The sequence below is a fragment of the Cygnus olor genome, chromosome 2 (assembly GCF_009769625.2).
Source record: "Cygnus olor isolate bCygOlo1 chromosome 2, bCygOlo1.pri.v2, whole genome shotgun sequence".
Lineage (NCBI taxonomy): Eukaryota > Metazoa > Chordata > Aves > Anseriformes > Anatidae > Cygnus > Cygnus olor.
In genome coordinates, this window is record NC_049170.1 from 35572167 (window position 1) to 35644255 (window position 72089).

General features: G+C 42.9%; 1 long non-coding RNA gene across 2 annotated transcripts; it reads left to right on the forward strand.

Moving 5' to 3' along the window:
• The first annotated feature begins 14233 nt into the window (after window positions 1-14233).
• Window positions 14234-35322, forward strand: LOC121065423. 2 transcript variants are annotated; one of them, XR_005817048.1, is made up of 4 exons: window positions 14234-14400; window positions 19366-19478; window positions 20099-20207; window positions 35285-35322. It is a non-coding gene; the product is annotated as an uncharacterized LOC121065423 (long non-coding RNA). The 2 variants fall into 2 exon arrangements; XR_005817047.1 differs by lacking the exon at window positions 35285-35322 and adding an exon at window positions 29200-29318.
• Window positions 35323-72089: the final 36767 nt, after the last annotated feature.

Sequence of the window (72089 nt, forward strand, 5' to 3'; positions counted from 1 at the left end):
GCCATCATCATTGTTGTGGTGCCTGATGTCTCAATGCCTCCTTATTTTTCGTTTGGTCCTTCTCAGCATTTGCCTCCCTGCTGAAAGTAAAGGCTTGATCTTGCACTCTATGGGATGACGGACCATCTGATTAGCTCCCAGGCCCCTTGGATCCTAAAATGAAGTGATGAAACCTCACATCCCTTAAAACTTTGCCTTACTGATGGTCAAAGTCTTGGAAGAAAGGGCTCTTGTGATGAAGCTTACAGTAGTTATAATGGGGCTAGTATGATAACCAAAAATGCTGAACTGCAGTCATCTAGTGGGTAAAGACACAGCCCAGCTCTCAGTGCTTTAAAATGTCGCTAGAGACCTCTCAAAATTGTGGGACAAATCAATGGTACATCTTCCCACTTTCCAAGCTGGTTTTACTCTCTCCCATTTCTTTTTCTGACAACCTAAGACGTGTCATTTGCTAATATCACCCATTTCGAACAGAGATCTTACTGCAGTTTGTTTTTGCAATCCAAACAATAATATACCACTGCAATAAGGACAATAGTGGGCAGAAAATCACATATGCATTTTCAAGGGAATACAGAAGCCAAGACACCACGGTGATTGAATGGTGTGGAGCAGGTTGGTAACATCATTTTCCTGTACAAACCTGGAAAAATTATACCTGGAAGTCTGCCTTTGCTGCCTTTTTATCAGAGGGAAGCAGACAATGTGGAGGAAGTTCAGCAAGAGCAACAAAAAATGATTGAAGGGCTGGAGGGAAACTGCTGGGCATGTAAGCAAGGCATGAAAACTAAATGTGTATAGTTTATGTAAGCAATCTTTAAGGAGACGACATGATGACATAAGGTATAAATATAAAGAGGGAGGGGAATTATTTGAGTTGGTAGAAGGGATTATAGCTAAAACAGAAGATGTGAAAGTGAGGAAAGGAAGATATACATGGCCTTATGAGGAAAAATTTTCCAGAGTGTGAGAGCTACAGGACCATGGAGCACTCCTCTAAATGAATTGGTGGAAGCTCCATCTCTGGAGACGTTTAAATCTGGACTGTACAGAGCATTAGAAAATATAAAAAAACACTGTAGGGAACAATCCTGCACTGTCAGGGGATGGACTAGATGACTTAATGCATCTTTTCCATTTCTAATTTCGATGATTCTATGGCTCATTAATTGCATATCATACAAATGCAGTAAAATTTGATGGGAATTAAAAAAAAGAGCCCACATTGTGGGAAGTCTGCCAGGCTGAGTATAGACAATTTCATATTCCTTAAAACATAGGAGACAAGTACATCTCTCCTTAGGGTTGTTATTATTATTCTTAAAGTTATTCTATTCATATTTTCCTTTAGGATATTTGTGCTATATGTAATCAAGTGCAGGACAGGTGATCGTTTCTGGTGAGCAAGACATGTAAACTGATGCTTTGTGCTGTTTCCTTGGGAACATGAAAATGCACAGTTTCCTGCACAGAGATGTACTGGACTGAAGTTAAGTGATAATTTTCGTTTGTAGAATTTGTCTTATATAGGGTTCAATCTTTTTTCTGTGGAAATACATGATAAAATTTTGACTGACTTGAGTTGTCTGAGGCCCTGCTCCTAAACACTATATTGCTGGGAAGTCCCCAAATCAAGATCCCACTAGTAAATTCAGTAGCAGTTTGTCAGTGAGAGGACAACAACATTCTGAGAAAGACTGGGATTATTTGCTGAAGGTCTTTAAACAGATGCAGGCTCTTGATCCTACACACTGGCTGTTCAGACAAAGTCATGATGCAGCTCAAGCCAAACTTTTTCTCCTCCCAGGCATGGCACCTTGAGTGGGAGACTTGTATAACAGGCTTCTTCTTCTTCAGCCTTTCCCACAAAATGAGCTGCATGCCCTGGTTTTAGGCAGGATGTCATGACTGCCTTGCACCCTGAGGCAGGAATGCTGGAGCAGCCGAGCACCACAACCTTCCTCCCAGCAGTGGCTGGTGTGATGATCTTGGAGCAGAGAAGAAACCACAGCATCACACCTCCTCTGGGTACGTACCACACCTCTTGACCTGTGATTGACTATGACATTGGTCTAAATGTGGGAGAAATGATACTTGAAAAGTCTCTGCCCCTGTAGGCCTTTGGGATCACAAGACTGTGGCTAAGGTCGCACCACAGCTGAAACTCTTGGCGCTCAGACTCTGCATTGGTGAACTCATGCTAGGCAGCTCACATGTTGTTGTTTTTTTTTTTTACCTACTTGTCTAAAATACTATCATAATGTTTAAAAAGCAGCACAGTTGGGTGCAGCTGGCCAGTAACTCAGCTTTATGGTATCTTAGCAGAAAATTGAGTGAGGCAGGGAATCAGGGTGTACTAGCGCATATACATAATATATTTCATTTCACTAGCTGCTCACTAAACACAAACCACATCTTTTTCTTCCTGTCTAAACATGCTGCTATGGAAAGTTAAGTCCTGTCCTCTTAATTTCTAACCTCAGTCTGTTAACTGGCTCTGTCCTGAGCTGTCTCCCTGACCATATAAATGGCAAAACATCAAGTAAATCAATTTGTGTTTCCATTTGAACTTCTTCTTACAGATGTTCGTTTGTTTTTAAGAACTGCACAAACTTCTTCAATAGGTTATTGCTGAGGCCCCTTTTTCTCCAAAGACCTCTGTAGTAATTAGTTCATCCTGAGCCTCAGTGAAAGAGTGCGGCTTGTGGATAGCACACCATGAAGGTGCCATTTTCCCCTAACCTCCCGTGGGACTTGGCACTTTTCAACTCATACATTAATAATAACGTCTTATATAGGATGGGCTCAAAGAAATCAGCCAAGAAAAGTGTGAACATATTCAGGAGCATTCTTCTTGATGCAGGACTGATAAGCAAAGAGAAAACGCTTCTGACACATCCCTGAGGTGTTCATACTGTCTGGATGTGGCAGGTAACTACTGCCTTCTCTGAGCAAATGCTTTAGGAAGGAGGAAGTTTTGCCAATTTTAGTGAATGTAAGAACAACCCTGTAGGGTGAGGTAAACCCTAAACCCTCTGAGACTATGCAGAAATGAGACCTTCTCTGTAGCTATTCTGCTAAAAGAAGAATAAAAGGAGAAGAACGTGACCTATACTCACAGCCTGTGAGACCAATACTAGATAAAGAAGAGTCTTAAAAAAAGTAATAACATTAATGCAGATGTAGAACTGTCATATTTAATTTACTATGGGCAGACAATTCCAGGCAATCACTCCCACAGCTCTCATAACTCAGACACATTGCATATATGTGTGTGTGTGTGTGTGCGCTGCATTTATATGGGGGTATGTGTATTGCATATAGATATGCAGAAAACTCATTATCATGTACAGTAATGGTAAATATTTCATGGGCCTTGTTCTTTAAGTCCTAGTCCTTAGTGAAGCCACTGAGGAAAGTTTTATTTGGGTAGCAAATAACAAAGGCAGCAGGACTTGGCTCCATATCAACATGAAGGATTCATCCCACAGGGCTGGGTCATGCTGTTCCTTGGTGGTGACAGCAAGAGCAAGGGGACACCCTCTCTTCCTCTGTGCCATAAGGACCACTGCCTGGGTGAGCTGCTGGGCTTCTGCCTCATTTTAGAGGGAGGGGGACCGTGAGGGATGGATGGAGCAACACAGAGCCAGGGCTCTGCTTCTTCTCCATGGCCCAGCGCTGCTCCCCTGGAGAGCAGGAGTCTGGTGCATGCTGTCCCACCAATGTGCAGGCTGGGATGTCCCTCAGAGAAGTTCCAGGTGGACTCTGGCCGTCTTCTTTTGCTGCGTAAAACCAGATTACCTCTTTTCAGGTCATTAACAAATTATTAACAAAACAAAACAAAAAAAAAAAAGAAAAAAAAAAAAGAAAAAAAAAGAAAGAAAACTTGATGCTACTTCTTAGCTATCTTGTGTTGTCTACCTGCAATTGCTTGATGTGAAGTATCTGTTTTCCTGTGAAGCCTGACCCATTGCTGATTCCCCGAATCTGAGCTGATTTAGCTCCCTGTGCTCACATACGGTCTCACTCCAGCAGGAGTCTCATAAGGATTAATGGACTACTGCATGTGGATGAGGGTGGGGGAATCACGTTTTCACTGGATGCTGACATGTTTCAGATTTATCTGGCCCATAGACAGCATTGCTCATGCCGAGCTTATCTAGTCCAGAAAGAGTCTTCTGGTTTTCTGACTCCTTTCTTGTCAAATGGAAACCAATCAATTCTCAGAGGGTGTTGAACTGAAACCAAAAAGGCAGTTTAAAATGTATCTTGCTGGAAATTGGCAAGCCTATCCACCTGCTCCACATCAGCACCTCTCTGCTCAAGTACTGTCTTTACTTGGCAGCAATACAAGATGGAATAAAAACAAGCAGTTCTTCCCAAATTCCTGCCTGCTTAAATTTACATACAAGATTAAATGATTTTTTGTCTTGTTATTATACCCCCTGGGTTCCCGCAGTACAGGTTGTTTTATGCATAAATCATTTATGGCTGACACGTTGCCTATAATTTTCTCCAGAAACTGGTAATTTCTTAGTGCAGTAAATTTACTGTAATTTATAGCAGCAAACACCTTGGAGTTGCCGAGCTGACATTCCTCACTCGTAGTCCTGAGCTGTCACACACTGCTGTCTGCTCCAAAGCCATTGCTGCTTTTCCTCCCAGAAGCGGCTTGCATTTCATTTTGGGGCAAAAAATTAGGCGAGGAGCCAGAGAGACCTCAGCAACTTCTTGACAGTGCGCCGTGGCAACATCCAGGCAGGAAGATGCTTGCTTTTGCTTTTATTTGGGCATTTTATTTGATCACGGGGCTGAAGAGACGTAGCCATCCCACAGCAGTTAACCTTTTTTATTTGCTGTGGTTCAACTCATTAATTAAAAGCAAAAAAGTTTCCTGTGTGCTGTGGAAGAAGTTTTTCTGAGGAGATTAATAAATTTTGCCATCGCATGTGGTCAAGCCCTGTTTGCTTTCAGCCGTATTTCAGAATGCTCTGGGGCTTTTTTGGGTGGTAGCTTGTCAAAAAAAGCCACACGTTACACTGATTTATCTAGGAGCCTTTCATGCCAAGCCTGGAGCTGCTCAGCCATGCTTTCCTTGTATCATTTGTTCAGTGAGATGATAAACTGAAAGCTCTTGCCTTGTAATACTGGGTGAAGTACATGCACGCACCGAGCAGGCCTCAGCCTCTGCTGCACGGCATGAGGCCCAGAGCCTATGAGCAGCCACGGCCGCACAGCTTCGTGCCTTGCTGAGGGGTAGTGCAAAGACAGACATGCTCCCGGATGAAGGGAGAGAGTGGTCGTGCTCCTTTAGATCCCTCACAAGAGCAAAAGCCAGCTGCAGTGAACCAGGCTGTGAATTTGCAGCTCGTCGGCTGCTCAAAGTTAAAAACCTCTTTCTGCAGGTCCACCTGGCCATGGTGCCACCATGAGGCTGGGCACCAGGGAGCAGCTCCTGCAGGGTGAAACACATCCCCAGCTGGCCTCCAAATCGCACCTTCATCTGTCTCAGCCATGGGCAGCCGCAGAGGGTGAGGGCAACCGTCAGAAATACCTTGTCAGACCCTGACAGCAGCTCTCCCTGCCGCTTAGCTTCAGTGGGGCTGGGGGACCCCGCCTCAGCCCTCCATTTTATCTCAGAGACCCGCAGCCCGGCGCGGCACGTCGGGCTTGTTTAGTCTAGCCAGGGGGTGGCTGGGGAGAGATAGGATCGCGCTCTATAAATACATCGGGGTTAAACAGTGGGGAAGGAGAAGGGACTTCTTTTAATTTTTATTTTCAGTTTTAGGGCTGTGTTTGGCAGAAGAACAAATGGTTATAAACCGGCCACCAATAAATTTAGGCCGGAAATTAGAAGCAAGCCCAGAGCAGGGAGGTCCTGGAACTGCTTTCCCATGGGAGAAGCAGGGGGTAAGACCAAGCTGCTGTCAAGATGGTGGTGTATAGCCGCCTGAGAGGTTCTGCATGATATGTTCGTGCTGGGAAGACTCTGGTCGGACAGCGCGGGGGGTCTCTTCCTGTCCTGTTTGCTCTGCAATATCTCCCAGCACCTCCTCAAGCTCCCCTGGAGGGACTCTCCTAAATCATTTCTCCTCTGAGCACCCTGAGGCATCAGCGCCTTCCACCAGGGCCAGGCCCGTCCTCTTCCTCACTCTCACACAAACTCACTCAGCCCAAATCAGAGACAAGACTGGTGGCCCAGAGAAGCCATCAGGAGCTAGTTTTTTTTTTTTTTAATTGTTTTCCAGAGAAATGGTTGAGATGCTGTGAATCCTTGTTCCTTACTGCCAATGTCAATGGCCCGAGTTTTCGTCGCTTATTTATTCCTAAATCATAACTATTTACTTTTGCAAACACAGACCCAGGTTTGAAATATGTTCAGGCTCTTGCTGAAAACAAGCAGCATATGTAAGCCATTTGGGAGCTTGTTTTTCATTAGCAGGGACTTTCCTCACATGTAGAAATAATGTTAGGAAAATAGACCTCTTTTTAAAGATGACTGATGTGTTTTGATAAATGTTTAAGCCGTATTTAGGAAGGATATATTGACACAGAAAATAAGAACAAAATGGCATGAGAAAATACAAGGAGAATCCAAACAAAAAGTCACTAAGTATTAGTAGCAAAATTTCTGGGGTCACAAATCATGGTATTTTAACCAATAGAACCCCTAGTTTGCAATTAGAACTGTTCAAAGAAATTGAATAGCATTTAACTGAATATTTAGTACTGACTAAAATTGCTGTCCCGGTGCAATTAGTATAGCAGGACAGGACAGTCTTACATCTGCCTTTGCAGAGCCACGCAACCTTGAAAAACAGAAATGAAAATGCAGTTAAAGTTTATACTTGTGAAAGCATCCGGTGGACATTGCTAAATGTCTTTGTGTAGGTAAAAGTGTAAACACAGAGCAGCAACAAAAAAAGAGACATTTCTCACTATGGCTTGCTTCTCTCTGGGAAAGTGCAAGCAAAATGTCTTCTTGGCTGGGACAGAGATGGTAAAAATCTTTCAAATGTAGACAAGACTTAGATGCTGCCTGCCTCACTTCTGAAATCCATCCCATGGCCCTTGCTGCCACCACCAGCGACAAATCCCTTGAGCCCTTGTTGTCCCAGCCTCCTGTGTGGCTCTAGTGTTTGACTTGGCAGCTATCGACGTTCCTAGTGTGATCCGACCGCTTACCATCACGTCCACCACATGCAAACCCTTCAAAATGTCAAACGTCACAGATTAAAATAAAATAAAACACGGTGATCACAGGATATGTGACTCCCAAGGCAGCTGTGACAAAAATGCATCCTCAATCACATACACTTTTGCAGCTTCAAAGGGGAGGTCGTTCAGTGAAAGGCCGTCTCTTCACCAGGCGTTTTCAGATCAGGCATTTTTCTCAGGTCTATTCTTGGAACATGTTTAAAGAAAACTTTCTCCCCTCACCCGTTTGGAAAATGTTTTACATTCCAGCGTCAAAGCTAAGATCGCCTCATACTCTCCCGTCCTCTCTAGGGTTCTGCAATAAATGTCACAAGGAAAAGGATAAGGAGTGCGAGGCTTTGACTTGGGCTCTTTCAGACACTAGCTTGGTTTGATTTTTTGTTGTTTACCATGGCTGCTATACGTTGAACTCTGGACATCCTTCTCCCCTGTTCCTTTCAACAGATTTCATGCCAAATTCTTTTCAGGTATGCGGGTGTAAATCTGGAGAAATTCCCCTGGGTGAGTAAGACTGCTGCAGACTTGCACTTCTAAATAAGAGCAGTGTATACGCCTTGTGCTTATGAGGTTGGCATGAGCCTAGACTTTATTTTTTCCTCCCAGTGTTTCCAAACCGTGGTTTCAACACAGTTTATACTGGATAGTTTCCATCCTCTAAAGATCCAAAAAGTAAAGCACATTTGTGAAGAGTGTGCCCGAGATTACCAGAAAATAAGGGATGTAGCCTTAGGCTGCCGATCTGATCTTTGGCACTTCCACGGGAGCTGGTTTTGGTGTGGCTGCCTCCCAGGCCACTTGTTTAGAAAACCCTGTGTCCTGCATTACTTTGGAGACATTATTCAAGCATGCGTTAATGCTCATCTTACACATTGTTTCTAAAGCTTGATTTCACGTTTCTGCTGTTGAAAATGGCCCGATTCATAAGAGTATGTTTGTGTTTTGATGGTGTATTTATCACTGGAGACACCCAAGACACCTGCAACACCTGTTCATGTAGTGGTGGGTACCATTTAAAGAAGAGTTTAACACAGTGGGATATTCAGAGACATAGTCCTAGATGACAGCATCCAAAGCCCCACAGTGGAGATCCTGATTAATCTGCACTGCTCTTCCCTTTGTACAAATTTGGCATGTTTTACTACTGATTTCACAGCTCGTACATGAGCTGCGAGCTACGTATTCACCATGACTCCTGACATAGTCAAGAGGGTACAGTGTCTTGCAGCACAAATTGTTGTGTACACTGAAGGATGGAAGGGAAAGCGTGGCAGCAGAGTGAGAAAAACCAAGCAATTCACATGGGCATTTAGCAAACTGCTGAGTGCCCAAGAGTTGAAAATGCTTGCTGAATGATGGTCTCAAGTGGTGCTTTTCTCCTTATACCAGCATTTCACTCCCCTTTACATTTTGGTCCATACGTTTTGTCCCCACCTGCACTGGTCCACTTTGACCTATCTACTCCAGAAAGCCAGCACATGGTAGCAAAACAGAAAGGGGCAGGTTCATTCTTGGTGCTGCTTAGGAAGAATGTTTTATGATATTATCAGTTTTAGGAGGTTTAGAACAGGGCAACAAGATAACTCAAGGGATATCTCACTTTTCAAAGCTAATAGATGCTTCATACTTCAGTGTCAGAGAGGAAAATCTCACTTTAATGGAAATTCTAGTTAATACTTGTGGATGTTTCCCAGTATTTCTGGTTGAAAAATGGGTTTTCAGTCATAACAAAAGGTTTTTGAACTGCCACTTGTATGCCTGGGCACTAGCGGAGGCTATTTGGGAAAGTCTGATGGCATCTATTGGAATGTCTAGTATGGTAAGTAGGGGAAATATTAATGATTTTCTTTTTAAACACTAACAATCTGTTCTGTGCTCTGCTGTACAGAATTTTAAGTACAGACAGTGCTCGTACTGAAGAACTTACATGTCCAAAAAAGATGCTCACGGGCCAGACAGATTGCACTGGGCAACCCAGAAATACTGGAGCTTTTTTACTAGTACACATTTAATCTTGTATCATGGAAAAATCTCATAGGATATTGTTCTGTAGACTTAAATGATTATGTGAATTGGCAGGCTTTAAAGCTAACTGATTGTATAAGGAGCGTACTAACATGCTGCTCTGACAAATATTATTGCAGTCAGAACTATCTGCCTCTTTCATATATTGTTGTAATTTTGTTTAAAAACTTTAAAACAAACAAACAAACAAACAGCCTCCCCAGAAAGGTGAAGGTGAATGTTTGATGTGATCATTACTGCTCACATTAGCTTTATTCTGTTGCCATACCTTTCTGCTCTAAATTTAGTGGTCTTAAGAAGTATGTAGAGGATTCCTGCTGATTGTAGATTGAACCATAGAGAGACGAATTGAAAGAGAGACTCTCCTGTTTTTTGGATATGACAGCCAGTCCAGGGCATTGATATCCAGCTGGACCTTTTGCCCATTCAATTTTCTTTCTGCACAGCTGAATACCAATTATTCAGTTGAACATGCCTTTCCATGCTACCCAGTTTGTATGCCCTTGGGAAGAAAATGATAGCTTATGAATAAGGTAATGTGTCAAACTAGCTTGGTAAAATCAGGCAATTGAGCACTTTTTAAAGGTATTAAAACTTTTCTCCATGATTAGGTCAGAGAGCTAATACACATATGTTCCTCTGACCAGATCCAGCAGCCCACATCAATCACCAAGCTCTCAATCTGTTTCCTGTGTGCAATACCAATCAGAAGGTAGAATGACCACACACAGAATTCTGCTACAGTGTAGCCCCCAGGAATTATTATTTCCTGTAAAGAAATGTTTTTGTGCTTTGGGGAATCCTATTGTCTTAGTCCTTTCCCAAGAAATCTGTCAAGAGGAGAGTATGAAGTCAAAGGACAGGAAGCGAGTTCAGAGACTACATGTTGAAAAGAGGCATGTTTTATTCAGATAGCAGTGGGTTAGAGGGCATGTGATGAAACAGCAGAGTTGGTATCTTATCCTAAGGTATAAAACAAGCTATCTCAGGTGATGAGCTCCAGACTTGGTTTGGATTGAAAATTTCCCTCTGAAATCCATACTAGCTTGTTGCTTTCCACATTGTATTGGTTAGAAATCACGAAGCAATGTCTCCTGGAAAGGGAAATGAGTCCCTAACAATGATCAGTTGGCAAGTTTCCTAATGGATCAAGAATCTGGAGAAAATGCAGATGTATATTTGCTTTTGAGAGATTTTCTCTAATATGGTAGGATAAGACACATGATACTGATAAAACTGTTGTTGGCAATGCACAAAAGGTTGGAAAAGGAATGAAGCAACAGTAAGTTGGGGGGGGGGCAACAAGACATATTTTTGATTAATTTTACATTCAAAGTGGGATTTTTTTTTCTCTTTTTTAGCGTGAGACCAACTATTTTAAGAATGGTCAGGATGTTAATACTGTGGAGCGGGATGAGTTTTCAAAGATGTAATTGTTAACCTAGACTTGCAGAAAAACTCATAATTCCATATCCTTTTGACAACCGGATAAGTTTAGACATAGTTTAGAATTGTATTTTGTGTAGCGGTTAAGTGCTAAGAGGATTTTCAAAGATGCCCGGCCAGATCAAATAGCTATTTCTAATTAATCTGACAGAAATCAGCATCTCAATAACTTGCTAACATGGTGGTAAGACACCTTGTTTGTAGAATTGTTCATCAAGGTGTAAAAGAGTTTAAGTGGCTTTTTGAACATGTGTTGGTAAGCCAGTGTCGAGAGAGATCAAGTGATCTGCTGAGAGCCCCAAGAGTTCAGCCATGCACAGCTCAAAGGCCAGCAGGGAGGAAACCATGGGTTGTGTGCAGGCTCAGTGTTCTTTATGAAGTCAGGATAGCCAGAGCAATGTCAGGTAATTTAAAAGAAGGGCTGTGGAGAGGAAATGACTTCTGCCTATTGGCATTCTTTTTGTGATGAAAATGTTTGAGAAAATGCTGCTAGATCCCTAACTCCCTCAATAACACTGGAGTTTCATTTGTATTTCCTAAGGGTGAGGGAGCCAAACAAAGAAAGAGATTATCATTATATTCCTTGTTATTTAGTCTGTATCCAGGAGAAAAAAAAATCATTACTATCCTCACTTTCTCTTGTAATGCTACACTATTCTCCAGCCTGTGATAGATCTCTACACATTGGCCTATATGCACAGGCAAGAGGTATGTTATATAGATATGGGAAGGAAGGATCTTGAAGAAACTATATTATATTTCAGATGTTTTTTTTCCCAAATCTGTGTTGTCTTCGAATAGAAAACTTAAGGGTTTAGTTTAACCAGTGGCACAGAGAAGTAGTGAGAGAAGCCCTCACCTTTCACCTGTATGACCCGAATAGAAGGTGACTCTTGCCCTAAGCAAAATCAGTTTGTTGATCTCCATTCAACCTCAGTTAAACCATGACCGATGTCACAAAGCCACCAAACTTATCTTAGCAGTATTTGTCTCCACTGTGTGTCTTTTTCACTCCAGAAATGCCCGAGGCTATGCTTGCGCTGGACAGGTTTGACCTGACACCAACATGGCAATGTCCCTGAAGGGAAATCCAAAACCAGCATGACAGGGGCTTTCAGGACTGAGTAAGAACCTTTTGTCATATAGCTCAGCAACAACTTTTGGGTTGCAGCAACCAGATACCCCAGCTGAACTCACAGTGATGTCTCCACACTGATAACTCTTGTGTGTATGCAAAGGGTGTCCATGGTACAGTGAGGGATATGCCTTCTGATGCAGATTAGACACTCTTTGCCTTCATCTGCATGTGACAGGGCACGGAGCAATGTTGGGGCTCCCCATGTGTTTCTCTCTCAGGAGCCCATGGGAGACGAAGCAGCAACTGCCAGTGGTGAATGGGATGATTCAGCCCCTCTGGTCTCCCAAATTCTGTTCAAGAGTATCAACTCTATCTATGGGAAAGCCAAAAACACCATTCCCCACAACACACATATATTGTATATGCCATATGAATGTGTGCTTATCCTGTGGTTTGTTTACAAATCTCTGCAGTTAGTTCTGGAGAGAGTTAAACAATTTCTCTTTGGCTTAGAAGATTTTAATTTCTATGTCTAGTATCTATTTCTTTGGTTGCTGTTCATAAAAATCAAGACTTTATGTGCAAAACTGGAAAACGGGAACATCTAGGTTAAATATTGCAGATTTTTCTGCTGGCCTCAGCAGAGCAGCTTCTTTAGATGAACAGAACAGCACTTACTTCAAAAAACACCTCTATTCCAACTTCAGTGTTGGCTTCCCTGTCGAGTTAATTAATCTCTGAGGACTGGAGATTAAGCGAATTTGGAAAGTGAGCAGAATTTGGTTCTTGGAGAGTTGCATACATTTGCCATTTGTGGTTAGGAATAGAACCCAGAGACTGTTTATTCCATGGTAGGAAAAACAGTTTTTACTTTTCTTAAACACAGCTAGCTAGTTTATGACTCCTGGCAGGAGTACAGCAAGTTTGAGCAACTAGTTTGTTTGTTCCAGATAATTTATAGAGGGTGGTATTCATTTTCCTTTTCCCTTAAAGGGGTTCTGTCATGTAATTTAGGCCCCCAATGAGACAGTGCTTAGACCTGATAGAAATCAGGCATACTGTGTTCTCCAAAATCCAAATAGCCAGACAAGGGTGTGCTAAATCCATCATGCTGCTGACAAGATATGAAATGCAACAGCTACTGCTACGTCCTGTAATTCTTCAGTTCTCCAGGGTGAGAGGCCCTTTTCCAGACAGCAGAGAGGAGAGGGGAGCAAGTTCATTAGCAAGTCTCCTTCCCAGGAATGGGCTGACGTCATTAAAGACACTTCTGACGAGCTCAGAGAAAAGTAAGGCAATAGCCATCCCAGTGCCTTGAGCAAGCAAGGAAAAGAAGGATGAAACCATACTAAAATGGCCATTTAAGACCAAAAGCAAGCAAGAGCAGCTATGGAGATCTGCTCCTGGTTTAGTCACACCGTGAGTCCACCACATGCTTTTAAGGAACTCTCTTCTCATTTGACTTCTTTGAAGCAAGGGGCATAAGCATCAGGTTTGCAGTTTACGAAAGCTCCCGCTGGCTGCTGGTGTTTCCCGTCTCAGCTGAACTGATGAGAAGATGGAGGCAGCTGGGTCCCAAAAGGCTTTGTAGTGCTTCCCTTTCTGTCCCTTCTGCTCCTGTCCCTGCCACATTCCAGCTGACTTCAAACCGGGCCAAGATCAGTCGCCAGCTCCTTCCCTGCTCACCTCACTCCCCCAGGATTATTTCTTTTACAGGAATACTCCAAAGGCTTGGGTCTAGAGTTTCAGATAGGGTTAGGAGGCATTTCTGCATCCAGTCACTAGCTGTGGTCACTAGCAAAGCCTGTTTCTCCTCTGCTCTGTATGGCAGCATGGGCAGAAAGGGCTGAAAGCAAATGGCCTTATTCATCTGCGGGTAACCTCTCAAAGAGGCCTTGCTGACACTTAGACCCCTGGGTGTTTTACAAAACCTGGCAATATCAGATGATGTTTAAGATAAACAATCCAGTGTATTATTTTATCCAACCTTTTTCTAATTTTGGTAGATTATCTTTCGTGTGGCTGTGGAATGTGGAGACTGCTATGGAAATTGGGGACTGGCTCTTGTGAGGCAGAGCTCACTCCCAGTGCACAGCAATGGGAGATAAATACATAGAGTATTAGATTAAAATCAGTATGAAGGCAATTGACTGGATTTTTAAATTACTGCATTTACTACTACATGTGAAAGGAATCCATCTGTGTTTGCCCAAACCACACTCTTACAATAGATGTTATCTCATGCTGACACCTGGAGTAACCATGTATTTCTGGTTTTAAAACCTAAGGCCACCTGAATCTTGCAAAAGGGCTTTGCTGAGTGTTAGGTCAGCCTGAGGTCCCAAAGGCAAGCAGAACTACTCAGAGGAAGGGCCCTTGCATAAAATCATATCCTGGTTTTGCACTCTTCCCTGATTCACACATTAAACACAGACTGTCACATCCTGACTTGCCTGCTATGATCACACACAAGTATGGGTTTTAATGCCAGTAAGTATATATTTAAAGCTTGCATTGGAACTTTATTTCTGCACTTCACATGGGAAACAAAAAAAGCCATAAAGGGAATAAAGACCTTCATAAGGTTTGATGAAGCTTCACAGAAGCCACAAAAGAACAAGCATTGCACAAAGGTAAGTAAGGGTACGGGAAAGAGGGATCTCCCAGCAGAGATTTTTTTTTTTTTTTTTTCACAGAGGAATTTGCTTTGGCTCCCTTTGTGAGAGCCAGGATTAGTTGAACTCCTTGTCAAGCTCCTGGACCCATTTATTTTCCTGAGCATTTAGGGAGAGGCTGCTTTGAAAGCTAAAGAGATAATTGCTGGATGAAAGGGACTGCTAGTTTGAAGGAGCCCATTTGATGAGTGTATCTTTTTATTGAGGATTTATTTTGTTCTCTGATAGTGCATGTGCTTTAAGTGCTGTACAAAGTACCCACAGCAATGGAGAGGCATTCAAAACAATTACATTTGAATTAATTAATATAATGAATGACTGATAGGAAGATCAAATCGTTATCGTTATCTTTTAGTGATAAATGGAGGGTGGAGGGGAAGCAAAGAAGTGCTGGCATAGCTGGCTCCAGCCTAACACATGTTTATTTAAGTGACTCTATACAAACATAACCCTGCATGTCAGTTAAATCAGCAGCATGTCAGTCGGCACTTCTGGTTACAGACTATTTCAGAGTCATTCATCATTCAGCGCTATAAAAGCCATTTACCCTCAGCCCACCATCCAATCAAACCAAATAGAAAATGGAGCAGGAAAGAAGCACTAATAATTGTCCTTAGTTTCCTTTTAACTTTTACTGCAACAACTCAATACATCCTGTGTGGTGGGGTGGTGGAGAGGTTTTGCTGAACTAAACAGAGCTGCCTTCACCAGGCCATTAAAAGCGGGAAAGGAAGGGGAAAAAGAGAGAAATAAACAAAAAATAAGAGCAGAAAGTTAACCCTTGCTCTACTTTTTTTTCCTTTTTTTTTTTTTCTCTCAGAGACAAGATTTACAAATTGCCTTTATCTTTCCCACCCATTAATGTGATTCCTAATTATTTTGCGCCAGCTATGAAGGCAATGCAAGTTCTCAGCACGCTGAGCAAGCTCTGATGCAAGTCTTGATGGCCAGGAGCTGCTCTGCTGCCCCTAAATTCAATGGAAACCTTCCAGGGCTGGGCTGCCAGGCAAGGTAGTGCTATCAGGGCTTGATGAAAGAGGCCCTCATCTTCACAGGTGTCACCCTCCAAGCGATTCCTTTGTACTGTATGTTTGCCTGTGACTTTCTCCAGGTAAATAACTTGAGTCCCAAATGCCTCAGGACATCAATGGTCAGGAAGTGCAGCAAACTGCAGAACATGAGGCTTTAGAAATTGCAGTTCCAGGGGGAAAAAGTAATGACAGGAAGATCTTTTCAGTCCTGAGTGGTCCCTCCTCTAATTTGATAACTAACTCCTGCTAGTTTCTTCCCATTTCTGCTGATATATGGCTTGATCCTCCAAACCTTTACTCTTGCGAGCAATCCCATTAAGATAAAGAGATCTCTCCCACGTGACTGAGTGGGCAGGTATCTGAATAAAATGATCAGCAAAATCAATCAGTTCTCCCTTGTATCCCTAGTGAAAGTCCCTTCACTGTAAATGCACTAGCATGCAAAAAAATGGGAGCATCATTGGGTAATAATGTGTAAAATGGCCATATCCAGTTGCTTTTTGGTGGTTTAGCTCTGGCATTTTTCTAGTTCTGTCTGTGCTCTGCCTGATTCGAATCTTTCCCTCATGTTTATTGCAAGTTAACTATTTCTTAATGGACCCCTTCATTTATGAATAAGACTCAACAGCGATTACAGCCCCAGTGGAGACCAGTACACTACCCATCTGCTCCGTCCCTCGCTCTTGGTGTTGGCATTCTGCACAAGTTCCAGCCCCTCTCATCGTAACAAGCCAGGATCAATTTTCCAGTGGCAGCTTGGAAATAATAGTACAAAACGTATATTAATACAGAAATATATTGTGAAACTGTCCTTAAACAAACAAATGAGCCACTTTAAAATATTACTGCTATAAATGACCATGACAGTAGCACAGCACATATAATAAAAAATAACTACTGAAGAGAAGCTGCTGAATTACTATAGTAATAAACCAGATGTGATTATTATCATTTAACACAGTCATTGAATACCATGAATCCCTGAAGCCATTAAAATATTTATGATTAAACATTTGCTATTCCTTATAACAGAACATATAGCCTGGTGCTAAAAAACTGTTAAAGTATTATTTTGGCTAATGCATGCTAGTGCCATGATAAAGGTCAGCTACTGCTGTCTAAGCTTCCTAGAAAGAGCACCTAACAGCTTTCCCTTTTTATTTTATTTGTAACTATTATAAAGTTAGGTACCTCTACAGCGTATTATTATGTTTAACAGGGAGATATGAATGTACATCCACACTTTCCTACATGCATCTATATAAAGGAACAAACACAAATATCCGATTTTATTCATGGAGGAATGGATGATTTCTGTCTTCCAGGAATTGTAACAAAATATTTAAAGTTTTTTGGAAAATATGCTTGTGACCAAGCTATGAGCATATGTAAAACTGAAGTCTAATTACCTCCAGGAATTTTAGCATGCAGGCACTGTATTACCCACTGAACACATTTTATCTTGTGGGCACTGATTTTTTTTGCTACTGTTGGAAGTGCTTCCCTGCCTGCCTCTACATGGTCTGGAGAAGCCTGGTTTTCCTGTAGAGCAGCCTCAGCTGCAGTGACCTGCAGGTGAGAGGTGCCCCTTATTAGTGCAAAGCGTGAGCGGAAACAGGAGGCCTCTCACGGGAAATGCTCCCTGGCCAACTACAGCAGGTAAGGTATGTTCTCATAGTGCTACTTCTCATTCTGGGTTCCACAGGTAATCTGGGGGCAAAGCACAGGTGCTGCTGCTTCCTTGTAAAAGGGAAAGTATGAGAAGTGCATCATGCCCTGCTTTTACATAAAAGCTCAGCATGAAAGTGCTTACCTGGGGAGTGGGAAATAATGCACTCAATTCTTTCCTCTGCCTGAGACCATTCAAATCATGTCCTAAGCACCACGTCCAACCTTTCCTTGAACACCCCCAGGGACAGTGACACCACCACCTCCATGGGCAACCCATTCCAATGCCTGACTGCTCTTTCTGAGAAGAAATTTCTCCTAATTTCCAACCTAAACCAGGGAAGTTCATCTAATTTCTGAGTCTGGCTATGTCAGGGCAGAGTAGAGAGGCATAACTTTGCATGAAATTGAAACAGAGGTGGCACTGATGGGTTTGGAGAAGGTGGAAGCTGTGAAAAGGTTTGCAGCCTTGCAAAGCTGGATTCAAGCATCTTGCTTTCACTATTGAACGGCTTTAGATGGCCAAGTCCCCTCTCCCTGGGAATACATGCAGGGTGGGGCCAATTGCATGCACACACAGCTGGGGATTGAATGCTGGATGCCACATTAACACTTTAAACTTTTCTGAAGGTGCAGGGAACATTTGCAGTTCCCTCACATGTAACCCAGGCTCTGTGTGGTAGATTGGGGGTGTAGGATGTGGCCATCAGCCAGGAGTGCCATTGCTTGCCTAGCTGAACAAAGCACAGAGCAGGAGATGGAGGTCTGAGCAGCACAAAAGAGCTCTGACCTCTCCAGGCTCTATGTTTTCGAACCAATAAGCCATCTAAATATTTCAAGCCCATGTATAGCCATTACATTACCTAAACCTTATACCCTTACTGGTATGCTCACACTGAGTTGGCCTGGCTGGTGTGCTCTAAGATGCTCAGTTCCCAGCTGGTGGCCTGGCTGTCTCCAGTCCCTCCCCATCCCCTACTCCATCACCCACTGGGGCATCTCAGTGACTGCCACTCCTCTCCTCTGGGTTGGTGAGTTTCATGCCCAGCAGCCCTTCCTCTAAATGACCTGACTCTGATTTCAAAAGCCGTTTGGTCATGTCTGCTGGAGGCAGGGAGGCAGTCCTCACACAGCCTGCAAACTCTTTTTTTTTTTCTTTATTCTGTGCTAAAGCAAGATTTAATAAAGCAATAGTGGTGTATTGCGCCTGTCCTGCTGTCAGGAACCCCAGCAATTAGACCCCCAGCAATTAGCTCTAGACGACCAGGATGGACTCCAAAGGCCGCTCGTGGTCTACAAAGACGACTATCTGAAAAGCATCCATCTAAACTTGGGTGCTTTCTGTTTATTATGCCTGCTGATAGGCTACTTCATCCCCCAAGAAACCCCATGTGTCTTCCTCCTGTGTCCTCCCATCATTACCATCACCAGATGCTTCCTGGTGTGAGTGGAAGCAGGTGCATTGTAACAAATTAGACAGCACTGCATCCAAAAATAATTACTCTTAACCTAGGACTACTCTGACAAGGCTGGTTTTCCATTCTCAGCCATCTGAAATAAAGATAACTTTTATTTGCTTGTAGGGTATTAAGAGTTTTCTTAGATGGTTTTGCTATACCTATGGATTATTTTCTCAGAGCTTAAAATGTCAGACAGCGTAAAACCTCACTAGTGTTTACCAGTTTCCTGCTGTCTGGATTCACCAAAATCTAGAAGTTTATGAGAGATTTTAGCTGTGTCCAAAACGGAAGATAAGGGTATCACAGCAATTGATCCGGCACCCATCTGTTTAGAGCCAGAGAGGTGAAACTCCTCATTCTCCCTCTCCTGAAATTTGAGGAAGGTTGGAGTGACTTCAGGCTCACTTTGATGAAAAAAAGGAACTGAGAAATCTGTTAGCATGAGTGAGGTCTTCATGAATTAAGAGCAGCTCACAATATGATGTAAGTTTTCTGTAAGATTTCCCTTAATCTGATTTATTAGTTCTCAAAGCTATGTGAAAAGTAAAGAGAAAGTATATTTGATAAAGATATTAACTAAGTTACCAGAGTTTTCACTGTTCCAAAGCATATGTAGACTCCTGCATTTGCGACTCGTAAGGTATGGTTGTGCTGTGCTGTCCCGACACGCTCCATGTATTGGATGGAGACATTTGTTACAGAGCAAAAACAACTGGAAAGATTTCCTCTGGCTTTTTTTTTTTTTTTTTTTTTTTTATCTATAGGTAAAATCTTCAAGAAGAATGGCTGACTAGTCTTGCAAGAAGGCAGTTAGCTGGGACACATCTTGACTGGACTCCTCCACACAAGAACTGACACCCATACAAAATACCAAAAGGTGAGCATCAGTGGAAACACTACTCCCTGTATTTTGCAGAGTATCTGCTCACAGCTTAATTTGGACCAGTGATACTGCAATTTATCCAGATATGTTTTGTGTGTATCATAGAGATTCCTGTAGTGCCAGTGCTCAGAAACCAGCAAATGTCTCTGACCATCCATCTAGAACCAAAAGCCTGATAACCTCCCTATATGGCTCTTAGGAGCAGAAGAGGACTCAGGACAGCAATTAGTATGATACAGCAAGGAGAACCAGTCAGAAAAATGTTGTTAGAACTGCATCCTGTCTGGGAAAAGAGTTCAGTTATGATCCAAGTCACTGCAACAGTACTGCTTTCCATACTCCCCCCCTTCTCTCCTTCCCCACCCGTCAAAGAATCATAGAATCATTTAGGTTGGAAAAGACCTCTAAGATCATCAAGCATTGAATTTTTTCCTTTTTTTTTTCTTTCTGAATTATTATGTTTTTATAGTATGTTGTGTTTCATAATATGATCATGAGACTAAAACTAAATATTTTATGGAGAGTTTTGTTTTTTTTTTTCCTGTCTCAAACAGAATGAAAGCAAAGTTAACATATAGAAAAGTTGTGAAATGGGATTTCTGTTCTCCATATAGATGAACGGTAACTGTGATCACAGACGATAAATTTTAGAACAAAAATGCTGTGGATATATTGAAGCAGATTTCCCACTAATGTCACCACAAATCATTGGCATAAATAAAGGTAAGTTGATTAACATCACTTGGGTATTTGCCGTAGCTGAAGTTTTGCTCTATTTATCTTTATTTCTACTATAGTTTCATCAGCAGAAAAAAATCAAAGTAATAATACAAAAAATAATAAAATAAAATAAAATAAAATAAAATAAAATAAAATAAAATAAAATAAAATAAAATAAAAATCAGTATAGCCAGCCACTTACCACTGAATGCTTTATTTTCTCCATAATATTTTCAGAGTGTTTTGGGGAGTAATTTCAAACAGTCAAGTCAGAGTCCACAGAGAATTGATTTTTGTGACCTCACATATTGTAACAGAAAATTATAACAGGAAATAAACCATTAAGTGATAAACAAGGAAACATGGATACAATTACTTTCAGGACATAATTTTATTCACTCTAGTTTTGAAAATGAAGAGATAGTACTGACTGGAACACCTCAATTCTGAATGCAAACTGTACAATCTATTATATTAAACAAAGTCAAAAGCAATGTGAAAGATCTTGAATCTATTCAAGGCATGCACCTCATTACAGACTTAGCAAATTAAAACACAAATAGGATTAGAAAAGAATAATGTAACAATCTCCCACTACGGTCCCTGGAGCATTAAGTCATAAATTGGGTTTGCATTAAATTGTGCCTGCAGTATTGAATTCAGAGAAAGAGCTATAGGCTGAAGATAAACCTTGCTAGGCTAGCCAACTTTGGTATGGCTGTGTGTTTCCATAAACACACAACGAATTTGTTGGAATCTAAAAAGGCACATTCAACAACATGTATTTCATATCTTAATTAGAAAATACAGATATGGTATAGCAATCTCTGGCTGCAAGAAGTATAAACCCAGCCAAAAGCTGCAGACATTTGAAATTGTCACTCCACCTGAAGATGTTGTTTAAATATGGTAGTTCAGCACGGTCACCTACTGTGTTAAACCATGCAAGTTTTCAGGTTTGCACAAATCTCTAGTGTGCTATGAGCTTCCTTTAAATGGAGAAAACAATCTTACCCCAAAAGAGCACAGAGAAGCTGAGTTTCCAATACAAATGTATTCTGTTGTTATGGGAACTAAAATGGTGAGCAATGTGAAAAGGATCCTTCGCTAACAAAGACCAGCTTGATGATATTACAGAAGTAGCTATGCAAGAAGAAAATATATCTGCAAGAAATAAATAGAGCCTTTCCTAAGTCTCCTGAAAAGTATTGACTCTAAAAAGAGCTAAAATCAACCTTTCTGTGACAAATTACTGACTAATACTTTGAATTAATTTAGTTAATTTTTCTCTAATAAAAGCTTTATCCTTCAAAGATATTTTATTACTGTCATCATCCTCATAACTGTCATTTAGGGGATAGCTAACAGCAGCTGCTGCGGTTAAGGTGCTTGTCATTTCACTCTGCAAAGGAGACTTCATATGGTATTACAAGAGTTTTTTGCACCTTCTTTTTTTAGGGGTTCTCACATCTCCATTTGTCTGTAGCAGACTTTTCAAAATTTGGTGGAGAGAAAGCCCTCAGGCTAGAAAAAAAAAGCCCTGTCTTTTCTTTGACAATGCATCTTTTCTCAACTTTTGTCACTATGAACTGCTAACATCTGCCAGTTCCCTCCACTAGTTTGCCCTTTGCAAAACCATACTAGCAGCATGCTAAAACAATAATACAGCCCATCAATATTTTAAGTCCAACCTTACAGCCACTGTCAAAAGAGCACAGGCTACCCTGGGAACACTTGGATTTTAATAAAGCGGCTGGGGAGAGAAGTGAAGTTCGTACGGCGACAGGGGCATGCTAACACCAGGAATTTGTGCAAATTGATGGGGCTGCAGATCCTATATCTAAGCAGTGGGATCCAGGGACATTCACATCTAAATTTGTATCAGGGCATCGACTGAATGGATTGTTGTACTGAGAGCAGGCTGTTCTTGCTCTTTTCCTTGCAAAGATTTGCTAGTGTGGGGAGATGCAGTGGGGCATCGCTGCGGGATGGCAGCACACCCTGGGCTGGGGGACCCACTACACCTGGGACTCGTTTCTGGTTGTGTATGTATGATGAGGAGGCAGACAGTGAAGAGGCTGAGCCTGTTTTCCTAGTCACAGGATGCAAGGGAGCTCATGCATAGGTGGCCAGCTCCACGCTGGTCCAGTCTGGGGATGCTCCAGTTCTCAGGCAGCGGCAGTGATGTCAAGTCCCAGGGAAGAGGATGGTGAAGAACGGAACATCTTGGGTCTATAGGGGTACCTCTAGGTCAAGGCTGCTAGGATTTCTTCCCCAAACCCAGGTCCTGGGGCACACATAGGGTTTGCAGAGTTTTCCAGCCCCTCATTTTAGGTGCATTGAGTTTTTACCCTGTGCTGGGGGTCGAAGGGTCCATTCTCTTTCCTCTGTTTGCTGGTGGAGAATTTGCAGGCTAAATAAGGCTGTCTCCTCCTCTTGGCTGGCAGCTCCCTTCTGGAGCAACCTTTTAACATTTTTCTTGATTTTCTTAAACAGCAAACATTAGACACATTAAGAACAGCAACAACAAAATCATTAAGCACTATAACATTCTCCAAGGAGCCAGACGTATCCTTTAATCAGGTTATGGAAAATTCATTCCTCTTCCAGCCATTTATCTTCTTTGTTTATGCACATTCCAAGTGACCCACTTCTCAGCATCAAAAATAATAACAAAGAAATAACCAAAGATTCTTCATTATTTATGGACTTATGTACCATTTATTTTGCTTTATTGGAAACCAAATAATCAAGTTCATTCATTCCAATTAAACATAGCAAGCGCTAACCGTCTGTCATTTCTATCAGTGAGTCTTGTTCTCTCACTTCAGACTCACTGCTTGACCTCAGTGGGGAAAGGATTGATACCGTGCTTACTTCTATAATGATTGATTGTTTACATTAAAAGGGAGATGAATAGACTGAAATTAGGGGTACACTGTTCTTTTCTCCCTAATATAGCCTGTGCTTTCTGTCTCCCATAGAGGTGTGGGGGCTCTAAGTCCAACTCTACAATTTTATGAAGTAATATTGAAGATTGCATCAGGTCAAATTTTTCCACACATTTGTATGATTTATAACAAGTGCAATGTAGCTATTGACATGCAATGAGCTCTGCATAGATCTCAGGCGCAGATCTCTAATGAAAAGTCTATGCATAAAACAATAAACATGACTCATAGGTTTATAATAGAAATCATGGCTTATTAAAAGCAACAAGGCCTTGGTCTCAATGTGGGCCTAAAAATGCTGAATTAGTCAGGTAAGTGTGACTGGAATCATCGACCAAAGAAGTCTTTGTTACACAAGTTGATGTTACTCATAGTTTGGGAGCTAAACCAAAACTCCCCCAAAAGGGCAACTTCAGAAGACATAGTCTCACCATTTTATTGAAATTTCAGATCAGGTGATTTTTTTTTTGTCCTTGACAAAACTGTTCATAATGAAACTCCCTTGATGAGGGAACTACAGGAGGGTGAAATAGCAGTAGGCACTGCAAAAAGTGCTGCAGAAACTTAATGATACCAAGCAAAGTTGTTCATTAGTTTACGCAAGGATACTTCTCATTTTAAAGAGACTACATTGTGTTTCAACTCACAATTAGTTGCTCAAAATTGAGATAGATTAGGAGTTACAATGCAAGTCATAATGGAAATAACACAGCATTGAAAAAAATCATTACCAGCATGGGGAAAAAAAAAAAAAAAAAAAACAATTAAAACTGTTCATTTAGTCTGAAAAATACATTTTGTTACATTCAGTGCTATTTTTTTTCTCTGTTAAAACACATCTGAAAATGAGATTCAACTCTTAGTTAGCTTTATCATTGCAAGGCTGGCTAAATAGGAAGTATCTCTCAGAAGCTGTTAAGAGGATACCTTATGGTGCTTAGAGAAGATGGAAGAAAAGGTCAAAGGAGAATGCCACGGGGAGAAAAGTAATAGAACAAAGCTCCCAAAAATAGAGAAAAATAAGTAGGGGAAACATAGGAAAGATCATCTTTGTCATCATGCATGGTGTAACTCTGCTGAACTGCTGCTAGTAGGCTTTAATGCCATGTCAGTGGTATTAACGTTGCGTATGATTTTCCTTTATGCTTTCTGACACATCCTCACAAACGTGCATTTCTACAAACCTACCATGGAAGATGGCAAGGTATTTGCCCACAGGGACCGGGCTGGCAGGAACCCAATCAGTCTCTTTTCTGCACTAGGAATTTGTCATTTCAGGATCCAAAGAATGTTTTCAGTGGGTATATTTTCTATTTTTATTCCCTGAGTTATTATGGGATATGAATGTCAATAATAGATAAGCACATCGCAAACAGACTCAGCAAGTTCTGCCTTTTCTGCCCCTGGAGAGCCACCACTCAAGTGATATCTCAGCGGTGGGATGACAGTTCTCCCTGGAGGGGGCAAGAGACAAATCCCTTCCACTCCACAAGCCCCCTGGCCTGCACCATCTGATGAATTTATGGTCTCCAATACAGTTAGGTGTGTATAATTCAATGTATTGCTGAAGACCAGTTACTGTATTTTATAGCTGACATTACGAGGGATATTTTTTCTATGAAATAAAATAATATTTGTTTCCTGAATGGGAAATGCTCTGTCTGTAGCTATCAGCAGCCAACAGTTGCTGCTGGCTAGAGCCACAGCAGGAAAAAGAGGTGGGTTTTACTTCAGTGATATTGGAAGCATAATTTGTCATTCGCAGTGCTTTTTTCAGAATTGGAGGTCCCATTTGAAAGTCACTACAGGATGGCTGCTTTATTGTACTGTATTAAGCAATTACTTTAAAAATAAGTGTCACAGAAGATATCCTGATAGGTTGAGCACTACGACTGAATCCAGAAAGGATGGAGAGCAACTCTTTGCTCAACAGATATTGACAGGACGAGGGGGAATAAACTAAACAAGGGAGTTTTAAACTAAAAGAGGGCAGATTTAGATGAGATGTTAGGAGGAAATTTTTCACTCAGAGGGTGGTGAGGCACTGGAACAGGTTGCTCAGAGAGGCTGTGGATGCCCCATCCCTGGAGGTGTTCAAGGCCAGGTTAGACGAGGCTCTGGGCAACCTGATCTAGTGGGTGGCATCCCTGCCCATGGCAGGGGGGGTTGGACCTAGATGGTCTTTGAGGTCTCTTCCAACTCAAGCCATTCTACGGTTCTATGATTCTGTATGTGACCATCTGTGTAGGTGGGTGTGTGTGTGAGTCTGTCCATCACTTTGTGGCCCTAGAGCTATCTACATACCATCAGAGTCTGATTCTGTAATTTCTGAGCACTTCACAGAACTTCATGAGTCCACTCACAAAACATGCATTTGAGGTTAAAAAAAAAAAATATATATATATATATATATATGTATATGAGTTGTGGGGGATTTTTGTTTTCATTTGCTTTTGGCCCTATTTCAGATCTTGGGAAAGCATTGATGAGTGATTACATGCCTTGGTCCCTGGAAGAGAGAGCTACTCTAAGGCATGGAAGGCAAAAATGTCATTCTGAAGTGTACTTGGTGTCAATGCAGAGCTGCAGGTCCATATCAGAACGTATATGACCCAAATCAACACCAAAGATATCTGCCCCAAGGGGTCTCCACTGGGTTTGTCTGTGGCCACAAGAGGAACTAACCTTCGCAGACAGATTACAAAACAGTTCCTCACGCCCTTAAAAACCTTGCTTAGAAACTCAGTTTTTAACAGGTTCACAGTTGTTTGTTTGTTAAATATTTTTTCCATAGATAGGGTATATTTTAAGCATATAGTGGTCCAGTTAGCATTGCACATCAGCTCAGATATTATCTCTTGCAAGGAAAATCACACAAAGTACTGTCCAATCATATAGATGCTTCATATTTTTAGTGCTTCAAGCACTAAAGTCAACTATTCTTTAGTGTTTTGTTGTTGCTTTTAAGCTCCAGTAAAGGCCACCTAGGGTGAAGGAACATGTTTATTTTCTGTTTGTGCAGAAGGAGCATTTTTTTTTCTGCCCCCATGAGACAGGATATAAGAAATGATTCTGTTCCGTGGTTTACATTTTTGGTAGGAAATAGATAGTATAGACGAGTTCAAAGAAGAACTTTTAGCTGTCAATAAACAGGAAGAAACATCCAAAGGCTGCCCTGGTAGAAAGCTGGGATAATACTACTGCTTCTGCACCAACACTGAAAATGCCTGCGAATGACCAGCAAATTGATAAGGTGGCTTGTGGGATGAGAAGACCTTACCTGTGCTTTGCACGAACAAGCCTGTGAGCCTGTGTCAGACCTGTTGGCTCCTTTGGCAGGCACTGGGCAGGCAAGGAGCAGCCCTTTGGAGGATCCAGCTTTTGGTCTGAAGGCACCAGGGGATATTCAGAGCATGGAGTGACCAGACCATGCAAGGGACAAGGTCCACTGGCTCCAGAGAGGTGTGGGATGCAGCCAGGACTGGGACCGCATTTACCAGCTCGCTGTGCCTGCAGGCTTGCCTCCGGGCATCCCAAGTAGGCCTGTGTGTCTACAAGCAGGGAAGACAGATTGATTTAGGAAACAGCCTGCTTTTCGGAGAGAGCTTTAGCGCTTGGGCAGTCCATCAGCTTTCCCGCAAGCTCCTGTATCTCTTGCTGCTCACAACTCATTTCTCCCACGCGTTCACAGTAATGAAGATGGGATGGTCTACAACTTTATGACAGTTCCATTTATTTCTACTGTTTTCACATAAACCCAAGCAATGAGCAGCAGTTGCTTCCTCTGTGGCTTGATAAATGTCACTATTAATTAAAATTGTTCGGAGCGGGGTCGGGTTCTTTCCTCTCCCTGCACCAGGCTGGCAGGGAGGAGAAGCCTGACGGGCAGGCGCAGCTGCTGAGCTGTTGACTGGAAATGTCGTCACGGGGAAGGAGGCACGGGAGCAATACTGGCCTCTGACAACGGGGATTGGAAATAGTGGAAGCATTTTGTCACCTGCACAACGTGGGGGAGGATGCCTGGATGTGGGTCTTGAACTTAATCCTTTGCTCCCCCGTCTGGGAAGTCTGCAAAGGCAGCTGTTCAGCCCATATGGAGGGGATGGTGCTCCCCCACCACCACTATCTAATGATGCTTTCCTGACTGACGCTCCAGAGAGAGCCCTTGATTTGGGAGGGAAGGTCAACGCAACTCAATGCCTTGTAAGATGCAGGAGGAAAAAACAGGGGGATATGTCAGGAGGCTCCCCCCCTTGCCGGACCCCCTCTGTATTTCTATGCACTCCCTTCTGACACCAGCACCGCTTTGACATCTGTAAACCCAACATCTTCTACCTGCCCCAGGGGGGCTCATGCAGCAGCAGAAGTTATGCTTCAGTGGTCAAAGATGTGCCTTTTTCCCACTGTGCCATGTCTGAACAGAGCCAAGGCGACACTTGGATGGTCGCAGTGCTGGCACACCCGTTTCTGTCACTGGTACAAGCTCAAAGGAGGCCATTACTACACGCTACAGCTAGTTTCATACAAGATAATGAGATAATTTTCTTTCTCCTTCTCAAACTTTGCCAACAACAAAGGAAAGAAATTCACATGGGCACGTGAGAATTAAATGCATACATTCTCCTGACTTGGACCAAGACCTGTGCTACACTGTCACATGGGGAACATCTGAGCAGCCTCCCCAGGGTCATTTTCTTATGGAGAAAACAGTTTGGCTTGAAGAGCAGGACCAGTCCCTTCTTTGCAAAACATTTTCAAGACAAAAGGTGAATGGTGAATTCTGTGATTCTGAGCTAGAATCACAGAATGATTTGGGTTGGAAGGGACCTTAAAGACCATCTAATTCCAACCCCCTGCCATGGGCAGGGACACCTCCCACCAGACCAGGTTGCCCAAAGCCCCATCCAGCCTGGCCTTGAACACCTCCAGGGATGGGGCATCCACAGCTTCTCTGGGCAGCCTGTGCCAGTGCCTCACCACCCTCTGAGTGAAGAATTTCTTCTTTATATCCAACCTAAATCTACGTTTTTCAGTTTAAAATTGTTAGCCCAAGTTTTGCATTGTTCTCTCAGAAACTGAAGTGGAAAGAGAGAGGGGACTAGGAGAGACGATACCCTCTCCAGATCACAGGATGGATCTTGAGGAATAAAGAGCTGAAATTTTAGGAAATGCATCTTTTTTTCTTTTTTTTTTTTTTTTAACTGTGTTTTTATTAGCCACGCATGGAAATCCAGGCTGGATTTTAAGAAGCACATTATGAGAAAAGGAAATAAGGAAATAGACTTCCCCTCGGTGTCTGTAAAAATCTCATCTATGAACACAGGTGCAGAATAGTGATTAAGCAAATATCACTGCTGTAAATTATGACCCAGTTTCATTTCTGTATTGGTCTCACTGGTCCAGCCCCTTGTTCCACACCTAGCACCAGGGACCCCCTGTTTGTCAGGTATTTTAGTCCTAATCCCCTGCTTTAGTGAGCAGCAAACACTTTTCCCTGGCTTGCCTTTATTTGCCAGTGTCTGGACTAAGCAAAGTGCAGCTTTTCTAGAAAGACACTGGTTTCTAAAGCCTCTTTTCTAAGAAAAAATCCATGAATCTAAGTGTGGTAGTCTAAAAAATTCCTAAGTAGGATCTAGTGCATTTTACCAGCATAAAAAACAACCGTCAAAACACTCCTACCTGTTCTCCCAATCTAAGCTTACACTTGGTTAGGGTTTCTGTCTGTACGCCGAAAGGAAACCTGGTTTCTGTAAATTTCTTTTTAATAAAAATGTGTTACCTATGATAAATATATATTGCCTGGGTCAAATGAATCTGATTGTGAGAACATATTGAGCAAAAGTATTGGTAGGATTTAATTTCATCTCTTTTAAACACACACACACACACACACACAAACTGTAGCTATTGAATGCTGGTTTGAATTAAATTCTATTTGTTTTAATAAAAGTGTAGTGGCTTGAGTGTACATATATTTGTTTTAGTGGCAGTGCATTGGATCCAATAAAACTATATTGCCTTCACTGCTTATGTCTCCTTTTCAGAGAAAATGGATTGAACGGAAAAATGAACAAGGCATGAATCAGCCAGTCAGAGGTCTCTGGCATCTGAATACACTGGTTAAAGAAAAAAAGAAAAAAAGAAAAAAAAAGAAAATAAAAGAAAAACCAACCAACCAAACAAACAAAACTTTATTACAAAACGTTGCTTTTAAATGTAAATATGTTTTAATGTCAAGGCTGCACATGAGGGGTTTAATTGCCTCTATAAAAGGGAGCAGGTTTCAGAACCAGGCTTGGCTGCAGAGGGTCGGTGCATCTGCTTGCAGCTGCAGAAGTGGAAATCTAAGCTGGCTGCAGCCCTCAGTTCTGCTGGCGTAAATCAGGCTTGTTCTCAATAAAGGCAGTCAGCTGATCTCCAGATACCTGCGATAATGCAGATCGGGTGTCAGCAGCCCCAGCACGGGGGCACCTCTTCCCCAAAGCATAGGCTCATGCCATACCCGTGTAAATCATGTCTGCGCCGGGCGCTGGATGCTGGCACTGGCATTCCTGGGGGTGCGCTGGCTGCCACTAAGCTTTTCTACACATTCTTCTGGGATCAGTCATTTCTGCCACCTGGAGACACTCAGCTGCTTGGTTCTGCACCAGATCTCCCCGACACCCACCCTTTCTGTGCAGCAGTGTTACCTGCACACCTTCCCGTGGGCAGGAGAGCCACCCAGACCAGCAGAGGGGCTGGTGTGGAGTTTCTTCTACATGGGACTCAGAACCCAACACCCATGTTGGATGCATGCATTTGTTTGCAAAATCTTTTTCATCGCCATGTCAAAGCCTTTAAAAATGTCACCAAGTGCCCTTTCTAAATACTCTAAATTGGATTAAAGATGGAAAGTGTATTCCTATCCCTTCCCAACCTTCTCCAGGGCCACCATCACAGCCAGGGCAACAGGAGCAAAGCTCCATGCAAGGCCACTGAGGTTAGAAAGGACAGCAAGCACAGCAAGCACCAGCTGGGTATTTGTTAATGGGGGAAATGGTTGCTGCTGGCTGGCCTGGCTTCTCACATACCCTACGTGGCTGTAACCTGACAACCCAACTGGAGTATCGCTTTGTCTGATGCCTTGTGGCCTTCTAGGAGACTGGACTCCAGTTGTGTGGAGCCAAACCTGCATTTTACTCCTTTGTGAGAAAACACGATCTGCACCAACTCGTTTACAGTTTGTGCTGAACTGGGAGCCCCCAGGGCTGTGGGAGGCAATCAACACGGGGAGAATTTGACTGCAGCAGGAGTGGAGCAGTGAGAGAGGAGATGGCTGCAGGCTTCTCCAGCCCTGACTCCTCAGAAAACTGCGAATAAAGAAATAATTCACACAAAAGCAAACCAGCTGCTAGTGAAGCAATTTTTAGGTAACAATCTAGCTGAGGAGGAGGGTTAAGTACTGCAGGGAGTATCGCCTTCAGAGCACCCATGACCTTGTGGAAGTGGAGTAGAAGCTCTAGGCATTGTATCAGCTCATAAACTCCAGAAACAAGCTGCCTCTGGAGCCAAGGATAGCCAAACTGTTTTCCTGACAGCTATAAGGTCTTCACCACCACGCACATGATGGTGGTGAAGGTGTCCGACATCATGAAGCACCTTAGAGATTGCTACGGAAGATCTGAGGGTGCCAGTAATTAAGAAGGCAGCAGACCCCATGGTGATGTCCTGTGAGATGCTCCCTGCATGGGGTCGTGCAGAGATGCAGGTTCTTTGTGAGGATCTGAGACAGAAGTACAGGAAAGAGAAGCCTGGAATTTCTTAACGTCTTGGGAAATTCTACTCTGGGGGAGCCTACCTTGAAAACAGAGGCTCTACCAAAACCAAAACAGGATCAAGTAGTTGGTACTCTTTGTGAAAAGGGATAAAGGAGAATTTTTAACTACAGCCTGGCATAAATCTATGTGCAGAAAAGTAGACAGTCTGAGATAACACCACATCCAGAGGTGACAACATAAATTCTGTATCAGAAAGGGATTAGATAAATTAAGGGAGGACAAGTCCTGGCAGGGCCATTAAATTCTATGGTCCAGTTCCTCCCAGCTGCTGGAGCTGGAGGTGTAAGCGGGGGATTTGCCAGAGGCATCGTGTCACGTGGCGGAGATGAGTCTTCACGGCCTCCTTCTTGATTCACGACCCTGCAGCAAACAGCGTGGTGGAGGTGGTGATGGAGAGGTCTTCAAGCCACCTGTCCGCCACAAGGTCACCCACGGGGCCCATGTCCCCCACAGCCCACCTCTGCCCCTTCTCTGGGGGTGGGAACGGGGCAGCCACCCAAGCTGTTATCCCCTGCCCAGACATGTGGGAGATGCCTTGTTTGAGTCCTAAATACGTTTTACTTAAGCCCCACTGATGGTGTACTGAAGTGCTGTAATCTTCGCTAGGTCTCTCTTTACCTTGCTGTAATTACCATAATAAGTGGTCTTAACTGGCTCTTTTATAAGTAGCAGCAACATAAAAACATCTCAGCATGTTTTCCTTTAATGAGCTACAACTTCGGCGTAATCTTCCTGATGTTTTCTTTGGGGTCTCTGTTTTTTCTGCCTGATGCAGCATCATTCCCACCTCATCCCCAGCACCGTGCTGCTGGCCATGGGACATGATAATGGTGATGCGGAGCAGTGCCAGCACCCAGCAACATTTCTGGGAAGCCCTGCAGAACAAGGTGACTCCACCATGGGTTTCATGACCAGCTGAACTCGCGGAGAGGCCGTTCACTGGCGTGGGCTCTGGGGTCACACCACCAGCTGCTGCGGATGTTGAGGGGAATACATTACAAGCACCACACCGCCTGCCCATGTAAGGCCACCGCGGGGAAAGGCGATGACAATAGGGGCTCATACGCAAATGCTGAGGCAGAAGTTCAGTGACAGGGCTGGTAACTGATACAAGTGACTGCAGACGAGACCCTGGCATGGGGATCTGAGGGACAGCTGCAAAGGGCTGGAAGCACTCACGCGTGACCCACCCACTCCCACCCAGCCACCAGCAGGGTGCTGAGGAGCAGCTCTGTCCCTGGCCACCCCAGGTGCGGGCACAGCGCCCAGCCCAAAAAAGCTTCAGTCGATTACACCACCGTAGCATCGTGTTGGCAGGCTCACAGTTTGACTGCTTACGGCAGATGGACAAACACTTGCCGGTTATCTGGTGCTGAGCGAGAGGCAGATTTATTTCCAGAGCTTGCTACTCTCATTTCTCCCAATGAAGCTGCAAGGCAGTACATCTGCAGTTTTGTTTTTTTCTTTCTTTCCAAACATGGCTATGTTGCAGCGGGGTCCATCACTGAAAGTGATGAGGTTTTTGGCTTGTCTTTGCGGGGAAGGCAGGAGGAAAGGAGGGAGGCAGGAGCTGATGTTTTGCACAGACAAGCATGCACTGGATTTCCAAATCTCAGCCATAGCCTGTGTGAGCTGAAAGCTGGCTCACCAGTAAAGAGATGCAGAGCTGTAAAGCAGGGTGAAAAGTGCTGAATCTCTGTGTTTGGGTGATGCTAACATACACTCTGTAAATAAAGGAAAGCATGAATTGCCACCTTGGTGCTGGGCAAGGGTCCACCCATCTCCATTCCCACCCCTGCTCCTTGGGGGAATGGAGAGAAACCCCTGAGAAGACAGCCATGCTGCTCCCTTGACTTAAAAATCAGAAAGCAATGCATGTGTTGCAGAAGAAGCTGTGCTGGCCACAAAAGCAGCATTGCATGTTTTCTGACAGCATTTCTGCAGCAAGACATCAGTGTACAACCTTTACAGAAGGAGCTGAAAGAAGGCTCACTTACTGCAGTCTCACTCAGGCTCCTTCATCTCTCAGAAAGATCCTTGGGGTAGGAAATTTGGAAAAGATGTACAATTTGCAAAGGTCCATGAAAGGCACAGATGCTACCAGTAAGGGCTGTCTCCTTTTAAAAAAATGCACAACATTTTATACTTTTCCAAGTTTTGTTGTTGTTGGTTGGTTGGTTGTTTTTAAGGGCTGGGCAATAGTTATTGAAAACTGGTCCTGAATGCAGCCACCGGCTTTTATCTCCTTGATCTTTAAATCTGGCCATGGAGGGTTACTGGTACCTTCTAGTGGGACCATATTATCAGCAGAAAGAAGACAACAAAACGGTACAAATTTTCTAAATGGTTTTCTCTGCTCGTTTTTGAGGGTATCCAGCTTAGAATAACAAAAGTTTGGAGCAGGTGGAAATACCAATTTTTTGTTATTTTTCCTGAAAAATAAAACACAAGGAAAACACAAGGGGAGTGGAAAAAAATCAGGAGCAATGCTTATTGGAAGAAAATCTGTTTATGCATGATTTGAAATCAGAGCAGAGTTTCACTTCATTCTGTCTTATGTTTTTGTGTTTCATATTTCATGCTTTGTATAGCACTTGTTCAGTGTATTCCTTGAGGCTCTAACAGGTTGTCCCAAAATTTTGTGGACTTGCCGAGCATACGCTGTCACAGAGCATGTCAAAGTGATAGGATCAACGAATTCAATACTTTTTATGAAAATCAAAATGTTTTAGTATTTTAAAGACCTAAGCTCTCCTCCTGACATCATAACATGAAATGCTAAGTTATCAGTTTGGAGTGTCTCAACAGCTTTGAAGAAAATAAAACAATTTTGCATGGAATTTCCTTTCCCATAGCTTAAAGAAACACAAGTGGAATAAATCCATTCTCCTCCTGAAGTCAGGAGAAATAAAAAATTAACAGTGCTATTTTTTCCCCGAAATTCCCTTTTCAGCCAATTCTAATTTTAGTCAGTTTCAAGGGCATTTAGTCGGTTTCAAGTCCTGCACTGTGTCAGTTTGTGCTTTGCCTTTGTCACATTCTGACCGGGACTGGTGACACTGAAGATGTTTTAAGGACCTGGTAAAACTATCGCAACTGCTGGGGCCAGCTGAGACCCTTGCCCCACCCTGTGAGGGTTTCCACTGGGCCTTGGCAGCTGGGCATCAGCTGGGCTGGCCAAGCCCTAATTGGGTTTCAGGCGCTGTGGCTGCGAGGGAGAGGGCAGGGAGATGCTCCGGGGCTCCCCCAGCTCCCCGCTCCTCTCCTTTGGGGATGCTTTGCCCCCTGCACCCAGGACACGGCATCAGTGCCTGGCACACCTCAGGGGTTTCCAAGCTCCTTTGTAAATCTAACACTAAACTGCACAACGGAGGGGTCCCTTAAAAATCCTGAGAGAGAGGCTCTGAAGCAGTTATCTGATTTCTAGGCTTGGTGCTAATTAAAAGGTGATCATGGGGACACACACACAGACGCGCTAAAGGATCAGGCTGTCAGCGCAGCGCTAAATTTCCATTCCTGTCACTGCCCTCACCCTGTCCCCATGCTTGATGCCCCACAAGAGGCAATGACACAGCTCATTTTCCTCCCAGCCTGCCCACAGACTGGGAAGCGGGCGGGCAGTGCTGCTGCTTGATGGCATCCTCAGTCCTGCTTTATAGACCTATCTGCAAATTAACTTTTTTTTTTTTGCTAGGTCCCTGTGCTGTTTGGATTCTAGATGGAGTCGCAAGGAGGAGGACCTGGTGTGATGCTCTTTCCTCAGCAGCTCCTTGCCTGCTGCAATTGCTGGGGTGCGCAGGCCTGCCCTATAAATGAGTCCTCTAACTCGCTCACCCATATTCACAGCACAGGCAGAGCTTTACTTGTCCCAGAAACTGTCAGGGCAGCAGCAGGTTGTGGCATTCCCACTTCAGGGATTTCTCAAAGGGACAGCCTTTGAGAGCTGTCCGTTCTCACTCTGATGCTCATTTGCTTCTTTCTATTTATTCTCGTGGTTCCTCCAAGGAAGCCAGCATTTCCACAATCCATTTTTTAGCAAAACTGCTCTCATGCATTTTTCAGCAGCACTTCTCAAGCATGGCGTGTCACTCCTGAATTATCTACAAGGCCTCGGTTCCTTCCTGTCTCTCCTCAGCTTTTAGCATGAAGGTTTGCTCTGCCAGTGGTACATAAAAGGGGCAATTGGGATAGCTGAAATTTATTTTAAGCAACAACTCTACCTTACACTTTTTTTTTCTTTTTTTTTTTTCCCTCTGGGTCTCTGCTTTCTTTCTGCTGGACGTATTGCTGGTCCCTGTGCTTTTCTGAACAGCAGCTGTGCCTTTTTACACACGCAGAGAAGGACTTCAGGTAATTCGGCCCCACCTCCCAGCTCTCCCTCCCAGCTCAGGTCTCCTCCAGAAAGTGCTGCCAAGGGCTGAGAAACCACCCCGGTTCAAACCCAGACCCAAAACACACTGCCCCCCATACACCTGCACGACAAGCAAGGAAACAAAGTGAAAATGAAAATGATAAGTAAGCTGCTCAAGTTTTGCCTGATTTTTACCGGGTTATACAGTAAAACTGTTATAAAGATGCTACCTGAGGTGGTCATCCCTTGACCACCACTCTTTAGGTAAAGCCTCACTGTAACTGAGGAGCACCACTCTGAATCTCATCCTCTGCTCAGATTTTCATGATTCGACACTTAAGGCTGTCTTTTTATAACTACGTAATGAAGAAAGAGCTGTAAGCAGCAGTGTGAATGGCAGCAAATATTCATGGAGAGCTGGTGCCCTGCCTAAGACATGGCTGTCTGATGCTGACTTGCCCTTGATCTATTTTTTCTCATCTTTCATTTCCAGGGGCTGCGGCAGGGACTACATTAAGTGGAGCTGTGCTGCTGGCAGTTTGGAAAAGGCTTCCCTTTGCCCAGGCTTCCCATCTCTTGTCTGTTTGCTCTCCGCAGACATGTGAGGGATGGAGTCTGGCTTGCATGAGTGCCTGTGGAAAACCCATTTGAAGTTTGCACGCTTGAATACTGCCATATAGCAGAAGTGCTGGGCTGAGATGACAAAGCTCTACCAGAGTCTCAAGCTTCAACCTGCCTAATGAGGGACAAAATCTTTCATCCACCACTGCTGCCACCATTTCCCTTCATTGTGTGCTCCACAATTAGTACATTTAAAAGGGACACTGCTGAACACAGCACGGTCCCAGTTCCTCAGGACATTTTCCTGGAGCACAGGCACCCAGGCAGTTGGATGAGGGTCTGACTGTGCCATTGGCAGACCAGCCTGTGGCTGCAGGTGCTGCTATTTCAAGTGAAGGTAATAAAAAGAAGATTGCATTTCAGCCCTGCTCATACACAGCTCACAGTACAACCACTTTTCCAGGTCTGAAGCTTTGAGCAAACATCCTCCAATGGAATAAAGCCCATCAAAAGCAGCCCAAAGTGCTTTTCCCGATGACAAAATTTGCGCTGATGCAGATGGAGGAAAAACCCAATCCTGTGTGATGTCGCTTGTGATGAACTCAGCCCTTTTCTGAACAGACAGGTTGAAATACTTGTAACAGACCCTTCACAGTCCATCTAGCCTGTTAGGACAGGAGAAAGATAATAAATTGGACAACCAAATTTGAATTACAAATAAATTAGAGGAAGCCACAATCAAGGTACTGACATCCAGTAAGCGAAAAAAAAAAAAAAAAAAGAAGAAAGCTTTTGTGTGGGTAAATTATCTACTAAGAATTATTTACTCAGCTCTGCAAGCTCTCTGAACAGGGCAGACAGAAGCGGGTACTTTGTTTGCTGGTTCAGGCTTCTGGTCCTGAGAATCAATCTCTGACCATTAAGAAAACACTGCTGCCTTTTCAAGTGTAATTTATTCAATAAGATGCTTTTTTTTTCTAGGATGCTGCAGAGATTCTTGATTTTCATTTGTCTTTGTCTGGAGATGTGAAATAAGTTTGCCATATTGTCCATTTCATGCTAATTTCTCAATATATTCATATATTCATTTTGGACATGGGATTTGTGAAGGACTCTACTGACTCTCAGACACTGCTGTTAAAAATGGAGATAAACCTGCTGAAGCTAATTTGACTCTGTTTCTGTACAGCATGCAATATTAAAACTAATTGCACATGAGAGCAGCTGTTTTGGTTTGGGGTTTTTTGTTTGTTTGTTTGTTTGTTTTTTGTTTTTGTGGTTTGTTTTTTTTTGAGTGTTTTACAACATTTTTGAAGAGAAGTGGGTGCTGGGGGTGGAGAGTGGGGAGCCCTGGCTCCTGCTCCGTGATGTGCTGCCTGCACCAGGTACCATCAGGCCACTGATCTGCTCAAGGTGCTGGAAGAGGTTTGGGGTCATCAAGACCTTGTACCTCTTAGGGGCTCATTTCAGATGTGCAGGTAAAGTGTTGGTGCCCCCAAAGCTTGGGGTTCCCTCCACCCAGCCCCTTCCTGAAAGCAGGTGTGATCTTTCAAGGCAAGTCCTTCACACCAGGAGGTGTTGGTGGGGGTGTGAGGCAGGGCACGCAGACCATGGCAGGAGTTACACCACCAGAAAGGTGCTCCCTGGGACACAGGTGCAGGCAGAGCAGCATTTTGTACCTTCTGCATCTTCATCTTCCAACTGTATACACGCTTCAGGCTACCACTGGGTTATTTTTAGGTCATTTCAGGAATATATATTTCTGCAAGAGCTATTTCTGGGAGCACTGCCAAACTGGGAACTGTAGCCATCTATACATCCCCCACAAGGATATATTGAAAACAGCCACTGCCAGCCTCTTCCTCACAGCCCCAGGGAGAGGGGACATCAGTCTGCAGGAAAAAGGAGTGCAGAAGAAATGTCCCATGCTGCAACGAAGGGGGAGGACAGGTCCTGAGGAGAGGCGTGGAGGAGTCTGTGTGCAGAGGCAAGGGAAGGATACCCTTCTGCAGGGTGCAGAGGGCTTCGTGCAGCCACAGGGCTCTCTGAGAGCCCTCAAGCACATCCTGCTGTCCATGGGGAGAGCCAGAAAAAGCCTGGGGCTGCAAGCTCAGCCTGCCTGCCCCAGGTGGCGGGGAGCTGCCTGCCTGACAAGCAGGCCCTGACACGACCGCTGAACTCTAGATGTTGCCTCGCAGGGTTTGTAAATTCCGCGGGAGAGAAATGTTGGCCTGGGTATGGAGTCCTGGAATTTCAGCTGGGAGCATCTTTTCTGTTGTCAAAAAAGCATCACGAACCAGCAAGGAAGTCATAGTTTCTCTGGGTTTGGATGTGTTTGCAAGGGGTTCATGCAGCTGGGAAATATGACATGCATACAGAGCCCAAGCACCACAGAGGCAGAGTAGAAGATCAGCCCTGAGCACAGAAACCAACCCAGCCTCTTGCTGTTGCTGTGCATTTTTGCTGGGCTTGAACTGTTCAGCACTCAGTGTAATAGGGCACAGTGCTTTGAAATGTGGCCAAAGCTGCAAAACAGTTAATTCTCTCTCCTAATCACTGGCAAAGCTTTAAAGCTAACAGAAAGTAACCAAACCCCTTTGGACGGCACTACCTTCTCCTGGTTTGGGTGTCAGGATTTTGCTGTATGCATCTTAATCACGTCCACAAGCCATGATGCTGTCAGCATTATGGGGAGAATTTTTTACTACAAAACTGCTTTTTTTTTTTTTTCCCATACCACAAATGTATGTATCAGCTAAATTCTGCTGTACATAGGGGACCAATTTTCCACAAAAGAAGTCAATAGAGGAAAAGAATTTAAATGCTAAATTAACCCCCCAAAGAAAGCAATGTTTTAACCCAGTGCCTCCTCTACGTCCAGAACAAATTTTGCTAAGAGAGAGTTTCATAAGGAATCTGTGTCGAAGTAGATCTATTATCTGATAGATAAGTAATGGGCTTCATCAGTCATTTTTATCCGCAGGAAGGGGGCAGAGGAGGGAAGAGGGAAGCGAGCCTGGTGGAAGGCTGTCCGTCGGAAGCATTACCAGACAGCGGGATTGCGTGTCTGCACGCAGACTTGAAAAGACACAGATCATCAGATACCAGCGCATGCCTTTGAAAACGGGTCATAAACATTAGAGGAAAGGATGCAAGGACAAAGGGAGTAACAGAGCTTTAAGCTGCAGAGGTTATTTAAGTGTGTGTACGTACGTGTGTGTGTCTGCATATGTGTAAACAAGCGGGATACAGAGCTCCAAGTCTGTCAAACAACTCCATTGAGTTAAAGGCTTGTTTATAACAATATTGCTTGACACTCCTCTGCCTCCCTCCATGAAGGGAGCTGTATTAAAGTACACTGTACAGTAGCATCTAAAATAGACGGGGTGTCTTGGGGCAAGGAGAGCTGCACCAGGTAATGTGGTGTAGCAGGAGCTCCACCTGTTCCCAGGTACTGGAAGGTAGTTGTGTTGTCTTCTCCTTTAAATTGCCCTCATGCTCCTGGCCTGGGATAACAAGCTGAATTTAAGGAGCTGGTGAACTGCAGCAGCAGCAGTTTTCTGGAAGCTCTTTGCCTCTTGCTTTCCCTAACAGGGCTTTATCCCTCTTGTGGCACAGATGAGGGAAATGGGAACCTGATGAAATAATAAGTCAGTTTGTTCATATTGCAGGAAGACAGAAGATGAGATGGGAAAATCCTGTGTGAGAAGCCCTATGTGTCTTTAGTGACACAGCAGAACTGCATCGTGTCCAAATCCTGGCAGAAATTATGTTCAGCTGTTTGAGTTAATTGAAAATGAGGAGTATTTCTGAGCCCTATGTCTAGTGCTATGTCTTTACTAGAAACGCTGCTGTTCCTGTCCAAAATATGCAAGCATGCATTGTGGCTGGAAGTGGACAGAGCGTGCTCAGGCATCCCCTCCACAGAGGCAGACATCAGCCCTGTGAAAGGCCTCCCAAACGCTCCAGCAATGTAACCTCGAGTGTGTGGGGTCTCAAAGGGAAAAATATTTACGTGCTGGTGAGCACATGGAGCCCACCAAACACACGTACAAATGAACTCCAAAATCCCCCGTGTACTTGCTGGCAGACAAACTCTGATATTGTAATAATCTGCCCAAACTAGCATACGCTGTAAGCTGTACGCTAAACCCAAGCGTCAGTCACTCACCTGGCCTTTCCAGTTTAGGAGGGATGTTAAAAATCCCAGTGGTTTCTGGGCTTTCCCACCACCACAACCGAGTCCATCGCAGAGCAGCCCTTATCTCTGCCTGTGGCCTCTTCCTCTCCAATGCAGCTGTGCCACAAAGTGCAAAAGGTTTTCTCCAGTTCTTGGGACACCGAACTTTCGAGACATTTGGTCCTTGGAAAAAGAGAGAGGAAGCTCTAGCTTTCATTTTAGAAGAGGGGACACAGTGAAAAGCCAGAAGGCAAAGTTGTTTGTTTGGTGTTTTGATTCTCCCTCTCTCTGCACAACCTTGAATGCAGGAAGGCGTGCTGGTCTCACAGGATGTGCCAGCACACCCCAGCTGAGAAAAAGCAAAAGAGTGTAGAGAAGGATGAGAATCCACCCAGAACAGTGCCCATGGCAGGCCAGGCAGGACACTGACAGCCCAGGAAGTACACCAGGGGACCACAGAGGACCCCAAGGCTTCCTTCTCTTTTGCCAGGTTACCAAACTGTCCTCAGACGCAGCAGGACCGCGGTGAAGCTGCTACATGTGGGATCAAGGATTAATGCATGCTCAAAGCACTGGAAGTGATATTTTCTCAGCGGGTTGGCTTAAGCACCACTTTTAAAGCTATCGTACAAGTGAGTGACATAGGGACGTTACGGAGCTGCAGAAGAGCTACAGGCTATTATTATTATTTTTATTGCTGAGCGCAGTTGTCCTAGTTTTAAGAGGCAAGGCTGATGAAATTTATTGCTATATTAATAATCCTCATCATACCCTTTTTTTGCAGATCTCTCTTGCATGTTCCTTTAAAACCCATGAGATCATTCGCTGCTTGTTAATGGGAAGCAGTTTATTGTGAAGGAGGATGAACTGACAGATTTTTGTTCCCATGAACTGTATAAGAAATCTAACAAACCAGATGCAGATGGATCAATACTGGCTGTTCTTTATTTATCACCCCCTGTCTTCCTCACTTTATTTTTATGGCTATTAAAGATGCTATCATTGATATACCATTTTTGACTGTCTCTCTATAATGTATTTGCTGGACAATGCTGCCATTGATATCCACGTAAAAGGCTGGGGTACTGAATAAGCTGGGAGAGTGGTGTGGTCTGTCTTTCATTTTTACAGCACCAGGTTTAGCTGGGTCTGGATCTCCAGTGGGATACATTTATGTAATGCTCTAGGAGGTGAGAGGTAAGTTAGGTTTTTGTCCTGAGAGTGTGTGTACTTCCAGGTGTGCTTGGGTTTCCCTTTAGGTGGGACCTTAGCTGGGTAATTTGTTGGCTCTGTGCTTCATTCAAGTCATTTCCTTTGGGCTTGTGATCACCAAGAAACATAGCAGTGCCTGACTGCAGCTCTCTGATGATGCAATTTCAATTAAAACTCACTGCTCACTACAGATGAGGGTGAATCATGCTCCAAACCATGACATTTTGTCACAAGCAAGCAGCTGACAGAAGCTGAGTGAATCTGAAGCTTGATGTGGCTTGCACAGACTGACAGCCTCATGTCGGCTCATTTGACTGTCAACAAGAGAATTAAACCTGATTATGGAAACATGGGTATGGGAGATGAGCACGTCTGTGCCACAGTCCTGATCGCATCAGCAGGACAACGTCGCACCCGTGAGCAAGGTCTCAGTGATCCACCCTGGTCCTGGCAGCAGTCTGGGGGTGGCAAACCAGCTCCATAAATGATGTGTGCCCCCTGCCTGGGGAGTTCATAGCCTTTCATGCACTTTTTGTTTGGGATCAACATGGATGAATTTAAGGGCCTGGGATAGAAGAGGCTGAAATTAGACACTGAAAGCTTGATTTTCCAGGGAAGTCAGCTCAGGTTCTGTTAAAAGCAAAACAAAACACAACAACTCCCCTAAGTTTTTCACAAGCAGCTCCTGCTGTGCTCTTGCAGCAAGATTTGCCTCAGGTGCCAAAATGAGAGCATGATGCTCCTGTAAATCTGGCACCAGGTAGATAGAACTGCATAGTCTGGAAATCTGGCCTATATACTGAGTCAGCATCAGTGAGGCAATCCCTGCAGATTTAAGAGGAAGAAAATGAATCCCATTGCCCTGTTAAATCTGGGACAAAGCGGGTAGAAATCAAGGCCTAAAGCCTTACAATAGAAGGAAATATTATTCTAGCAACTCAATTTGCTAAAAACAAATGGTGTGACATTTAAATTGGGGCATCTATCTCTAGCAACCCAGCACCTCTAATCAGTTGCTCACCTATCCATTTCAATGCGGTGAAGGCAGAGGTACTGCATTTACAATTATAGCAGATGACTTCATCCCTCTGAAATGACTTTAAAAGATTAGAATTCATAGATTATTTATTAACTCTTAGTGAATGTATTTCCAGAATGGGAACAACATATTGCATCAATGTCTAGTTCCCCAGTTTAACTATTTTAATTAACAGGGAAATGTATACTGCTGTAAAGAACTCTACCTCCATACCATTGTGCAAGGCTTTTTCTTACTTGTTTCCTTTTTAGTACAAAGCCTTTGTTCCTTTAAACTCATGTTAATAACAGTGATCATAACACTGGAATCGTCTTGTGATAACTCATAAATAATATTTCTAGCTAAAACAAAGCTATTTAGCAAAGCCATCCAAAACAGGCAGCACAACAGTTTCATTGACCCATTTTGATAGTGAGCATCTGATTCACAGGTTGGCAGAGAGATCTGTGACAGTGGTACTGGCAGCTTAACTCAAACTCTTTTGATGCCCAGATAACAAAAAACACCTCGTGTAAGTCCATGAAAACAACCACAGCATATCCAGAATTGTTTTCATTCCTCGCTGGATTTTTGTTCCGCTATTAAACCCTTCGCTTGGTTCTTGGATAGCAAAACAGCATGCCTTAGAAGTGGTAAAAAAAAAAAAAAAAAAAAGGTATAAACACTGTGTTCCAGACCTCCAAATCAGGTGTCACTCCAGATGAAATATAAAGTTGTCCACGACTAAGTGGAAGGAGTCTTCCAGGGAAGGCTGAGCAGAGTCAGGCAGCTGAGGAGCCAGACCAGCTGCAGCGGGGGGGACGCCGCGTCCCTCCAGCAAAGCTGCGGGACGAGGACATGGTAAACACAGCCCTGGACAGCCCTTCTATGGGAAAAGGGGGAGATCAAAGGCAGGAGGCAGCCCTGACCCTAGCAGAGGTTTTACTTGGATGATGTGTCGTCCCAACAGAAAAAGCCAACAACATAATTCAGGTTCTGTCAGGACAGAAGGTCACTTTTAACAAAATGGTGATATTATTATCGAGGTATTGTTTGGGAGTCCTTGTACGGAGTAGTTCACAGGGGCAGTGAAGAACTAAACCATTTCAAAGCAACATAAGTATATATTTCCTTTTTCTCTATTGCTGATGATTTTCATCTAGGTTATATGCATCGAGCTTAATCACTGAGCATTTAAAAACACAATTTATAATGCTTATAGGCTCAGTGTAAAATGTTACCACAAGCTAAGATGCTATGGACTAACTTTACCTAAATGTTCTGATTCATTAAACAACTACACTTGTATGGTGCCTCCCCTGAATGATGGGGCATTTCTGCAAAAGGCAGTAAGGATTTGTAGGATAAGACCTATAAGATAAGGATAATTGGAAAGGCACAAGAACTAAGGACCAGAAAGAAGACCCATCAAGTTCATGTCAGGCTACTACAAGAGGATTTGTTCTCTTAAATAACTGAGTTGTGTTTTTAAACTCTTGCACTTCACTTTTTCAGTTGTGAATTTGAGAGTGGATTAGTTACCAGGAATTGCCAAGCTGGTCTGAATATGAATTGCCTTCAAGTCTTGTCAAATGAAGCATGGGACTCTTCTTTCAGATTACCAAAATACATCTGCTGTTTTATATCAAAAAGAAATTTGCTTTTGGAAAGGTGCTTTCACAATTCTCTGAAAAATTTGAAATGGAAGATCTTGTTCCAGAAATTCTCCACATCCTAAATTTCCTCCTTCTTTTTTTTTTTTTTTTTTTGGACAACTGATTTTTGTATGTTTGGACAATGCTTTGAACAGGCAGCCAAACTCGTGCATACCAATTAACCAAAGTGCTAAAAAGCTCCATGTCTTATTCTTTCCTGGTTGTTACAAATGAAGGTAATTTCAGTGCTGAAAAAAAAGGTTAATTATATTTGAAGACAAGCAATGGCAGGACCTGGTCGTGCTTAGTATAAACCCTCATCATTCCTCTGGGCCAAATCCTGAAATTCTTTTATGCAGTCTTTTATTTGCCCAAACTTCCTTTATCTTCTAGCTTGAATTCAATGCATGCAACATAACGGCTGCTGAAGTGGAGTTATGGGATGTGCTAGGGAAGGCGCTCTGAGCTAGCAGCAATTTGAATGTTTAATTAACTATATAATCAGGACACTTGGGCAAGACTTTTTCGAAGGAAACATTCTACACCTGTAAATGTGCCATTGTCAGAAACAGAAACCATTTGTGCAAACCTCTCATGGCCCAGATGGAGGCACTGGACTTTTGGCTGCTCTGTTTCACCTTCCATGGATCTGGGATGCCATCCCCACCCCTCCCCTTTCTACTAACCCGGAGAGGCTCAGGCTATTCTGTCATGCATGCAAATTCCTCCCACACACCCCCACCCCCAAATCTGCAGCTAAAGCTTAGGTGAAAGCATTCTTATTACTGCTAAGACAACAGCAGATTAAATAGGATGAACCGATCAGCTATACTTCTTGTAAAGTTATCCCCAGAGATAAATGTACAATGTTGTTATGGAGGCTGCAGTGGTGTCTGCAGCGTAACTAAGGCTGACAGACTGCTTGCATGTGGGTGGCTGTCTTCTTTCCAGCTGTGACCAGCTGAATTATATCACCTGTCCCACTTGATATATTAGGATATGCCCAAACTCAAGATGCATGTTGCTGCAATAGGGAAATTAATGTCCACCACTGGAGGCAATTAATAATGATTAGGAGCAAAACAGCAGGGTTAAATCTGTGCATTTAACAAAGTGTTCATACAGCTTTTTTATACTATACTTCAGCCACCAGGTTCTCTCAAATTTCTACTCCTTTTCTGGGGGGCCAGGACTACCTTATCTTAATTAATGGGGAAACTTAGTTGAAATGTCAAAGTTGTTTCAGTGAGACATGTTTATTCATTACTTAATTCCAGCTTCGGCATGGGGAAGAAAGCATCAAACATGCCTGTTTTAAAGGACTCCATAGAGAAAAATGTTAACATCGACTTCTGTGTCCATTTTCATTCAGAACAGCACAGCTCAATGTATTCATGTTTGAAGTCACCAGCATCTCTTTGATTTCTGGACTCCTCAGCCAGTGTACTAAAAAGTGGCAGCAAATTGGCACGTAGAAAATTTGCAATGCTCAGTTTAGTGCAACTCCTTAATTACCACAGAAAATGGTGAGTGATGGCTTATTAATTTCTCTTTTGTGGCCAAAATGTGATTTCAGATATGAACACCGGGCATCTAAAAGGAATAGGATTCTCTTGCATATTTTAAACCTCTAGGATATAGGAAACCTTGTAGTGCAAAGTGCTTTATGAATCTGTAAGAAAACATACACTATTGCCAAATACAGGCATTCCATACTTGATGATAAATGTTTCTACAATCACAGGAATTTCCTTTTATGTAGTTTTAATAATAATGAGAATCCTTCATATTGCTGAGATTTAAAACATATGCACATTCTCAATTCTTTTATCAGCCTTTTGATTTTTGATCGTCTATTTTTTTTAACATTTTCACACCTTCCTTTGAAACTACAAAGACTTAAATCTTGGGGTGAAACCGCAAACTACGTATGTCACATAGCCCCTAACTCCAAGACTTTAAGAATAATGTGATAATCATGATAAACTAGGGAGAGTTTGCAATGGGGTATATGACAGCAAGTAAAGAACTTCATTAACTTCAAGTTCCACCTCGTTTCAACTTTATCTCTTTCAGTATTAGGGAAGAGTTTCCATCAAATCTGAGGCACGAGTATCACAGATTTCACCAAAACCAAGGGCCACCCTTGACAGTCAGAGTGGGGATGGGGATGAAGACTGGGAATTGTATATGTAAAAAATATTCATAACCATTCACATTTTCCTTGCTAACTGTGTCTTTCCAAGTTTCTTATGTGATAAAAAGGGTTCTGGGACTACTTCTCCATTCTCATGCTTGCAGTCTATGGTTAGTTTTTTTTGTAGAATCTCTAAAAGTTTGGCTTCGGCCACATGCTATATAACTGCAAGCTCAGTATAAATGTAATGTAGAAGCACTCCTCAACATGAAAACACTGCGAGTTCAATACTGATGTGCCTCACAAGTCCTGCAAGTTCAGATGCCCACTGTCAAATTTACATTCTGCACATAAATGAGAATACAGAAATGTATTTGCTAATAGTCGATAAGGAGTCACATCATTGCTTACCTGGAAGTACAAGGAAAGCCTTTTACTAGACTTAAAAGTGTAAAACTGCAACCTAATGGTTGGTAGGAAAGCCACTTTATAACTGTGAAACATCGTTTTTTGAGGGGAGATTTTGTTTGCTTAGCTTGTCTACACAGTGTATCATCACATGATTATTTAACTTACGTTCAGTCCTGAATACAGAATTGCAAAACTTCCTTCCCTTTCACTGGGAAAAAAAGTACTTTTTTGGTGTTTAGGACAACGAGCAAAAGAAAAGAATCCATACAAAATGCACTTCACTGAAAATAATAAAATGGCCAAGAACTAGAGAACCTATCAGATTACTTAAAGCACATCAATTTCTGGCACAGTAATAAATAAATAATAAATAAATAAAAATAAAATAAAATAAAATAAAATAAAATAAAATAAAATAAAATGGAAAGGGAAGGGGAAGGGAAGGGGAAGGGGAGGGCTAAGGGAGGGGGAGTGGAAGGGAAGGCAAGGGCAGGGAAGGGAAGGGAAGGGAAGGGAGGGAAGGGAAGGGAAGGGAAGGGAAGGGAAGGGAAGGGAAGGGAAGGGAAGGGAAGGGAAGGGAAGGGAAGGGAAGGGAAGGGAAGGGAAGGGAAGGGAAGGGAAGGGAAGGGAAGGGAAGGGAAGGGGAAGGGGAAGGGGAAGGGGAAGGGAAGGGGAAGGGAAGGGGAAGGGGAAGGGAAGGGGAAGGGAAGGGGAAGGGAAGGGAAGGAAAAAGCTGTGAAGAATGAGCTAGGCAGAGACAAGAGACCTGCTCAGCAGACACAGCACTGCTCTCATCGACTTGGCCCAAGCAGAGAATTTGTTACTAGATGTAGACTCCTGCATAAAACACGGTGGTAATGATTGCTCTGATCTGGTTCCTTCTTGTGAAGAGGGAATGGTACCGACAAGACAAATGGGGCTATAAATATTATTTCAAGACCAAGAAGAGAGACCTTGAAGAGATGAGATACTGACCCAAGACATTGCCTCTCCTGTGAAAGGGAGGGTTGCCAAAAGGTTTTCCACATTCAAATTGCTGTTGACTGCACAGAGAAGCAGTAATCTTTAATCACTACTGCAATATTAATTGAAGAAGAAATCTACTCTGTACAGCGTGCTAGTTTTGAACAAAGTACCTGATGACATATATGAGGAAAAAAAAAATCAGTCAAAAAAAAATACACCTTTCAGCTGTATGAAAGGAAATCTTGAATTGCTTCAAGTATCCTACCTAATTATCTGTAAATCTAGACTCCCTTGCTGGCAAACAGGGCAAAACAACCAAGAAAAGTTGTATGAATCTCAATGTGTTTCCATGATGATGATGATGATGATGATAATAATAATAACAATAACAACAATAATAATAATAATAATGAATTTAGCTCTACTTGGGTCCAATTGATCTCAGGGAAGACCTGGCTTTTGTGACAGCTATCATCATGAATCCATAGGTTACCTGCTTTGTCCCAAGAATTGTATTCTTCATTTGCTGAATTAGTCTTCAGTGTATAAATGAGAGCATAGGCAGGTAGCTTTTCTGTCTGAAAGTTAATTTTCTCTGCTATTATTATTTTGACTTAGTTGACTTATAGCAATTATTTATGCAGACCTATCTCTCTAACCTAATCAGTTTCAATACATTTTTTCTCCAGCATTCAACCTTGGGTGGCAGGAGAAAGGCTATTATTTCAGATGCTGCTTTATTGGATGACAATAACAAGCGTAGAGGGAATAATTGTTCAATCTTGTTGTTGGTTTTAAGATACAAGCTATAGCAGGCTGGGCTGGACCAAGGAAAGGAGCAGTCATCTCTTCACAGGTCCTCAGGCTATGTTTGCTTGATCTTTCCTCTTCACAATGCCTTGATCTAAGAACAAGGAGTGTTGTGTGCAGCTGCAGAATGAAAACACTGTGATTATTTGTCTCTTTGTCCATTGATCTGAGCACTGCTCAACATGGATCTGAAGGGTTTTGGTGTGTCTCACAAAACCCAGCAAAATTGGCTCTCATTTATCCTGTTATTTGGCTATTTATTTTTGCTCTTTTCTTCCCTCTGGGCCTGAATTTGACACACAGGTTCACGCCAGCGTTTTCAAACACTTTGCCTCTGTAGCTGGGTTAATGAAGAGATGGTCAGCTAGAAGCCTGCTTTTGGAAGTTTTTTGTTTTGTTTTGTTTTGTTCTAAAAAATAAAATTGCACCAGATGTTTATTTAGAAAGCTGGTAGAGCAGACTGAAAGTAATTCCAGTTTCTGCATGTGGAAATTGGAATTCGTTATTACTGGGCACTAAATGTTCGGATGCTTTTCCGAGGTCCTTAAATCTATTTCATTTCCATGTTGACAGAGATATTAGACAGCTGTTGGAAAATCTGTCCCTTCTTTCAGTGCTGCAACAAGAAAGCTTTCCGTTTAACTACCAGGGGTCAATAAAGCTCTTTAATGTACTTATCAGTGCTGAGTGAAGTGAAGGAAAGTATAAGAAAGATTTCTTTCACTTCAATTTTGTGTGAAACACCATCTCTTCCAGCTTACCAGTGTCGCTGCTGTTTGTGGTGGACTGGAAGGCTGAAGCACGTTTTCTGAATGGTGTCTCCAAGGTCTGGGATGTGGCAGGCCTGTTGGTGGCAGATGCAACATGGCCAGCGAGAGGCTTTGCTTTCTGCAGGCTTTTGGGGATGGAGCAGGAGAGTGTCCCTGCTCTGCGTACAGGTAGGTCAAAACTGACAGTCCCTTCCTGCATGTATCATCGGGCAGGAGCTGGAGCAAGCCACTCTTCAGGGATACAAGGGTCTTGTGCATTTTTGTGGAGCCACCTGCGCTGTTGCAGAGATCGTCATCTCCTCTCTTGCTTGCAATCAAGCGACATCACTATGGAAACTGATCGCGTGGAAGAGCAACATTAGGGGAGGCAGTCTGTATTGTTAGCTCTCCTTAATGCAATATGTGTCTTAGTCTTTTCTCCCAAAAGTGGAATTAGTGTCTGGTTCTGCTCTTTATGGGAGCTCTCCTATCCCAGCTGTTTTGCTTCCCCACTTCCCCAGGCCATTCTTTCTTGACACCTGATTTTTCTTTCTCTTCAATCTGCTCTTTGAGAGCTTGCATCCTTGCTCCCTGGGTGTTTGACACTGCCAGCTCTGCTCTCCCCAGCTGCTCTCTTCCCTCTCCTGCTTGCAAGCTGTGTTGACATGATCCAGGCCTGCTGGTGGCACTGCCCTGAACAAAAGCAGCTCTCTGTTCCTTTCTCGTATTCTTATGGCACAAGAGGAGGCCCAAATGGGGCATCTCAGTGAGGTCCTCCACCTTCTTCTCAGCTGCTTCATCAGAATTTCAAATTTTTCTTAAGAATATGTTGTCCAGGTGACTACCAGCATGGCTGCAGAGGAGAAGGACCTGGCTTCACCCGAGCTTCAAGGCTGGCTTTCAGCAGCTTGTTGAATGCAGAGCTTTTTACACTGCTCACTCAGTTGCCTTATTCAGATAGGAGAAATCTGTAAGGGTATATTGTGAGTCCCTTTTAAGAACTTAAGCATTGTACCCCCTTACTTTCCTGGAAAACAGTCAATAATTCAGAAATACAAAACTGAAAAAATCTGTGCCTGGTGGTGACTCCTGGGGAGTAAGGGGCTCACTGTGTCCTCTTTCAGCCTTGGCCCTCAGCGATGCTGTGCCATAATTCCAAGCCTCCATAATACCTTTCTTAAAAGAGCACTAAGAGGGTGCATGTTCCAGTCTGCATGGATGCAGGGCTGCAGATCAGCATAAAGTCTTGTTATAACTAATAGACGTTCAGTGCTGTCCTTTTCTGACAGATGATTTCCTGAGTTCACACTTTGAACTGAGCTTATAGGGTTATTTTATAATAATTTTCCAATTGGATGCTTGGCCCTCAAAATCAGTAATCTAAATCAGCATGCAAGAAGTAAAAAATATTTTCTGCTGGTGTAGGCAATGAGCACACTAGCACTCTGACATGAGTGTAAATGCTTCGCAATTTTTTGCTATTAAATTTTTTAAATCAATTTTCCAATAGCTTTAAATACTTGGGTAAAACCTTATAATAGGTTAGCTAATCATGTTAGCTTTTATAACATTATGTGAATTCAGACACATTGTTATGCTAAAATCTTTCCCACTTGCATACCTCTCACGCAGATTACAAAGGGAATGTGTTATAAACAATAAAACCTGGGGGGGGGGGGTGCCAATTGTCATCCCTTTTCTGCTGTGCCATTAAGCACAGAGACAGTGATGCTGGCCATTGCTTGTAAAGGAAAAACAACAAGTTTACGGTTCCTCATTTCCCATGGCAAACAGATTGCTTATTTTAATTTTGAAAATAAAACGATGGAGGCGATGTGGGTCTGTAAATAAGAGTGCGCATCTCAATTTTCTGCAAATGCTTAAGTGGTTTACATCTGTTTCCTCCCAGTTGTATTTCTCAAACATGAATTTCCATTTTAAAAAGAGTCATAAAATCACTACTGTTTCTCTGTGGATCTATTAGCAATAAAATAGCCTACAGAGGTTTGCACAGCCATGGAAAATGTACAGTGATAATAGGCTGTCCTGCTGTTACATGGCTTATGCAAACTTTACATTTATCACTGCAGAACCATCTATCCGCAGGGTTGGAGTACAGCAAACAACTGAATAAAAAAGACCAAAAGAAGGAAGATGATACAGAAAGCTCTATATACACATCATTAATCAGACATGATGAATTCTCAAACTTGAATATATGTTTTCTCAGAGCCAACCGAGGGAAAAAAAATGCTGATCACAATCTGAAATGCAAAACTTTACATAAAATTAATCTCCTGCAAACTGGTTTTGCACTAAAGGACAGGGAGAGAAAGAGAAAGACAGAGGGAGAAAACTTATTTTCATATCTGTCTGTTAGCTTTCATTTATGGCACTCCTGCTGTCCAAAGACTAGCATCTCGTGGAAAAAACCTTGCAGGCTGTCTGATGCTAGAGCCACTCAGCAATCAGTGAGTCAAAATGACAGGTGTGTGAAAGGCAGGAGTTGCAGCCAGACCCAGGAGGATCCCTAAGCTGAGGTGATCCATTGACTAGGATCAGAGACACCGCTTTCAATAGCCAGCCACAAAGCCAGTGCTGCCCCAGTTTGGTGTCTCCAACTGCATGGGGATTTACAGGCAGCTCAATGTGAGCAGAGAAGGGCCCCCAGTCACCTAAGCCACAGAGAAGTCTGGAAGTGGCAACCACAGCATTACAGCTGGAGGTCTTCAGAGGTTTGCCACTGCAGGCAGAAGCTTCGGACTCATCCGACTTTCTCATGTCCCAGGGTGTGATGGAGGGTTTCCTGAGGCAGATGGGAGCAGCTGGTATCCACTAGCACCTTGACCATGTTGTCTGTTCACCAGCTCTGTGTCCTATTTGTGGTCAGCAAGGAAGATGGCTGGAGATACATTAAACCTGCTCTTGACCACAGAGGGACTGCTTGGTGTCTTCCAGAGGAACGGTGGGCTGCAGCTCCTACAGAAGAAGCACACACAGATTAATCTCTCACAAGAAAGCCTCATGAGGTTGCTCCTTTTTTACCTTGGTCTAATATAAATGTTTATGGGGATGAAAGCAAATGGCTGCTCTTTATGAATGGCAGAAGGCGACTAATATCATTGGATGCTTCTTAGCTAAAGGGTAATTGGAATCAGAGTAAGAAAGGGGAAAAGGGGACAAACAAAAGGGGAAGAAATGTGGCTTCTGGAGGGGTCAGGAAGACTGGTGAGAAATAAAGCATCTCCCCATTGGGATGGATACCTGCCATTGTCTGAGCCGCTAGCTTCACAGAAAGCCAGAAAAGCACCCAGTCCAGGCACACAACATCAATCTGGTTGCCTAAACAGAGTAAAAAGCTGAATGAAGAGAAATGATTCCTAAAGGGAAACACAAGATGTATACGAGCTCAGAAAGAGCAATGAACTCCTTGTAGGTTATATTGGAATCAAAAGCAAATTGTCAAAAGTTTCTTCCTGAAGGTCTGTGTGCTAGCTTCTCTTTTGTATAAATGCATCATCTTTTTCTCTTATCAGGGATCTTGTGGGAGGCATGACAGCAGCCTTTATTGCTTGTAAATGGCACACTGAAAAACACGTGACAGACTCATTGTTGGTGGAGTCATGGTTTCATAAAAGTACCTCTGTGGATGAGCCTAGTCCTATGAGATCATCTCAGCACACTGGTGTTTTTAGCTGAATGTATGCATAGTTAGAAATTTCAGCTTTGCGACCATGAGCTTGGCTGCTGACTGTTTTAAGGGAGTCTCAGTGATGGTAAAACACTTCCACATTTCAAGACCAGTGAAACAGCTTCAAACAACTCCATCACAGTGGAAGAGGCTACTTTTCTCTCTCCTCTCAGATGATACATTGGCAATTTTATGTGATTTTAGGTGTCCTGAAGGTTTGTTTCTTCAGCTAGCTCTTCTGTTGGAGTCAGTGCATGATGTGACAGCTTCATTATTTCTGAGCATAATTATTACCCAATGACTTTTAAAGGCAGTTATTGAATGCTGCAGTGTATATTCAACACGAAGGCTGACCGTCACCCCTTTAACTCCATATAAATCCTCTTCTTTCCTTCAGTGCTGAGAATCACACACCGGAGCTTACATTGCCAGTGCTCCAGCACTGACCCTAACCTTCAAGGAATTGGAGGCATTCATAGTCTATGTGTTTACACTATCCAGGGCATTTCTTATATTCACAGGAAATATGAGGAACCACTTTCTTGGGGGAGCATTCCTTGTTGCAAGTGAAACCATGGTTGTGTTCTGGCTCTGTAGCTGTGGGGGCTGGATTACAGGTCCTGGTTTTCACTTTACGAGAAAGTGCTGTGAAATCTGGAGAAAATTCTTTCTCTGCCTATTGTTTTGAAGCACAGGAATACCTCTCTTGTTTCAGCAAGCTAAAAGTAAAGAACAAGCTTTCAGGACTTTGTCACCTGAAATTATCATAAGAGAATATTTTTTAAGATTGGCTACCAAAAAAAAAAAAAAAGTATTCTGGAAGACCTAAATAGAAAAACAGCATCTTTAGTCAAGAAAAAAAAATGGTAGCATGACATTCATCAACAAAACATTAACAAGTGTACAGAACAGTGGTTTTATTCAGCACCTGGTGATCTTCCATCTTGAAAAAGAGGTAATAAGCAAGTGTTTAGCAAACATCTAGGGAACACAGGACTGCTTTTCAGGTGAAAAAGAGGGGTTATGATCTTGGGCAACAGGATTTTTACCATCAACTGACTTAAGTTTTCATACTTGACTGCTATTAGGATTCCCATAACATTGCATTAGGGATGTTAATACAATTGTTACGGTTAAATTCCAACTCAGCTTTCAGTAGTAACTGCTTTCCTGTCTAAAATCCCCCTGCAGTTTCAGATGGGCAAGTCTGCACTCATCCCATTTCAAGCATTTCTGTGCACAGAGGGTAGTCCAGTGGACAGTTCAGTCCAGGGATGGCCACAGCTCAGGGGTGTTTCACAACTTGCCAGAGTTTGCCAATCTCTTGGTGGAACACACGGACATCCTGGGAGACCAGGTGAAGATAATCTATGAGTCCATAGGTGCCAGGGCATGGCTGTAACTCACAGGCACTCCTGGGTTCAGGGGGCTGAGGAAAAAACCTGCCTGAGCTGCGAAGGTGGATCAGGCCATGGGGAGAGTCCTCCTCTGCCAGGGGGTGAGGAGCTGGTTGGTGCCCACCGCATGCAGACAACCACCGCTCAGAGACATGGGGTATACACCAAGTGACAGACAGTGTAATCACAAAATTTCTGCAGAATGTTGTTTTTTGTTGTTGTTGCTGTTCATTGTTTCTAATTGTTCTATCTTCACACTCATGGAGGAAAGGCTGGAAGCCTGAATCATTGCACAAATCTTCTGCTTTTTAAGGCCATCTTGTACTGAACTTTCGGGATGCATGCTGAAAAGAGAGGAAAATCCTGGCTAAAACACCTTAAGGATCATTTTAAGCAGTGAAAATACCTTACTGCTGCTCAACCTAGTTAAAAAAGCAAAACCCAATGAGCTCCTGCAGTTCCTACTGACAGCAGCTCCATAACATCGTCACTGATATGAACCTTAGGACAACGCTCTCTCTGCTGATGGCACTCCATAAATAATATTTCTACTCATTACTAAAACCTGAAAAAACTCAGAGAAGAGAAATGTCATGTGCTTGAATATAACGATATTACCCATCTGAAAGCTAATGCTCCTATTTTTTTCCTCATACTGCACACAATATTGAAAAGACCTACTATAAGCTATAAGTGAGGCTACCTGTATTTATTTTTTTTTCTCCAGGAATCTTCCCACTTTCTAGAGTAACTGAATGCCATAGAGGAAAGGAACAAGTTTAAAAAACAATTAGTAGGACATGTGGTGCTCATTCTTGGCTGAAGCTGCACATTCTCATCTGCCTGAAAATACTCAGCAGTCGTTCATGAAAAATGTTTTTGAACTAATGAGCTATATTTGCATTCCCCTTAGAACGGATTCAGAATTTTTCATCTACACTGCACCATGAAAAATGGATGTGTTTTTCACAGAGGTAATTTGAACATAAACCACCGCATCAATGGGAAGACAACCTTTGCAGAAACTTTTTAACTTAGCACATTTCATTTGTTTTCACTGGGGAAGGTCAAACTTGTGTGAGAGATGTAAATTTCATGCACAAACCTAGATGCTGATGAGATTTGTTTTTGTAGATAATCTGCAGCAGAGAAATTTTTCATAATGTCACTGCAAAATAAATTAAAATGTTCATCTTCATATGGCTGGTTCCATTGCATTAAAATAAATGTTGCAAGCTCATTTAATTAGTATAGTTAGGAATGTCTCTTCCCTGCTTCACTGACTCTCCAAATCACAAGTTAATTTGTCAAAATCAGACCATTGTTTTTCCTTCATTCTTCATTACTGAAAAGACAGCCCCATTTAAATAAATGTTTATGCTACAGAGAGCAGAGCGGCGAACAACCCCAAATATTTTTCTAAGGTGATGTTAGAAAAGTTTCGAGTGCAAAGAGCTAGAGAGCTTTTGTGTGTGTGTGTGTGCGTGTGTGCGCACGTGTGTTGTTATTGGATATTTGACTAGCTGGAAAGGTACAAAATTGAGCAGTCTGCTGTAACTGATGATGTAGTGCACACCATCTCTCATGCCAGCGGCTACATGCACTTGGAAGCAGTTTTCTTCTATGTTTTCAAAGACAAATGATGACAAAAGATACAATCTCTATAAATTACCCTAATCAAATCATTCTCTTCAAGAACTCTTGGTTAATCAATTAGTCAGTGTTCGCGGTTCTTATGAATATCACTTCAGAGTCTACCATAGCATTGCTTTCTTCCAACAGCAAATATTTAGAACATTTTACTAAAAAAAAAAAAAAAAAAAAAAAAAAAATGTAAAAAAAAGAAAATATAGCAAATAGACAGAGAATTTCTGCAACCATATGGAGCCCATTAATATAAAGCAAACCCTTTAGATTTGCAGATATCACTGAGGTAGCAGTCACTTGAATTTTGCTTATTTCATTGACTTAGTTATTACTAATACTAGGGTCTTTTCAGAGGGCATAATCACAAATATATGGAAAAGGCCACTAGATCATCAGCTGAGCCATGTACTAATGCATTTTTACACTGTATGAGGCAGATGCTGCAGCCCTGTCATATGCTACGGTACTATTCCCCAGCCTTCTCCAAGAGCCTTTTGACCTTAACAGGTAAAGCTCTATCTTCCCTCTAAGAAGGGTCAAAACAAAACAGTTTGAAGATTCTTGTGATTTTTCTTACCAAAAGGAGGATTTGGGCTCTTTTTTTTTTTTTTTTTCTGCTTACCTGTCTTCCCCTTATTTCTTTTTGTGAGTAGTCTGAAAAGGGGCTAATCGGGGCACAAAAGAGCACGCTAGGATACTTGGCATGGCCGTATTTTAAAATTATATTCAAAATATGTATCTAATGTGAATCCTATGATACCACGAGGGAGAATTGACCCTATTTTTTTTATAGAGCTTCAAGATGAACCTTTCTTCATTAATAAATTATGTCATTATCAGGGAAGTTTAATTGCAGTGATACTTTATGAATTCACAGTAAAAGCATACTATATATTAGTGGCTGGCATATTGACTATCAGACGTGGGAACTCTTGTGAACCCTGGAAAATTGACACATGCAGCTGTTAGGAAAATCCCTCCAAGATCACCAGAGGAGATGAAGGGAGAGCGAGATGAGGTGAGGATGTGCCTTGGGAACCTCCTGCTCCACCATTAGCTGCACAAGCAGGAGTTGCCGAGGAGTGCCCAGGTCAAGGAGACAAAAGCCTTGGTGCCCCCCAGGGACAAGCTGGGGGCCAATTCCACTTCCACGGCTGTCTGGAGAAGAGGGTGAGGGGACAATGTGAAATTCCCTCCTCCTTCTTCTCGTTGGCCATCTGACAGATGGCTCCCGTGCCAGTTCAGCAGTGGCATATGAGCCTAGGAAAATTAACTGTAAAGGAAAACACTGGGGGAGTTATTATTCTTCTATAGCTTATTTTGTATAGGAAATGTTTTGAAAAGTACCAGCCAAACTTGGGCTCACGGGGCCTGGTTCTCCTCAGTGAGTCAGCTGCAGTGAGACTGCTGGAACCAGTAGACTTCAACTTGTATAAAATACTTTCCGTCAAAGAAGACATATAAATTTGTACATCCAAACAGCTCCTATCCTCCTTGAGCATTGCCAGTTCCTACTGGCATTTTTTTCCTGCAAGACTGATGCTGAAATCAAGAGTTACACAAAGATCAGCTTAAATCATTTAAAAAAATATCCCCAAAATAAAATCTCCTAGAAATAAACCTCTTGGATGCAGAAGAAAATATGAATCCTAAAAGCTGAGTAACCGAGAGACTGAGTTAAAACCTTCATTTTGAGCACTCTTATGTTTTGGGGGACCTGTTTTTTCAGTGCTGTAGCTATCTTGATCACTCTGAAATACACAGATGGGCTGACAAATTGGCACTGCACTTTCCATCTCAGTTCAGAATTCACGCTGGGGGCTCAAACCCTGCTTGAAATCCCCCCTCAGAGGTCAATAACTGGCAAGCATCTTGCTGTGGCCAGACGTTATCCTTCCATCAAGACACAGCAGTGCCAGCCACACCGGGAGCTACTTAAAGCTTTTGCGGTTCAGGCTGGGGCCATGATGCTGACCTGCCTCATGGCACCAAGAATCCCTGCTAGAAAATGGGGCAGGCAATCTCCACTGACAGGCCAGGTCTATCAGGCTGAGCCTGAACCGTTTCAGGGCAAGAGAAATAAAGTCTGGCTGCAACAAGACTTTGCACAATGGAGTTCACATACTGGTATCCAAAATCTCTTGTGCTTTTCCACCAGTACTGAAGACACAGATGGTGCTTGTTCAACATGAGAACGGGAGGCATCTCAGCTCAGCAAACTAGTTTTCTCCCGTCTCCTTCCCTGGGAAAGATACTGCCTCTGTTAAAGCATAGAGCTTGATTGTGCTTCAGTGCACCCAGCTGCACCAGAAACTCCAACAAGGCCTTTCTGAGGAGCAAAAAAGTTTTGCAACCCCTCTTTGTTGTCAGTGCCTGCAGGACTTCGCTGTGCAAACAGATGCTCCATCACCACCCACCGACGGTGTGTAAGAGACACAGTGGTCTCCTAAACAGTCCTGTACAATAAAACATGACAGAAGGGAACACAGAGTACAGCCTCGCACTGCAGGAACCCGCCTTTACTTTCAGAGCCTATATATGGTCATTGCTCTCCCCTTACTGTTATAAAAATTCTTAATACAATCCAATAACAATTTATCATTTTCATAAATGTTGGTCCATAAAATCATACCCTCCTTGCCACATTGCAGGGCCCTCGGACCTGGCTGCAGATCAGGGAGGGCAGGAAGGCTTTTTTTACAGTATTTGTAAGGTTTCGCTAGTCACCAGCCTCACTCCCCCTCCACTTCAAGGTGCCTGTGCCCCAGGACTGATGGTAGCACTTCTGGGGAGTGAATTTCTCACCCTCTCTCTCTCCTTTTCAAGTTACATCTGGAGATCTTGAATATTTCCAAAGGGGAGAAACATACACCAGAATGGCAAGTAGCTCACTGGCATTCACCAATAAATAAATGAACAAATAAATAAAATATTTTTTAAAAAGCCTTAAGAGAACATTTGCAGGGCAAATTGCACAGGCAGGATGATGAACAGGTGTGACAAGAGTAGATATTAAGTTGTACTAATATTTATGTCACCCTCTGTCCACACATGTTAACAGAGTCTGAAAAATCTCTGAGCCCAAATCTTCATTATGGTGAATCATGCCAAAAGCTGCTGCTCTCGCTCTTCTACCTGTCTACATGTTGGTAAAATCGGAAGACAATGCCATTATATCCCTGTCTATTTACTACCTGAGAGCAATCTCCTTTCAAATGTGGGAAGCAGTGCTTGTTACCAAAATAAAGGCAAGCCTGCACATAAGCATCTAAGTAAACTGCTTCACCAAGGAAACCTGAGTTAAGCTGCCAGTAATAAATACATTTATTGGGTAGACAGTAAAAAGTACTGAAGAGTTTAAAATAAATTCTGAGTTATTTAAACTTAATTTATGACCAGGAAAATAAACCCTCTCTTCTACCATTAATGTTTTTTATCTGGGCCATCAAATGTCACACCCTACTGATTTTGGATGTAAGGTCACTGGAAACAACATATCAGTGGTGTCAGCAATACAAATCAAGTGAAATTCCCCTAAAAATAAAAATGTCAGGAGTAAAATAATAGGCAATAGTTATTTCATGGTATGAAAGACTTGTAATATATCAAGAGTTCACCTTCTCCTATTTTTATCATATATCACTTTGAACATTAAGTATACTTACATTTCATATATTTTAAATATAGATATTGTATCTAGATAGAATAATAATCTCAGATAAAAGTACACTAAGATGATTTTTTGGGTTTGGATTCATTTTTTGAAATGTTTCCTAATTTATATCGAATGATGAAGCAATAGCCCTGTGTATAAAATGCAGTATGGTGTACCAGCCTTTCTAGTTGATGCTTTCTAAGAACATATCTCTGTATTAACAGAATATGGGAATATAAAATTGGTCTGGACTTTCTGGATTTTAGCAAGAAGAAGGGGTGGCCCTTCCCTCTGGGCGATTCTCCAAGAAGACAAGACAACACGCGTTGCAGGAAGCAGTAACAAATGCCACCAGGAAGACAACAAGCAGCACCCATTTGTGAAAATGCCTTCTTTGAAGTTTCTGCATAGATGAACACATCTGTGTCTGTTAAATTGTCTTTAGTACAGACGGGGATTTCCTCAGGCCATTTGTGACTGTTATTAAATGGCTTCCAGAAAGCAGGTTACTAATTTGGCTGGCATCACCACGCTGAATTATAACTAAACATGCTAAATGTCACACCGCGCTGCATGCGACACTCTGATGAAGAATACCCACTGCCACATCTTTTGCCTGATCAGCGTGTGCCACTTCCATTGCACCTCGCCTTCAGGAAGGAGAAGGACCTGCTCAGGCTGCCACAAAATAGCCGCTCACCGTTGCATCCAGTCTGGCAAGGACGGGATGCAGTCCTGCCACAGGCTGCCCCCACTCATGCAGAGGTATTTGGTAGTGTGCAGATCTTTGGGATGGCTTTTAAGCAGTTTCCTATCATCCAGAATTCATAATTAGAATAAACGTTTCTTGTAAAGAACAGCCATGGTGGTGGTGATAAAAACACTTTTGGTAGATTCTGGATTTAGCACTGGTGCAGCCTCACCTTGATTACTGTGTGCAGTTCTGGGCTCCACAATGTAACAAGGGGTGTTCAGGTCCTCACACACACCCATAGGAGGACACCAAAGCTGGTAGGAGGACATGAAGGCATGCCCTGTGAGGAGAGGCTGAGGACACTGGGGTTGTTTGGGCTGGAGAGGAGGAGGCCAAGAGGCGGCTTCCAACCAAACTATTCTGTTCTGTTCTGTTCTGTTCTAATATAGACATTCGCCCCATGTGAATTCACCCACACATATAGATATTCACCCCAGCCTTTACAGGAGTGCAGTAGCACTTTGGCCATGTTAAAGTTGTGCATATACATGTGCATACACATGCACGATGTGCACATGCGTTTGTTGGAGTATGAGGTGAACACTCAGATAACTGAAATTTGACAGGTTAAAGATCAACCCTACCAGCCATCTCCGGTGTATGTTCTTCTGGCAGGGCTGGTACATTACAGCATCACATGGAGTACCAGCTGAAAGGCATGTCATCTGGAAATGGCAGGAAAGGGATATGCAGCTAAGAAGGTAGGAGAGATGCCAGCAGGTACAGGTGACATACCGTTTGTCCAGCAACAGATCCTCTAATACAGGTCCTGTAACATTTCTCCTACAAGAGATCCTGTAATAGTTTCTTTAGGGAGTATGGAACACTTTGGCAATATGGGAACTGTCTTTCCATTTGTCTTGTGATAACTATCACCACAGATATCTGATTCCTGGGCAGCAGCTTTCCTCTTCCCTTTAACACTTTTTCTTTGTATTTATTCAACATTTTTCTCAAGCAAGAAGACCTGGGTCTGACAATAACTCATTCTAGCTTGGACCAGTAAGGTGTATTCCCCAAAGTCCACCTTAAAAAAAAAAGAGGAAATACCTTTTCTTTTTTATCATTTATGCCATGTAAAAGTCAAGATACTGACTTTGATGAACTGCATGTAGCGTCTTTTTCATTCCTAGTAGTACTGTCAAAATATTGTCCTAGGCATGGAAAAGGTGAGATATATCTGATCGGCATAGTTTCATCATGTCAGGAACTCTCTGCATTCCTTGTTATGATGGACTTCTCCATTTCTGATTCAGATTCTGACTCTGTCTCCCTCCTGCATTAACCTGCTGTGATCTCATCAGGAAAGTTGATCCATGAAGCTGAGGCTATAGAGAACATTACTTAACCTAATAACTGCTCTGACAAGTTTTTAAATGTCTTTTAATATTTTCTCCCTGGTTGTGTTTTCATTCACACTGTGCTGATAGCAGTGGAGTAGCAGTAGGCACAGAAGCAGACCTGAAGCCTGTATTTTCCTTCCCTGTGGTATACAAACATATTTAAACTCCAGAGGAATCTGTGAAGCAGTCTTGTTTACTCTGCCTGACCTGCAAGCATACCCTTTCTTCATACTTTCAGCTCTAAGACATTTTAAAACCTGTTTATGGCACAAAAAGTGAGGTTACCCATGCTGGGGGAAGAAATCCTTTATTTATCAGTGGTAGGTTCAAGAGCACTACAGACAGACAAGGTCCGTGCTGCTGCACAAATATACATCAGCCTTGACCTGCAGAAACTAATCATGGGCTTATGGTGTCATTTGTGCCATATAAACCCCGTGCCTCTTTCCGGTAGAAAGTAAACTGAGATGACTAAACTGACTCTGCTTGGTAATTCTCTCAGCAATCTGATCACGATGATTAATGGTCATTCTGGTCAACGCAGGATTTAATTCAGGGTCACAGAAAAAAATAAAAAATAAAAAAATAAAAGGTCGCTTTCCTGACCAACCTCTATTTATCTCCGGGATTTTGTTATTAAAGGAATTAATCTGATGGTGTTTCCATAAGCAATGCATTAATTATTTATACATTTGATACAAAATGACTTCATACAAAGATTAAGACTGAGCCCCAAACTGCCGGTGAGGGGCACAGAGATTTGGTCCAGTGATGAGCTTCGTCGAGATTGACAAAGCTGAAGCCCAGTGTAAAAATTTGAGTTTAAATACGTAATAAGCCTGGTATTACACACAACCAGGCTGACTTACAGCAAATGCTACACGTGCTGGTTAAATTGAGTCCAAAAATAAATCTTGCCTTGAGAAAAATATTAGCTTTTGTGGCACATTTATTGGCATGCCTGTTTTCAGGAAGACATCCCACTGTCATTGATTTTGAGGTTCAAAGTGTCAGAAATTTAAAACGAGTAATGATACAGCATTTTTATTCAGTCTCTGGAAGTTTGAGGGGAACGTTCTCAGCCTTTAGGCACTGAATTTCAGTCAGAAGTAATTTCTAATATTGCTTCACCCTATTACTTGTAAATTCAATATAATTAGAGGCATTTTCAGTTCATTACCAATTTGAACTCTTGCCCAGTTATTTTCAGTCTGCTGCTTTTTCAAAACACTTTATTAAAAACTTGTTTTGCTGTCACATGTTTTAAAGGAAAATAATATCTCCCAACTAATCGTTTATTAAGATAATGCAACCACACAATGCAGAAAAAAACAATGTAACCTCACCAGAAGCAGATGGTGAGTTAGAAATAAACCTTTGCTTGGTTGCACATCTATATTTTGAACTTACACCTGAAATATACATTAGCTATATTTTCATCCGAGGAGTGATAGAAACAACATTAGATTGGAAAACAATTATTTATCTTGTTTTTGAGTGTGTGTTTCATTATTACCTATACTCATTTATTGTTCCAAATAATGTGTTCTGAATCTTCATGTGCTTTTCAATTCTCATAAATGTCTATAAAGAGAGATAGGAAACCTGAGCAAAATGTGAAAACTATTTCACAACATCACTGTTACCTTGTTCTTCTCTTTCTGCTGCTTCATTTGGCCAATTGTCAAATATAACATAGCTACGAGCAAACTTTTCCATTTTTAATGATGCACACTGTACCCCACTCTGTTATGGTGCATTTGCAGAGCTGCCGTGTGGCATGTGCGTGTGCTGCTAACAGCACGGCCGACCCCTCACCATCCAGGGCAGTTTGGGAGCTCTTAGAGCAGGCTGGAGAGGGTAAAACCAGCTCTGCCGGTAAGCAGCATCAGGGAGCAAGTCTCCAAAGTGCAGTTAGGCACCAGGGAGAGTCTCTGGAATGGACAGTCTCCCAGACAGTTTTTAACAGTATCAAATGACTTCATAGTTATTATTTATTCATTTCTTTCTTCTTAAAGGCAGCATCCCTCAGGAAGAAGTATTCACCTGTTTATATACGCAAGTGAGTTTTTTGCCCTTTTTGTTTCTCACGTGTTTTTGCCCTTTGCTTCACTTTCTTTACCTTCCTCTTTTTTTTTTCTTCCCCTTTCCTTTGTTTCATGTTGCTGTTGCTGCTTAAATTTTCTTCCCCTACATTTTTATTATTCTCTCTCTTTTTTTTTCTCCTGACTTCATTCCTATCCCTATTTCTTCTCATTAAAACATCAAAGTTGAGACAGAGACAGACAGACAGAACCACTATAGGGCTTTTAAGTCAATACCCTGTTATCATTGAAAAGTCTGTGAGAAGCTGAGCCCCTAAGAGCTAGCAATTAAGGCCACTGGCAGATTCAGGAAAACAACATTAAGTTGGTTGCATGTTTTTAAAAGTACTTTCCAGCCACAAGGGCCAAATGTAATGTATTACTTGCTTTAAAAACAAAAGCGTTCTTTAAATTACGAGTATGTTGTTTAGAGTGTATAAATGCATAGGTAGGCTGAACCCAGCCTGGTGCCACCCTTCTGCTGAGATAGGCATGGCAAAATCACGTAATGATGGGATGAAAACACAAAGCCTGAAGTGACCCAGGGTTAGCCAACATGCAGGATATCAGGACTGCTCTGATCATACATACAGAGGGGAACATGGAGAGAACTCGTGTCTCTGTAGCAACACTAAGTTTCCAAAGCCCAGGATTTCCACAAGTCCTTATCTGCCCAAAGCTCACTGATTTTTGGCTGTGGTTTTGGTTGTTTAATCGTTCATGGACATGCAAATATCCCAGCAGATATGCAGATGACTGTCCTAAAATGGGGACAACAGGGAAAGTTCTCAGTGGGATCTGGCTCAGTTGTGCTGGCCTGGGAGGGAAACCAAGGTTTGCAACACCCAGGAGTTCATAAGTCCCTGCCCAGAGACTCCACCTGGCCTCACCAGCTTCTGGAAGCAGCCTTCCTGCAGTGATGAAATGCAGTGACCACCCTGCAGTGTGAATCTGGAGCTCTTGTCACCCTCGGCATTGCTCCTGTTGAGGGGGAGCTGCAGTCTGCAGGCCCATCAATCCGGCACGTTGCACGAACACGGACACGTCCCCGAGAGGGCTGACAGGACACTGCTAACGGCATTTCTGCAAGAGTAGTTACTACTCGGGTCTTTTGGAAACCACAACATACAGATAAATCAATCACCAGCTAACCATGGCTGGCAGGAGATGCATTCGCACCTCGTGGATGGAAGTGAATTGTCTTCTTGTTTGGTAATTCAGTTGTTTAGTCCCAGGATCAGTTTGCCAGTTTGAATCAGAGCAGATTTCTGTAACTCGGCACCGCGTGTCACAGCCCGAGTGAAACAAATGCTTCAGACTTCTTTGAACTTCTGAGTATCCTGACCTTCAGAACTTGTACCATGAATTTTTCAATTAACTAGCTCATAATTAAATCAACTGATTAAATAAAGAAGTTTTAGTTGATAAAGTACCGTTATGCATTCAGATGGCACAGGAGTTTTAATGATATGTAGATTGTCCCTAAGAGCAGCTCAGAAATGGACTCCTTCTCCTACACAGCTTCACAGGTCCCTCCTGCCCCACAGCACTCCTTGCTGTCCCCACAGCCCACCCAGGTGGGGCTTGGCCCCAGAGACAAGGATTCAGGAAACTTTGTCTCTGCCTTTGGCTCCCAGGTGCTGGGAGAGTGTCACACTGCTTTGTGCCTCCATTTCACCCTCTGAAAGGAAATACCTCCACTATGGGGTGCTCCAAGGTGGGCTCCAGCTCACATCCTCATGTCCAGCTACAGCTTGATCTGGCACATTCAAGCAGCTGCTCTGGAGCTGGGCAGGGAGGGGTTGTCACTGGGTATTTTGCTGTGAATGGCACTTGTGAGAAAAGCTGGAAGAGAAATCGAGGCGAAGTTAAAAATGGACATTGCTCGAACAAGTATTCAGAGATGTGGCATTAACAAAAGCAGAGGTTTTTTTTGACTGAATGCTGCCTGAAACAAGCATGCAGCTGAGAAAGAAGATTTCCCCTCGTTATTCGATTCAGCTTTTGAGATAGTTTCTGGTTTCTGTGTAAGTTGAGGACTGGCCTAAAATACCGCAGATCCCATGAATTTCTCCCTCTGATGGATGCAACCTCTGGAGCTCTCAGTCTTGGTTCACCACTGGGCCCAAGCACCTTGCGACATTGGTTTAGATTCCCATATGTGAACTGTGCAGGTATCTTGAGCCCAGATCAGCCTTGTCATCAGCTTGAGCAGAAACATCGTTCCATTGTATATGAACTCCACCTGGCTTTGGGTCACCACTAGACTGCATCAGGAAAAGCTGCTTGCCTTAGGAGTGTAATTTGGTGCATCCTTTACCATCCCTTAAGGGTAACCACCATGACAAAACACAACAAGAAACATGTTTCTCAGAGGATAGAAACAAAGCCCTCAGGATTTTTCTAAAAGCTCCTTAGGCCACTTCCGCAATGCAAATCTTTCTTCCAAATATAGGACCTGATATGCAACACGAAGCCATACCTCCAACTCACAGTCTAAATTTAGACTCTCTTCAGAACTAAGGCCATAACAGAGGAAAAATGTTTAACAATGGTCTTTATTTAATTTGACATATCCCTCTTCAAATACTTCCCCTGCAAAATCCCTTTGTGCTTTTCTAACTAGGACAGTTTCTTTCCTTTGTGTAATTCAAGTGTGTCATAAAGTGGAATCAATCCATTTAGAAACACACACATGCACAAGCAGAAAGATAAGAGCAACCCAACTGCTTAATGTTGCAGCTGGGGAGTAAGAGGGAGGAGGGAAGAAGAAGGAAAGAAAAAGAAAAAAGAAAAAAAGGATAGAAGTTGCATAGCATATTGCTGATCCTTCTCAGGCTAGGATACATCTAATATTTATCATGTTGTCAATATTTTGACACCGTCACTTAAATATCACATTATTGAAACAAACTGAAAAGTGGTAGTGTCATATTAACAAGAATAATAATGATATAATATGCCACAAATCAGTTCCCTTGCATGCATTCCTTCTGTCAGTATTTCATCTGTGCTTTGTTTCCCTTTGGTGGAAGCAGAGGAATGGGAGCAGGATTAGCTGCTGCTCCTACCTAAAGGCATGATCGCGTGTCTGTGACACGAGACCTGACTCCTGTGTGATGGACTGTGGTGATGCAAACAGCAGATAGTAGGATCAGAGGAAGGAAAAACAGGCTTCTTAGAATCAAGCAAATGTGTTTAATAACAGAGAGAAACCCAACTCCAAAAAAAAAAAAAATAATTAATTCTCTGTAATGGCACTAAATGGAATGTTTTTAAAAACATTTCCAAGATGTATTACTTGATTTTTAATTCCTGAACTGTGCATATAGCACATTTGTTTGATTTAGTGTCTAAAATAAACTTTTAGTACTTTTTATTCCCACTAGCACTGAGACAATTAACACAGCAAAGGGGGAGTGTCTGACTCCCCCCTCTTCCCCAGCCTTCACTCTTCAAGAGAGCCCTTAAGCAAGCCTCTAGCCATGTAGTCCAGCTTTGTCCTGAGCTCCACATCTGCAGCCCCACTGGTAGATGTCTCCTGGCAGTAGGAGAGGGAATACAGCTTTGTTCTGTGTTAGGAGGAAGAGAATGCAAGCACGATATTCCAAAACTCAAGCATCTAGATAATGTGATATTGACATGTGGGTGGATCTCCGAAGGGTATTTAAACATGTGATGGAGACAAGAGATGAGTGAGACTCTCTAGATCACTTCTGGTACTCAGAGGACAGATCAATAGATGATGGAGCCTGTGGAAGTTGTGACCATGGGAGAAGAAACAGAGAAGAAGATCAGCTAATAGAGAAGAAACAAAAAGAGGCACAGGGAAAAAAAGATGACTAAGATACAAGTGATAAGATGAGAAGGGCATTGTCTGAGTAGAAGAGAAGAGGAAGCAAAGAAAGAACAAGGATGACCCATAGGATGAAGGTTGTCTGAAAAAAGAGAATCAGAGGACTGTGCAGGCATTTCTGCTAATAGGAAGAGGAAGGTCTTTGTGACCAATGGTTTTTCTTAAGAATAATTGGGAAGACTCATAAAAGTCAGATTTAGATGAGAATTGGTACTCATGGGTAACAGCAAGAATGTGCTGTAAGGCTGGAAAAGATCCTGATGAGAACAGAAGAAAATCTGTAGTCTGTCCTCCATGGTGGGCCAGATGATACTGCCATAGTCACTTTGAGGTGGTCAGGGATGGCATTCATAAACGTTGAAATGAATGAAGTTACAGGCAATCTGCAGAAGGCAAAGAGCAAAGGCATAACTTGAGAGGTAAAACAATCCCATGGCTCATAGGCCTCTGCTGTGAGCAAGGTTCTAAGATATGTGACCGCAAAAAAGTGTTTCACAGGGTGGGGACTGCTCTTGGGAATGGAATCCATGTGAATAACTCCTAGGGTTGTCGTGGCATGACTTATAGGAGCTTTAAACTAGGAACTGAGGGGAGAAGGTTGGGAGACTTGCTTAATCTCCGTGCCTGATTCTAATGCACAGAAAAAAGCAAAATCAGACAAATAAGATTATTGCAGTGGGAAATAGGACACAGAAGGGGAGAGGAATGGGCATCAAGAGAATATGGGAATAATATTGAAGAGGGGAATAAATGTTTGTGTGATACATTTAATGAAATTTGCTATTTAAAACTGGATTAAAACAGAGAAAATCAAGAGAAATGCTGTGCATTAAGACCAGACATATATAGGAAGTAGAATCCCTGGTCCAGAACAAAAGAAAAAGGATATTACAAAAACAATGGAAACACATAGGAATAGTAGTCTTGCCTCAGACATAGGCATTGAAAGATATGCATTATTTAAAAAGTAGAGAAGGTAAAAGGCAGTGAGGTAGCAATTTTCATTAGCTGATGAAGTAGACTGAAAAGAAATAAGAATTGATTGCCTCAGTAAAACGCAGAAAGGCTAAGTCAAAAATTGCTTCTGGAAAGCCTGAAAAAAGAGGCTCTATGGGAATTAAAATAGGGTCTGCTTCTCACTTTGATAGCTGGATTTTGTTATGGCTGGAGACCACCATCTTATTAGGAGAAACTAAGGGAACATATAATTAGAAGTGTTTCAAATTGACCACATATTAAGCAACACTTCCAAATACTGAAGGACAAACTATCCTGGCATGAAAGGGCCAAGTTTCTACAGCACGTAATCACAGCAACACCACATTAAACACAGTTCTGGTAAATACCGAAACGCTTCAGGGTAACTGCTTGTAGCATAGAAGTACAAGGGTAACAACAGGCCCAGATACAAGATTTCTGGGTCTGAACTTGAAATGTCCAGCAAAGCCAGAAAGTAAAACCAGATGACCTTGAGGCCTCTAGGATCTGAATGTAGAAGGGACTTGGCCTCAAGGCTACAAAAATTCTTTCCAATTTGCACCCACAGGACTGGAGTAGGAAAAGCACCCCTCAGAAAAAGGGGTCAGGAAAGATCTGATCTGTGGGAGATCCTGCAAAACACATAGAAAATCTGCACTAAAATAAGTAAAGGTATGGACAAATGAATGTAAATATTGCTGTTGATGCATTTCTCAGGTGTTACTGGTCCTGTGCGGTTCCAGCTAGCCACGCATTACTTTGTTTTTACAAAGTTCTGCTCAGCAAAAATCAGCATATCCACTTCCAAGACTGGATCTGGTTATACAGGACTTTGCAGTCTATGAGCCTATCCTGTCCCTTGCCACTGCAAACAAGTTAAATCTGTGTTTTCTTTTGTTTTGTTTTGTTTTTGTTTGTTTGTTTCTTTTTTCACATGGCACTGGATTTGAGGAAATGTGAATGGCTCAGTTCTACATCTTCAATCTGGTCATTTACTTATCCAGAAACATCAATGGCACCATAACTCATCTCACCATACCATACCACTTTTGACCACAGGAATTGCATAAGGAGAGCAAGCTTTGTTTATTTTTTCACAGTGGCTGTCTGAAGGCCATCTGTAGAGAGCAGAGTTGGCAGAAATGGATGAGGAGGAAAGCACAGGTGAGGAAAGGGTGAAGAACTTTATATGTTTATTAGCCCAGTATGTAAGGGAAACTGATGCTCAGGAAAAGCCACAGCTTGAAGCTGGACTTTGCAGAAAAAATGCCATGCAAATAGGAACGGATAGTGCAGAAATCCCACAACACAACCCCATGTTGTGCTGTGCTGTGGGTGCAGAGAGGAGGAATCACACAGACTGCGAGTGAGCATTGCCACCTGTAGTGTCTTTGTGGCAGAGACAGACTTCGTACTGTGTTTGTATAGGGAGTAGTGCAAGAAAGTAGAGAGCTTTGACACAGGTTTCTGGATTTAATAACTACAAAAATAAAACTAGCACATTCTATGGCCTCAGCTGCTGTTTACCCTGAGCACACCAGTGAGTAACACGGGGTACCTGTATCAGGGCAGCAGGCAGCATGCATTCAGGCTTTCTCCTGCAAGGGAGACCAAGCATATCATGCCTTACACCACCTGCTTCAGCAGTACTATGCAGAGCCTTCTGAGGATGGTGACAGCCTGTGGTGGGGGCTGGCTTTATTTCATCAGGTGGCCCTGGGACTGCTGACCCCATGGCCCAATGCAAGAACCAGAGTGGGATGCTTGGCTGCAGCCAGGGTGAGTCCGGTCTACCTGCAGCTCCTCTCCCCTGCCCTGGCTGGAAGCATCCCAGGTGACCTGTAAAGCAGCACCCTTGCCACCTTTTCAAGGTAGTCCCACTGATTTGTCTGGTTTTGGTGAAGGCACTGCACAGAACCAGCCCTGGCCAGCATGCTGGGCAGGTATTCCCCAGTCAGCATCCCAGCATGTGGGGTCAGAGTCAGTCCTGTGACCACTCTGCAAAGCAAAAAAATGTTGGCAGCAGTGACCTGTTCATGCAAGGCATGGGGATCCTTTGCAGTTCTTCACCAGTCCTTTGATCTTTCCAGGCCTCCCTTCTGGTGTTGTAGGGGTTTTCCCTGCAAATCATTCCTCCTACCACTTCGAAGTATGCTCTGGAAATGGCTGCCCACTGTGTCATTTCATCGTGCTATGGCACGATATAAAGATTCCCGGTGACATCTCCCTAGTGAATCCAGAATTTCTTTTTTTAGGGTTACAGAAACTTTTAAAAGCACTGGATCTCAGGCAGGCCATACGCACCCACCAGTGTGAAAATAATGTGTGTGGCTCTGCTCCTTCAGGCGACTTCTTCTTCGTGCATCAGGTGAATGATGAATTACCCTGTCAGTCAGAGCTCTCCCTTCCAGGGAGATAAAAAGCATGTGCCTGAATAGAAGTTACTTGGTTTTAGCTGCCACACAGCTTCATGGATGCCTGTGACAGGTTGCTTCTGTAGAGCCCAGTCAGGGATCTGCTCCCTTTGGTTCAGCACAGCACTCTGCAAAGTGCTGCAAAATGGTGGGCAAAGCTGAAGTTTGGGTGTCTGTGCATCACCCAACTATACAAAATGCTGCTAAAGGACAGCATGGAGCTGCTTTATTTCTAAGCTGGGTGGCTGGGTGGCCCCTGCTATGGGCTGCAGTGTAACATTGGCCAGGGCAGCTGTGGGCTGTGTGCTTGGTGGAGCTGCACAGGCGGGACCGAGGGGCTCCATCAGCAAAAAGCTGCATCAAGCCAGGACAGGACAAGTCTCCCTGAAAATTATACGTATAAACAAAAGCAATGTGAGGGAAAAAAAGGACTAGAGAAAATTCAGAGGCTGGAGAGCAGCCCTGACCTTCCCATGATGTTTTCATGGACAACATACTTCACAGAATCACAGAATCACAGAATCGTCTAGGTTGGAAGAGACCTCCAATATCATCTAGTCCAACCTCTGTCCTAACACTAACAAGACCTCCACTAAACCACATCACTAAGGGCTACATCTAAACGTCTTTTAAAGACCTCCAGGGATGGCGACTCAACCACTTCCCTGGGCAGTCCATTCCAATGCCTAACAACCCTTTCAGTAAAGAAGTTCTTCCTGATATCCAGCCTAAACCTCCCCTGGCGCAACTTTAGTCCATTCCCCCTCGTCCTGTCACCAGGCACGTGGGAGAATAGACCAACCCCCACCTCTCTACAGCCTCCTTTAAGGTACCTATAGAGAGCGCTGAGGTCTCCCCTGAGCCTCCTCTTCTCCAGGCTAAACAACCCCAGCTCCCTCAGCCGCTCCTCGTAAGACTTGTTCTTCAGACCCCACACCAGCTTCGTTGCCCTTCTCTGGACTCTCTCGAGCACCTCCATGTCCTTCTTGTAGCGAGGGGCCCAAAACTGAACACAGTACTCGAGGTGCGGCCTCACCAGAGCCTACTTACTTACTTACTTACCTACTACTTACTTAGTTTCACAACAATACTTACCAAAGGAAAAAAGTGTGGTTCTTGCTAGGCAGCCCAGTCCCAGCTCTTCACTGAACTTACCTCCATCCTCAAGCCACTACCTTGCTATTCCCATAAATGTTTTCTCCAAGAGTGATGACCTATTATGTTATGGAGCTCTGTTGGCTCTACCCA